General features: G+C 37.3%; 3 protein-coding genes and 1 pseudogene across 3 annotated transcripts in view; 2 read left to right on the top strand and 2 right to left on the bottom strand.

The window, feature by feature from the left end:
- Positions 1-14,259, bottom strand: part of LOC116419419 (GTPase IMAP family member 4-like) — a 16,647-nt gene extending 2,388 nt beyond the window's left edge. Inside the window, exons 1-2 of the mRNA XM_031939370.1 lie at positions 14,030-14,259; positions 6,028-6,146 (exon numbers count right to left, since the gene is read on the bottom strand). Coding sequence (XP_031795230.1) covers positions 6,028-6,142 — 115 coding nt within the window. The 5' untranslated portion in view covers positions 6,143-6,146; positions 14,030-14,259. The remainder of the gene's footprint in view (positions 1-6,027; positions 6,147-14,029) is intronic.
- A 10,616-nt stretch (positions 14,260-24,875) lies between these two features.
- On the bottom strand, positions 24,876-33,220 carry LOC100918489 (GTPase IMAP family member 4-like). Its single transcript, XM_031939371.1, has 3 exons — positions 32,959-33,220; positions 27,696-27,790; positions 24,876-25,950 (listed from the first exon to the last, which is right to left on the bottom strand). The coding sequence occupies exons 2-3, from the start codon at positions 27,784-27,786 to the stop codon at positions 25,007-25,009; spliced, it is 1,035 nt and encodes a 344-aa protein (XP_031795231.1). The 5' UTR covers positions 27,787-27,790; positions 32,959-33,220; the 3' UTR covers positions 24,876-25,006.
- A 9,861-nt stretch (positions 33,221-43,081) lies between these two features.
- Positions 43,082-59,349, top strand: LOC116419418 (GTPase IMAP family member 4-like). Its single transcript, XM_031939368.1, has 3 exons — positions 43,082-43,251; positions 50,631-50,746; positions 58,273-59,349. Exons 1-3 carry the CDS (start codon positions 43,235-43,237, stop codon positions 59,259-59,261), a joined length of 1,122 nt encoding a protein of 373 aa, XP_031795228.1. The 5' UTR covers positions 43,082-43,234; the 3' UTR covers positions 59,262-59,349.
- Positions 59,350-67,064: 7,715 nt separating this feature from the next.
- LOC105750730 lies at positions 67,065-68,631 on the top strand (annotated as a pseudogene).
- Positions 68,632-72,089: the final 3,458 nt, after the last annotated feature.

Genomic DNA, 72,089 nt, shown 5'->3' with positions numbered 1-72,089 from the left:
TAAAGACCTTAGCTTAAAAAGATCAGGATCTCCCATTAAATCCATCTCCACTCATCTGATCTATATGTGGCCACTGGATCCAGATGGCTCTGTAGGTGAAAGTGAGGCAGGTGACCTTGCACAGTCCCCTTTCATTTCAATCCAATTCACTTGCATGTCATGGCATCACCTCTCTGGTGTCAAAGCTCTCTTTAAGAAAAAGGACAAGTCATGTATACTTATTGTGTATCTAAGTTATATTTTAATATATTTAACATCTACTGGTCATCCTGCCATTTAGGGGAGGGGGTGGGGGGGTAAGAGGTGAAAAATTGGAACAAGAGGTTTGGCAATTGTTAATGCTGTAAAGTTACCCATGTATATATCCTGTAAATAAAAGGCTATTAAATAAAAAAAAAAAGAAAAAATAAAAAAAAAAAGAAAAAGGACAAGTAACAACAGATTCTAAGACCCAGATCTAGAAACTGAGGTATCAAATAACACCTTGGTCCTCAACTGTCATCATCATTCTGCCCAAATTAAACATGTATAGTAGAGAGCAGAAAAAGAACTTTTCATAAGTAGAAAAGGAAAACTAAGAAGTCATTTTTGGAACTCCTTTTCAGATGCAGATTTAAAACATTACATCATCTTTCTGCTATGTATAATCTCCCTGGGCTTTAGAAAGTTATAAAGGATCTAAATCTCTTGGTTGGATTTCCTTTTTCTCTTTCCTAGTGTGGAGACTTGGGTTACCATATAATCATCTATTGGAAGGAACATTTACTACCAAATAAAGGAAAGTCACCTTGAATAAGTCTTATTCCTTAAAAAATAAAAAAGCTTCCTCAACCTCAAAAATTCCACATTCTCGTTGTCAACTGTAGGAACCCTAGTTGAGGTCTCCTTCTGTCTTCCTAATTAGGATTTTACAGATAAGTATCTACCTAAACCCTAATAACTTTCTAGCACCTAGGATTATACATTTTTTAAAAATCCTTTTTAACTAACCTCAAATACATTGGGGATCATTGTAGTCCTATAATGCTCATCTTTCTCCACCAATGACAGTGTTCAAAGATTCTAGCATAGAGATTTGGAAGCACAAGTAGCAAGATAGCACCTTTTCTCCCATCAGTCACAATCCTATAACTTTTTCCTCTCTCATCATCTCACAAGAGAAGTACATCCCTCACATTCATTAGGAATGGGATTTTCTTGTACAAAAGGGGAAAGCTGGGAGCTCTTCTTAAGAGGAATGCTATATCACCACCCTAATCGGGAAGTTAATTTCTTAATTAGATGTAAGTTTTCACCAACAGAATGTCAGCTCCTTGCAAGAAAGATGGCTCCTTTCTGTGTATTTGAATCAACCAGCACCAAGCACAATGTTAGGCATTTATTACTTAATAAATACTTCTTGTTGATTGGATGAACTGACTGGAACAACTCCTTCCTATCTCTGGCCAGCTGTAAAAAGATTGAGATCTATTTTGGCCAAATAAGTCTCCTATTGGTTTTTCCTCTTTTCTCTTACTATCATGGATGATATACTATAACAATAATACTGAATTGAAAATGAGTTTTCCTCCTGGAGTAATCACTTAAATAAATTTGAGAAACTGACAAAGTGTCCTTAATCCTAAACTTCCTAAATTCATTCAGGAGAACTTTCCCTCATGCTTTTTCTGTGAGTGACCTGAATTAGGGGCATGGAAAGGATGCCAGTGCCGGGCAGGAAGGTCAGCTAGGGATTTGGGGGAGTGAGAGTGGAGGCAAGAACATATATCTAAGTTCTGGGATAAGAACTCATTATTTGACAAAAATTGCTGGGGAAATTGGAAAATAGTATGTCAGAAATATGGCATTGAGCAACATCTAACACCCTATAGAAAGACAAGATGGAAATGGGTTCATGATTTAGACACAAAAGGTGATACTCTAAGTAAATTAGGAAAAGGGGTCATCTACCTCAAAGATCTGGGAGAAGGAAGGAATTTATGGCCAAAGAAAACCTTGTGAAAATTATGAAATGCAAATGGATAATTTAATTACATTAAATTAAAAAGGTTTTGTACAAACAAACCCAATGTAACCAAGATTAGAAGGGAAGCAGAAAGCTGGGAACAAAATTTTTATATCTAGTATTTCTGATAAAGGCCTCATTTCTTTTGCTTTTTTATGAAAGCTTTTTATTTTCAGAACATATGCACAGATAATTTTCAGTATTCACCTTTGCAAAACCTTGTGTTTCAAATTTTTCTCCCTCTCTCTACCTCTCCCTCCTAAACATAAAATAATCCAATATAGGTTAAACATGTGCAATTCTTCTAAACATTTCCACATTTTTCATGCTGCACAAGAAAAATTAGATCAAAAAGGGATAAATGAGAAAGGATAAAACAAGCAAGCAAACAACAACAACAAAAGATGATAATACTATATTTTGATCCACACTCAGTCTCCATAGTGCTCTCTTTGGATACAGATGGCTCTCTTCATCACAAGTGTATTGGAATTGCCCTAAATCACCTTATTGTTGAAAAGACCTTAGTCCTTCATATTTGATCATCATATAATCTTGTTGTTGCTGTGTACAATGTTCTCTTGATTTTACTTCTTCCTTTAGCATTAGTTCATGTAAATCTCTTCAGGTCTTTCTGAAATCAGCTTGTTTATCATTTCTTATAAAACAATGTTATTCTATAAGATTTATATACCATAATTTATTCAACCATTCTCTAACGCATGGACATCCGTTTACTTTCCAGTTTCTTGCCACTACAAAAAGTCCTGCTACAAACATTTTTGCACATGTGGGTCCTTTTCCTTTTTTTATGATTTCTTTGGGATAGAGACCCAGTAGAGACCCTGCTCAATCAAAGGGTATGCACAGTTTGATAACCTAAAGGCTTCATTTCTAAACTACATAAAGAAGTAACTCAAATTTATAAGAATACAACCCATCCTATCAAACTGTGCATACCCTTTGATCCAGAAGCACCATTACTAAGGTCTGTATCCCAAAGAAATCATAAAATATGGAAAAGGACCCACATGTACAAAAAAATGTAGCAGTTCTTTTTGGGGTAACAAAGATTTGGAAAATGAATAGATGCCTATCAATTGAGAAATGGTTGAACAAGTTGTGGTATATGAAGATAATGGAGTCTTATTGTTCTATAGAAAATGATGAACAAGCTGATTTTAGAAAGGCCTGGAAAGATTTACATGAATTGATGCTGAGAGAAACAAGTAGAACCAGGAATGCATTGTATACAATAACAGCAAGAATGTATGATGATTGACTATGAAACACTTGGTTCTTCTCAGTAGTTCAGTGATATAAAGCAATCCCAATAGACTTTGGATAGAAAATGCCATCTGCATCCAACAAAAGAACTATGGCGACTGAATGTAAATCAACACATGCTATGTTCACTTCTTTTTTTCTGTTTTTTTTTTTTAAATCTCTCCCAGGGTTTTCCCCTTTTGCTCTGATTTTTCTCTCTCAACATGATTAATAAAGCAATATATGATAAAAATAAATAAAAAGAATATGGGCATACAATTTTCAGATAAAAAAGTTAAAGCCATTTCAAGTCATATAAAAATTCTCTGAATCACATTTTATTAGATAAATACAAATTAAGACAACTCTGAGGTATTACTTTAAAGCTCTCAGATTGGCTAAGATGACAGTAAAAGATAATCATAAATGTTGGAGGGGATGTGGGAAAACTGGAACACTAACACATTGTTGATGGAGTTGTGATCTGATCCAACCATTCTGGAGAGCAACTTGGAACTATACCTAAAGGGCCATAACACAGTGCATATACTTTCATCCAGCAGTGTCTTTACTGGTTCTATATTCAAAAGAGATCATAAAAAAGAGAAAGGGATCCACATGGGCAAAACTATTTGTAGCAGCCCTTTTTGTAGTGGTAAGGAACTGGAAAGTGAAGGAATGTCTATCAATTGGGAAATGGCTGAAGAAGTTATGGTGTATGAATGTAATGGAATATTATTGTTCTATAAGAAATGAGCAGGGTGATTTTCGAAAGGCCTGGAGAGATTTACATGAGCTGAGGCTAAGTGAAGTGAGTAGAATCAGGAGAACATTGTACACAGGAACAGGAAGATTATGTAATGCTCAATTCTGATGGACTAAGATTTAGGGCAATTCCAACACACTTGTGATTAAGAGAGGACTATGTGTGGACTGAAAGTGGATCACAATACAGTGTTTTCACCTTTTGTGTTTGCTTACTTGTTTTATCCTTTCTCATTTTCCCCCTTTTGATCTAATTTTTCTTTTGCAGCATGATAAATGTGGAAATATGTTTAGAAGAATTGCATATGTTTAACCTACATTAGATTACTTTCTATTTAGGGGAGGGGAAGGAGGAGAGGGAGGGAGAAAAAATTGGAACACAATGTTTTCAAGGATGAATATTGAAAAATATCTTTGCATGTATTTTGGGAAAAAAAAGTGGTAGGGAAGTGGGGCGGGGGTGAGTGAGGCTAGGGAAATAAGGTTCTAGCAAACAGGAAAAGGAAACCCTAATACCTGGACAAATTTAATTTATGACAATTGATCTAGCACCAAACTTAGATGAGAAATAAGTCAAAAATTATAATACCTGTTGTGAGGAAGAATCCTACTAGCTTCAATCACAAGATAAACCAGAAAAAAACTGCAAAACTACTTACAATCTAGGAGTTTTAATGGGCTGCCTAACATGGGCCTGAATAAGTCACCAAGGTGACATGATAACTGAAAGTACTCATTGAATATAAGGTTATTTCAACAGAATCACAGGATCCTAGGCATCTTATCTAAGATATCATTTCTGTGCCATACAGTATCTCTAATGATATGAAATAAGTAATCTAGTGATAATGAGGTAAGATATTAAGTAAGACCTGGTCCTTAAAAACTGTGTTTAGGCTTGAAGGAGATATTATGGGCAGGAAACTAGCCTGGAAGTTCTAAAGACTTTTCCTATGGGATGATACATAAAGTCCCTTAAACCACTGAGTGAATGTTCAACAAGGTATCTTTACTGTGAGATCCATGAACTTGAATAAGTGTTTTGGTATGTGTGTGTATGGGTGTATGTGTGTGTGTATGATTGCATTTGAATGTAATTGGTTTCTTTTGTGATCCTGTGTTTATTTTATTCTTTAAAAAATGTTATTTTGCTTAACCATAACACTAAGAGGTTGAAGACAGAAAAAGAGCAAGAATTCCTGCTCCTAAGTCTTCCTGACTCTAGACCCAGTGCTCTATCCACTGAAGCATCCACCAATTGCCTCTCTTCTAGATGCTGGTAAAGATGAAAAGTCAATGTATATTGAAAAAATCTGCAAACCTCACCCTTTTCAAGAGAAAGTGCTAGGTCTACAGCCTTTCACCTTTCTCCCAGTCCCTCATTCTGAACTGTCCTATCTTCTTTTCTCCTTCAAGGCTGCTTTTCAACTTGATGTTAACCAGTCTGATTAACATGTGTAAACTCCTTGGATGGAAAGGGGTGTGTGTGTGTGTGTGTGTGTGTGTGTGTATGAGAGAGAGAGAGAGAGAGAGAGAGAGACAGAGACAGAGATGCACAGAGAGACAGAGAGAAAGACCATCTGCTCTCTCCTTCTTACAAAATTGTGTCTGATTTAATTAAAACTCTGACACTTTCTCTGAGTAAAGATGTTTTTAAAAACTTCAGTCATATTAGTTTCAGATAATTCAAAGTTTGCTTCTCTTTTTGACCTCCACCCTCCAATAGTGAATAATCCTCCCCTCTATCTCTCCTCTTTAGACATCCCTTATTTATCCTGGGATTTGCTATCATATAACATTTCCCATAAAAACAAATTATTCTAGGTGGGTCCTAACTGGGAGAAAAAAGAAAGTGAGACACATTAATCACTGAAACAGTCTCTGAGTCTAACTTTCTGACACTAACCAGTTTTCACCTATAAATAATTATTCTCTAACACTGCCCTCTCCTGACATCTGGAATAAGGCTTTGCTTTCAAGACAGTAATTACCAGGGATGAGGGTATCCGAAGTACAGTCATACAGGGAACCCAGATGTAAGGGTCCACCAAGATCTGGCATCTCCGCTGTGTTCTTCCTCCTGTTTCGAAGTTCTTTTCTGGCCATGTTCCTAAGAAAGAAAAACGAGGACTGGGGCAGTTATTAGGGTACTCCCTTTCTAGCAAGCTCCAAGCATCAATGTCCCATCCCTCATGATCAAGCTCTCCCAATCCCTGTTAGCCAGGAATGCTGTATTCTGGTAGGACTCCATTCTGGTAGGAAGCCCTCAAGCAACCAGACTTCATGGAGTGAGGGATACAGCTCAGAGGGAATCTTAGGAACAAGCCAAGTCAAAGGGTAAAGGCAGACTCAGAGAGTAAGCAGAAGGACTAGTTTGCTTGGGGGGGAGAAGGGAGATAAGGATTTATGTACCATTGTAAAGCACTTTACAAATATAATCTCATTTGGTTCTCACAAATGCCCTGGGAGATAGATAGGAGATATGTTCCCATTGGACAGATAAGGAAACTGAGGCCACAGAGAATGAATTGCCTGAGGTCACACAGCTAGGGAGTATCTGAAGGATCATGTGAACTCAGATCTTCCTGACTCTAGGTTCAGGCCTCTAGCCACTGTAACACTCTACTTCTAGGGTGAGGGAAGGAGCATGGGCTGAGTTGGATTCACTATAAGGAGACAAGGAGGCCTTCTTTGGTGGTATCGGCCTTGAACTCTGGCTTGGACTTAGAGTCTGAGGTATCCAGGCCCCAGTGTATGGGAGCTGGCAGAGACCAGGCCTGGCCAGGACTGGTACTAATGGTTTTTGAAAAGCTGGTCCTCAGCAGATGCCACAGATTCCAAATCCTGGGTTGTTCCAGACTATCCAAATCTCTGCATCTAGACTCTGGAGCCAGGGAATTCTGAGATGAGTTATTCTGTAATGAAAAAGGTCACTTTTAATGGGGTGACCAGTTCCTCCATTTGTCCTATTTCGTATTCTGCCTTAAGGTTATGACCGTCCCCTGTTAATGGTTGACATAAAGGTGTTATAGACATTCCTTAATGTCATTAGAATATCAGTAACCTCCATCTATGAGGCCATCCCTACCTAGGTCTCTGCATTATGTAAATGTCTCTCTGCATTATATCAATGTTCTTGTTATTCCATAAAAGGTTTGCTGTCCCAATACTCTGGACTAGACTCATACGCTCATCTAGCCCTGGGATCCATTGGTCCCAGTACTTCTCTCCATTTAATAAACTATTGAATTGGTCTCTAATCTCTGTCTTGCTCAGTTTCTTTGGACATTACAATTCTTGGTTGAGAACCAGCATTCTCTGCAGGCTCCAGCTGTTCTAGGGGTACTGCTGAGGGTCCCTATGCACAAGCCAGGGTGGTAGATGGAGGGGAATGGAGGCATCAGTAGCTGAGAGGCTGTGAGGCATCTGAATTGGAGCGGCTGCCTTTGATAGATCACTGTGACATGGTTTCAAGCAATTGTCCATCTTCTTCTGACCTTGGCCTTCTTTCCCTTTCTCAGAGTAAAAGATTTGCCTTACCAGTAAGTGATTCTTATTCAGGATATGGCTTTGGGATGTCAAGGATGAGCCCATTGTGGGCAGCCCTGTCAGAGCCCTCACTGAGTGGTCTTCTGTCTTATGGGTCTTGCTGTGCCATTGCTTCTGAGCAGGCCATTTATTTGATAACAAAGCAGGCTGGAGATAGGGGCCAGTCTCACTATATTCCTGGGCTTTCCCTCTCCTGTGTTATTCCTGGAAAACTGGCACTATTGAATGCTGGAATGACCTTCTAAGCATCACTTCCATCCTCATCCTCATGACCATCAGCAGTATGTATCCCAGCTTTAAGAAAGTGTATCTTTAATAGCTCAGCACTGCCCTAAATAAGGAGCAAACTATCCACTCTAGAAGCTTCTTGGATCTTGTCTCCTTGAACATTCCCTTCCCTAAATAGAGGGACAAATTTCGGATATATATCTAGTTGACTTTCCCTGGTCTTCCCTTATTCCATACCCTGTGGGCTCTAGGGCCTTGAAATTTCTGCTTCCTTAGAAGGGACTATACAATCCAGGAAAATGTTTCAGATCCCTATTAAGTGTTAGGATTCCTTTCCCTATAGATAATTCAGCCAGATAGTTTTTAAGAAGGTTTGAGGGACCAAGATGCAGCCTTGTTAGAAAATGATTACCTTTTTAATGCTGTAGGAAAAAGGAAACTTTTTATTCTATTATGGGCACAGTAAGCTCACCTTAAATAAAGTAGTGACAATATTGGCTTCCTTGATACACGTAAGAGGAGGCTTTCAGTTATGCTTAGGAGAAGTGGGCAGCATGTAAGTGAAGCCTTTTATTTAGAAGGATTTTAGAGAAGGGGCAAAGATGTCATAGTATCGTCCTGTTGGAGTTTCTAAGGCAGCAGAAAGTTTGAATGGCAGATGAGGAATTACTGAGTGACTGATATTACAAGGTGAGATTGGAACAAGCCTAAATCATGGAACTCCTACATGGATGCCCTTCTTACCTTTCTACGTGGTTGTTGTTCAATAATGTGAACACTTCATGAACCCATTTGGGATTTTCTTGGCCAAGATATTGAAGTCATTTGCTATTTTCTTCTCCAGTTCATTTGACAGATGAGGAAACTAAGGTCAAGACGGTTAAATGACTTGCCCAGTATTACACAACTAGTAAGTGTCTGAGATCAGATTTGAATTCAAGACCTTGAGCCTTCCTGATGCCAGACCTAGCTCTAACCACTGCACCTTCTAGCTCCGTGTGCCCCTCTTCATAGGATCCTCCTACCGTTTTCCCTTGGGATCAGCACCTCTGCTGAACCAATTACTCCCCTGGTCCTATAGAGTCTCTTCTTCACTATCCCTTTTCTGACAGATATCTGCACCGGATAGCTGGGTCTTGTGCCTACTGTCAGAGATCCTATTCCTTGACGCTGTTTTTGCTCTGGATCAATGGATTCATTCTATGTCTTCTTAGAGAGGCTGTGTCTCTGTTCCTTTAACTGTTCCTGGAATTCTCCTGAACTGACTCTCCAGGGGCTGGACAGAGTGTCTGTTGGTTTACAATGGAAAACTTAGCTGAATTTGACCATGGTGAGGAGAAGGAGGCTGTGGGGTTGTGAGTTGTAGAAATGAATCTTCCTACACTTTAGGGGTCATATTCCACAAAGTGATTTCTGACTGGCCTGAGTCATACTGCATAGACCATTGGCATTCTTGACTATTTAACACTGGAAGGACCAGCAGCATGCTTCCTGATTGACACCAAATGTTTATAGTAGTTTTTATCATTTTACTAATACTGCTTACACTTGTATATTAAAAAAACCTCTCAAATATTTAAAAGCAGATATTTTACTTTCAGTATGAAATAAAAATATTCATTCCCATTTCATAAACCCCCAAAATTCAACCTTTGAAATAAGAACTCAGTACTTGACAAAAGTTGCTGGGATAATTGGAAAATAATATAGCAGAAATTTGTCATAGAACTCATCTTACACCTCCCATCTTATACCTCATACCAAAATAAAGTCAAAATAAGGTATAGATACCTAATTTCGGCATAAAGGATGATACCATAAACAAATTAGTAGAGCAAGGGATAATTTACCTATCAGATCTTTGGAGGAGGGAGGAATTTGTGACCAAAGAAGAACTAGAGAAGATTATGAAAGGCAAAAGGCCAACTTTGATTATCTTAAATTTAAAAAGTTTTTGCACAAACAAAACCAATAGTAACAAGATTAAAAGGGAAGTACAAAGCTAGGAAAAAATCTTTACAGGTAGTGTTTCTGATAAAGGTCTCATTTCGAAAATATATAAAGAATTGTGTCAAATTTTCAATACAAGTCATTCCTCAATTGATATATGGTTAAAGAATATGAACAGACAATTTTCTGATGATGAAATTAAAGTCATTTATAAATGACCTTATTTTGGTATGGTGTGAAGTCTGAGCTAACTTCCTGGAGGCCTCAGGATCAGCTAGAGTCAGCATAAGTAAAAGTCCTTGGTCTTTAGGGGGAAAAATGAAAGAAGCAGGCAAACTTCCACAAGGCTTGCCAAAGATCTCTCCTCCATTCTGGAATCAAGAATCTCCACCTCTCTCCTCTTTGTCCTGCAGCCAAGTGACTCTCCTCTCTGTTCCTCTGCCCTTCAATTCTTACCTATCATTATCTTAACACCAAACTTTCAGTAGGCACCAACAGTGAGAAGAGCCATTTATCCAAACATATGCTAATAGAGTCATTGTCTCATATGAAATAGGTAATTAGCCTTAAGTGCCCAATTATCTGATTCAAGTATACCTTTTTGGACTTTCTACAATATGGAGTGTGAGATGTAAGTCTATGACAAATTTCTGACATATTATTTTCCAATTATCCCAGCAACTTTTGTCAAGTGGTGAGTTCCTATTTCAAAAGTTGAAGTTTTTTTTTTCAAATACTAGATTACTATAGGACTCATATATAGTGTTATATGTATCTAATTTATTCCACTGATCCACTACTCTATTTCTTAGCCAGTAAAAATGGTTTTGATGACTGCTGCTTTATAATATAGCTTTGGTTTGGTACTGCTAAGCCACCATCCTTTGTATTTTTTCCCCATTAATTCCCTTCACAAGGCTTATTATAGACAAAATGATATCAGACTGACAGAGAAATAATTCTTTTACTTGTTGCAATTTGGCACATTCCACTTAGGCCATAAAATTTAAAGAAAAGACAGAACTCCATCCTATATTTGCTACAATGTTATAATAGCTGATCAATAGTCATGAAAAAATGCTCTAACTCACTCTTGATTAGAGCAATAAAAAATAAAACAAATCTGCGATACCACCTTAAAGCTCTCAAGTTGGCTAAGGTAACAGGAAAAGACAATCAAAGACCTTGGAGAGGATGGAAAACTGGGAAACTGGGATACTAAGGCATTGTTGGAGGAGTTGTGAAATGATTCAATCATTCTGGAGAGTAATCTGAAAGAATGCCCAAAGGGCTACAAAACTGTCCCTACCCTTTGCCCCAGCTGTGCTATTGCTGGGTTCATATCCCAAGGAAATCATAAAGGAGGAAAAAGGACCCACGTGTGTAAAAACGTTCGTAGCAGCTTTTTGTGTGTGTGTAGTAACAAAGAAGTGGAAAATAGATAGATGCCCCTCATTTAGGGAATGGCTGAATAGGTTGCTCTATAAGAAGGGAATGGAATATTATTTTTCTATTAAAAATGATGGCCAAGCTGATTTTAGAAAGGCCTGGAAAGATTTACATGAATTGATGCGGAGTGAAACAAACAGAAGCAGAACTACATTGCACATAATAACAGCAGAAATGTGTAATAATCACCTATGAAAGACTTGGTTCTTCTCAATAGTTCAGTGATCCAAAGCAATCCTAATAGACTTTGGACAGAAACTGCTATCTGCATCCAGAAAAGGAATTATAGAATTGAATATAAATCAACTCATGCTATGTTCATTTCTTTTTTTCTGGTTTTTTTTTTCTTATTCTCTCCCATGGTTATTCTTTTTTGTTCTGACTTTTTTCTGCCAATCTGATTCATAAAGCAATGTGTATAAAAATAAAGAAAGAAAATATATAAATAAATAAAAAAGAGAAGCCTTGTTAGAGAGCTTATGCTTGAGCATAATAATAAAACTAGAGTTTTTGCCTTTGTAATGTCTGTATTGTGGTAAATATAGATGTCACAGTAGTGACCCACAGTGGGAACTCAGAGAGGAGATATCTTTCCTGTAACAGTTCACAATCCTCTAAAAATCTTGAGGATTTTAAAGGAGGTTTGCAATGCCAAGTTGAATCCTCAACTTACTTTTCAGTACATTTGCCAGCAGCCTGCAGGAAATGGTAGTCCAGAAATAAGCATAATATTTAAGTCATGTCAACTTATGCAAAAAATCAGAGCATCTAGGTGATCAGTGAATAAAGTAAGACATTTTATTCAGGGTTGAGAAATGACTATCAGATAGACCTTTTCTCCAAAATGTCTCCCATACTCTTCCTGAAATTCTCTCCTTAGTAGGTCAATCTTTTGGGTTCAGCATTGCCTCCTCCCTAAGATCTATCCTCTTTAAATGGACAAATGGTTTATGGGCAGGATGATAAGACATTGTTACATTAACACATGTGTAGGAGTTAACCTGTGACTGTTTTAGATTACTTTACTCTGTGACAGGAGAAATGGGGCAGCACTGGGACCCTGGGCTCCTCAGGAAGAAGGAATGTTTTCCTTGCCAAACCTCATGGAGGAAAGGACAGAAAGGAGAGATGGGGGACTCCAAAGAGAAATTGCTCAGGTGTCAGTTTCCCTGGAAGGGTGACCCTGCTGGGGATGACACTGGATAGTCAAAGAATTCCCAGAAAAATCTAAAAGTTGTCTTCTAGGGAAAGAAAGGAGAACAAGAAAGGAGGCCCCCAAGTTCAGTGGAAGGAGCAAAGAACCAGCTCTTGTCCCCTTGACTTTCTTGGGGGCTGCCTGGCCATTCTTTACTCCTTTGCCCCCCCCCTCCCAGATACATCCTTCCCATCCCACAGCTCCTTCTGCAGGGCCCTTACTTCTCCAGGACATACCCTCCCTCTCATTGCAGGTATTCTTTGTAAGTATCACAACAGCTATGCTATTTCACTGAAAAGTTCAACAAAATTGCAAAGTGAGTCTTTCTTTGTTGCCCCATTACCTCCTTTTTCTTCCTCCTTTCCCTTTTCCAGGATGCTGTTGTGAACACCAGTGCCTCAAAATTCTACTATTTTCCATGGTGGAAATCTATTCAAATTTGTCCAAACTTCAGAATTATCCTTTCCTGTCCCTCAACAAAACTACCATTGCCCCAGGCCTTACTTCAATTGCCCTGGCATGAGTATCTTTTATAAACTTTTAAGTTCAGTCAATGTTATTAACATTTTTCACTACTTTTAAAAGTCTATACAAGCACAAAACAATAAATTAAATCTGGATTTGTAGGGCTTTCCCGAAAATCTAGTCATCAGTCCCAGGGAGCTTGTGAGATTTAGCTCCAGCAAATTCTCTGTCGGGTACCAAAAATGCTTTATCTTTCTAAGCCATTGTCTGATAAACCTAATTCACAGTCAAAAGTGAATAGTTGAGAATAATTTATTTGAAGACAATTTCACCCCAGAAGAGGATTCACTTAGTGTTCTTTGGAGAAAGCTTTTTCTTGATGAGATTTTAAAAAGTATAGTCCAATATTTCTGGTTTTTCTTGGAGGATTGAGAGAGAAAAATTACTGGGACACCCACAAGGAAGGTGAGAAGAAAAACTTTCTTCTTAATCTTTGAGGAAGCATGAGTAAAGCTGTCTTTAGAATGAAAATATGACAGAAGACACTTGGAGTAAGTATTACTCATTTCAAAAAAAAAATGAAAGTATAATGGAGACTTAAATATTTAGAACAGATATCTGAGGCAGGAAAAGACAAGAGGTGACATTTTAAGGAAACTGAGGCTTGTTTCTTCATTACAACATTCAGGATATCATATTCTCTGATTCAAGGTGAGACTAGCTTTTTATTTTTGAGTCATGACTTTGTCTTTGGATCCCTGTATCTTTGCTCCAGCCTCAACTCAGAAATGACCTTGTTTTGACTCTATATGCAGGAAATTTCTTCTTCTTCTTTTTTTTTTTTTTTTTGCTTCATATTTGTTGATCAACTGCAGCTTTCCTCTCTCACCCACATCTCAAAAACAGCCCTCACTCACAAATTTGGCAAGGTGGCAAAGGACAATCATTCACCTGAGAAGCAATTGTCTTCCAGGAGCCAAACCAGGGGCTCTTAGAGTGAGTGGGAAGCAGCCACCACACATGTACTTCACCCCAAATCAATAGTACCCAAAGATAAGATCTTAAGCAAGCAGATAAACAAAGATGACTGTGAAGAGGGGCAGGTCTGTCCTCGACAGAGCAAGTCCACCTCCCATAGAGTGCCACCAATCACTCACCTGAATAACTCCAGCACTGGGATTTTACCAAAAGGCACAGCTTTCTCCCTCTTCCTCACCAAACTGAGCTTTCAGGTCCGTGTTACTGTGGGTGTGCCTAAAGCCTGGGTATATGTGAGCAGGAGGAAAAAAAAAATTGAGAAAGAAGTCAAACGAAGGAAAACGAAACTTATCTGAACTAGAGACCGCCCATTTCCTGAAAATGGAGAGCTTGAGAGAAAGATGTCCAGGTTCACTGTCCTGGGTGTTTTCTTGCCAACTGAATACTTCTAACCTGAGAAACTAGGAAAACAAAATTTGTACTGGGCATAAAAATACTCCTATGAACTTACATGTTATCAGTTGTTAATTATTAGATCTGTGCAGTAACTAGACCTTTGCTCACCATTGACCTACTTCCTCCCCTGGCCATCATTTTCTTTTTCTTTTTTTTTTTTCTAGTGTTTATATATATATATATATATATATATATATATATATATATATATTATAACTTTTATTGACAAAGCCTATGCCGGGGTAATTTTTTTACATTATCCTTGCACTCACTTCTGTTCTGACTTTTTCCCTCCCTCCTTTCATCCCCTCCCCCAGATGGCAAGCAGTCTTATACAAGTTAAATATGTCACAGTGTTTCCTAGATATAATATATGTGTGCAGAATCGAACAGTTCTCTTGTTGCACAGGGAGAATTGGATTTAGAAGGTATAAATAACCTGGGAAGAAAAACAAAAATGCAAGCAGTTTACATTCATTTCCCAGTGTTCTTTCTTTAGGTGTAGCTGCTTCTGTCCATCCTTAGGGAGTTGTTTAGGGATCCTTGATCAATTGAAACTGAATTAGATCTTCTCTTTGTCAAAGAAATCCACTTCTGTGAGAATACATCCTCATACAGTATTATTGTTGAGGTATATAATGATCTCCTGGTTCTGCTCATTTCATTTAGCATCAGTTCATGTTAGTCTCACCAAGCCTCTCTGTATTCATCCTACTGGTCATTTCTTACAGAACAATAATATTCCATAACATTCATATTCCACAATTTACTCGACCATTCTCCAATTGATGGGCATCCATTCATTTTCCAGTTTCTAGCCACTACAAACAGGGCTGCCACAAACATTTTGGCACATACAGGTCCCTTTCCCTTCTTTAGTATCTCTTTGAGATATAAGCCCAATAGAAACACTGCTGGATCAAAGGGGTGTCACAGTTTGATAACTTTTTGAGCATAGTTCCAAATTGCTCCAGAATGGCTGAATTATTCACAATTCCACAATGTATCAAATTCCCTTTTTTCCCATCCCAACATTCTGTATCTTTCCCTTCATCCTAGCCAATCTGACAGGTAGAAAGTGTATCTCAGATTGTCTTAATTTGCATTTCTCGATTAATAATGACTTGGAGCATATTTTCTATGGCTAAAATAGTTTAATTTCTTCATCTGGTTGTCTTTCCATATCTTTTCACCATTTTCAATTGGAGAATGACTTGATTTCTTATAAATTAATCAATTCTCTATATATTTAAATAAGACTATCAGAACCTTTGACTATAAAAATGTTTTCCCAGTTTATTGTTTCCCTTCTAATCTTTCTAGTTATGTTTGTACAAAAACTTTTTCAATTTATATAATAAAATTTTTCTATTTGTAGTCAATAGTGTCTCTAGTTCTTCTTTGGTCCAAAATTCCTTCCTCTTCCACAGGTCTGGAGGTAAACTATCTTGTTTCAATTTATTTATGATCTCATTCTTTATGCCTAATCCCTGAACCCATTTATTATCTTGGTTCGGTGTTAAGTTGGGTCAATCCTAGTTTCTGCCAACTAATTTCCAATTTTCCCAGCAATTTTTTGTCAAATAATCATTCTTATCCCCAAAACTGGGTCTTTAGGTTTTCAAAGTAGATTATTAAAGTTTTTGGCTGTTTTGTCCTTTAGACCTAACCTATTCCATTGATCCTATCTTTTCTTGCCAATACCAGATGGTTTTGGTAACCGTTGCTTTATAATATAATTTTAGATCTGGTAGGCCACAGTGAGGCCACTTTGGTTTGATTTTTGTTTTCATTAATTTCCTTGAAATTCTTGACCTTTTGTTTTTCCATATGAACTTTGTTGTTATTTTTTCTAGGTCATTAAAATAGTTTTTTGGGAGTCTGATTGGCATAGCACTAAATAAATAGATTAGTTTAGGTAGTATTGTCATCTTTATTATATTTTCTTGACCAATCCAAGAGCATTTGATATTTTTCCAGTTGGTTAGATCAGACTTAATTTGTGTGGAAAGTGTTTTGTAGTTTTGTTCATAAAGTTTCTGATTTTCCCTTGGCAGATAGATTTCTAAATATTTTATACAATCAGTAGTTACTTTAAATGGAATTTCTTTTTGTAACTCTAACTGTTGGATTTTGTTAGTGATATATAAGAATGCTATGACTTATGTGGGTTTGTTTTGTATCCTGCAATTTTGCTAAAAGTGTGGATTGTTTCTAATAATTTTTTTGTAGACTCTCTGGGGTTCTCTAAGTATACCATCATATCATCAGCAAAGAGTGATAATTTGGTTTCCTTATTGCATATTCTTATTCCTTTAATCTCTTCCTCAACTCTTATTGCCAAAGCTAGCGTTTCTAATACAATATTAAATAGTAACGGTGATAGTGGGCAACCTTGTTTCATTCCTGATCTTATTGGGAACCTGGCCAGCATTTTCAAGCTCCTTTGTCTCCCATTAAAACCATCTGACAAGTTAGCTTTTCCCCTTTCCTTTCCCTACAAGCTACACCGTCCCTTTAAGTTCCCTTTTCATGTGGAGCAGTGTTGTGATGAAAAGGAAAGAAAAGTTATTATTTTAAATAATAAATTTAAATATTAAGAGACGTAAGATATTGCACTATTAACAAGTGAAACTTTGGATGTCCTCCCAGAATAGGAAAACAACTTTGTTGTATGAAAAAAGAAAGAATTTGTAGCATATATATGTGTCAAGAAACAGCTTTCATAAGGAATTTGACTGTTTCAGGTAGAGAGAAAAGTGTGACAAAAATATAAAATACTAAAAACTCTCACCTGGTCCTTTCATCCCAACTAGCTCTTTTCTACTTGGAGAATGAAAAAAAAAATTTTTAATTGGCTCTTGATTGCAAAGCAGGCCAGAGATAAGGCCCACTCTCACCATATTCCCTGACCTCTCCTGTCTTAATCTTGGACAGCTAAATACTGGAATATTCTTCTAAAGTACCCATCATCATCTCGATTACTGTCAGCAGTATGTATCCCTACTTTGAGAAACTGTATCTTTGATAGATCAGTGCTGCCCCAAGTAGGGAATGAGCTCTTCATTCTAGGAGCTTCTTGGGTCTGGTCTCCTTAAATACTTTCCCCCCTAGACAGATGGACAATTTTTGGATTGATATGATACGATGCTTAGCTGACCTACTTTAGCTCTCCCTTATTCCACACCCTAAAGGCTGTTTATAAGTCTGCTTCCTAATAAGGATCTTTACAATCCTGGAAACTGATTTATGTCCCTCTTAAATGTTAGGGTTCCCTTTCCTGTGGGTAATTCAGCTAGTTGCTTCTAAGAAAAGTTTGAAGGACCAAAGCCTACTACATATGTTAGGAAATCTTTTGATTTTTTAGTGCTGTGTGAGAGAGGAAACTTTTTATTAAGCTTAGGGCAAAGTAGATTCATTTGAAATAAAGTCTCTTGAAGCAGCAAATTGGGAAAACATTTTCACAGTTAAAGGTTCTGATAAAGGCCTCATTTCCAAAATATATAGAGAATAGACTCTAATTTATAAGAAATCAAGCCATTCTCCAATTGATAAATGGTCAAAGGATATGAATAGATAATTTTCAGATGATGAAATTGAAACTATTTCTAGTCATATGAAAATATGCTCCAAGTCATTATTAAGGAGAGAAATGCAAATTAAGACAACTCTGATATACCACTACACACCTGTCAGATTGGCTAAGATGACAGGAAAAAAAAATGATGAATGTTGGAGGGGATGTGGGAAAACTGGGACACCGATGCATTGTTGGTGGAATTGTGAACAGATCCAACCATTCTGGAGAGCAATCTGGAATTATGCCCCAAAGTTATCAAACTGTACACACCCTTTGATCCAACAGTGCTACTACTGGGCTTATAGCTCAGAGATACTAAAGAAGGGAAAGGGACCTGTATGTGCCAAAATGTTTGTGGCAGCCCTCTTTGTAGTAGCCAGAAACTAGAAATGAATGGATGCCCATCAATTGGAGAATGGTTGGGTAAATTGTGGTATATGAATGTTATGGAATATTATTGTTCTGTAAGAAATGACCAACAGGATGAATACAGAGAGGCTTGGCGAGACTTACATGAACTGATGCTAAATGAAATGAGCAGGACCAGGAGATCATTATATACCTTAACAATGATACTGTATGAAGATGTATTCTGATGGAAGTGGATTTCTTTGACAAAGAGAAGATCTAACTCAGTTTCAACTGATCAACAATGGCCAGAAGCAGCTACACTCAAAGAAAGAACACTGGGAAATGAATGTAAACTGTTTGCATTTTGGATTTTCTTCCCAGGTTATTTTTACCCTCTGAATCCAATTCTTCCTGTGCAACAAGAGAATTGTTTGGTTCTACACATATATATTGTATCTAGGATATACTGTGACATATTTAACATGTATAGGACTGCTTGCCATCTAGGGAAGGGGGTGGAGGGAGGGAAGGGAAAAGTTAGAACAGAAGTGAGTGCAAGGGATAATGTTGTAAAAAATTACCCAGGCATAGGCTCTGTCAATATAAAGTTATAATTATTTAAAAAAAAAAAGAAATAAAATCTCTTTTAGCTAAACTGGTGGCAATACTATTCCTGGTTGCAGGTAATAGTGTACTTCCCTCAGTGCTCCAGAGAAGATGGGGCAGCTTCTCAATAAAGCCTTCTACAAACATATGGCATTGTTGACATGATGGGGCATCTAGAGAGCAATTTTGAATGGTCAGCCAAGAATTATTGAGTTAGTGGTATTGGAAACTGAGATTAAAACAAGCTTTCACAGGGTAACTCCTACTTAGATGCCCTTCTCCTTTCTGTGTTTTTCTGTAATGTTCTTCTTTAAATTATAATCTTCTCTGGGAGCAGGTTTCTTGAGGGGCTTCTGGAGGCAGCCTTCCTTTCAGTTCAGTGTAATAACCCTGAATGCAGCCAGGTATTAAAATCCAAATCCTTTACTGTTTCCTTCTTTGGGCCTGGTTAACTTTCTTAGAGGCCTGTCTCTTTCCTTGGTTCCGAGAGCTCTTGCCGCTAGTCTTTTTTCTCTGTCAGCTTCTGTCTCCAGTTCCCTCTGAATGTCTCAGAATCCAAAGGTTTGTACTTCAGCCTCCAGCCATCACAAAGGTGGAAAATGGAATGAATCTGTCTCCTCCTCCAAGAATGGGCTTCTGTTTCTGGCCCTGAGAGCTTCTTGCTTATATGCTGTACACTGAGTATACATCAATCATTATATCACTGGGAAACCATTATTTGTTGTAGGATTAAAGCAATTCTAAAGTAGATTTAAACATTGTGTCCTCAATTCCACTTAGTACTTTGTTTCAAGTTCTGGCTCATAACATCTCCTTGTAGGATCAGATCAGTCATACTGAACCATGCTAAATTAGATAATTATTATCTCTATCAATTCCACTGTCTTAGTACCTTGTAAGAATCTTAACATTTTTCAATGATATTGATTCTTCATGAATCCATTTTGGATTTTCTTGGCAAATATACTGAAGTGGTTTCCCATTTCCTTCTCTAGCTCAGTTTATCATTAAGGATCTTCAGGCAAATAGGGTTAAGACATTTGTCTAGCAACTCTGAGATACCACTACATACCTGTCAGATTGGCTAGGATGACAGGAGAAGATGATGAGTGTTGGAGGGGATCTGGGAAAACTGGGACTCTGATGCATTGTTGGTGGAATTGTGAATGGATCCAACCATTCTGGAGAGCACTTTCGAACTATGCTCAAACACTTATCAAACTGTGCATACCCTTTGATCCAGCAGTGTTTCTACCGGGCCTATATCCTAAAGAGATCTTAAAGAGGGAAAGGGACCCACGTGGCAAAAAATGTTTGTGGCAGCCCTTTTTGTAGTGGCTAGAAACTGGAAATGAGTGGATGCCCATCAATTGGAGAATGGCTGAATAAGTTATGATATATGAATGCTATGGAATACTATTGTTCTGTAAGGAACAACCAGCAGGATGATTTTAGAGAGGCCTGGAGAGACTTACATGAACTGATTTTAAGTGAAATGAACAGAACCAAGAGATCATTATACACGGCAACAATAAGACTATATGACGATCAATTCTGATGGAAGTGTCTCTCTTCAATATTGAGATGATTCAAATCAGTTCCACTTGTTCAGTGATAAAGAAAGCCATCTACATCCAGAGAAAGAACCATGGGAAGAGAGTGTGTACCACAACACAGCATTCTCACTCTCTCTGTTGTTATTTGTTTGCAGTGTGTTTTCTTTCTCAGTTTTTCTTTTTCTTTCTTCTTGATCTGATTTTTCTTGCACAACAAGATAACTATAAATATGTATACATATATTGGATCTAACATGTATTTCAACATATTTAACATATTTTGGACTACCTGCCAGCTAGGGGAGGGGATGGGGGAAGGAGGGGAAATTTTGGAACAAAAGGTTTTGCAAGGATCAATGTTGGAAAAATTACCCATCATATACTTTGTAAATAAAAAGCTTTAATAAAAATAAAAAAAAAGACATTTGTCTAGTATCACACAGATTAAATGTCTGTGGACAGATTAGAATGTAGGACAATGAGTTTTCCTGCATCCTCTGTCCACTGTACCACCCAGCTCCCTGTGTCCTTCTTTACAGAACTCTCCTAAAGTTTTCCCCTGGGATCAGCATCTCTGCGGGATTAATTACTCAGTGGGCCTCACAATATCTATTCCTCCTCAACATGTCTTGAGAGCCATCTTGAATTGATAGATTACTCTTGTTTTTGTTGTTAGAATCCCCCTTTTTGAAGCTGTTTTTGCTCTGAGTTTCTGACTTCAGTCTATATCTTCCTGGGGAAGCTGTGTCTCTGTTTCCTCAAATGCCATTGGAATTCTCTTGAACTGACTCTTCAGCTGCTGAATAGTCTCTATTGCTTAACGATGGAAAACTTGGCCAAACTTGGCCAAGGGTGGGAGGAGGATGGAGTTGGAAGTTATAAAGATTAATCTTTACTCCCATTACATCCCATACTGCACAAATCTGTCTCATACAGGTCTGCCTAGACCATTGGCTATCTTAGCTATTTAACTCTGGAAGAACCCATATGCCCCCTGAGTGACACAAGAATTGTATAATGCTTTTTATCATTTTATTGAAATTTCTCCAAGATAACTTAAAATATTAAAATATTTACAAGCAGATATAATATTTTCCTTGTGAAATAAAAATGTTCATTTCTTATCTCTGTTTTATTTGCCTCAGGGATCAAAATAAATACACTGCCTCAATTGAGGGCTCTTAGTTCTTTCTTCCCTCCCTAAAAGCACACACACATAAAAAAGATGTGTATACGGCTTAAAAATAGTCACAAGGGGCTTAATATGTTAACTTAATGTTTACACATTGATACCTAAACATCTGTGGTTATGTTTAGTAATTATTTCCACAGAGCTGAAGGCATAAAAATTAAAGAATTTCCCTCTCTTGCAAGTACAAAACCCATCTAGAGAGGCAGATTGCTGAGGTGGATAGGGAGTTGAGAAGTCCGTTGGGGCTGAGTTCAAGGTTTATCACTCTCTGACATTTGCCACCTCCTCCAGGACATGTTCTGGTCTCATGCATTTCTCTTATCTGTACCTGTTCAAGGAGTTTCCTGCCAAGAGCCGCTACTGAACCTCTGTCCAGCCTGGAGTGCCCTGTCTCTGGTTCACCCTGTTCACATTCTAAGGAAGGAGTTGATCAAGATATTCAAACCCTCAATTCTTTAACCCTCCCTTTCATTTCTGTCAAAAGAAGAGTTCTGGGTTTGTTACTGTTGTCCATCCTTCTTTCTCAAAGTGGACCCATGACAGCTTGAGATGATGTCTTGAGATTGTCTGGCATTTCCCACCTTCCCCTTGTATTTTTTTCACTGGATGCACATTTTTTGTTTTCATTGAAGTTAGGAAATTCCTGGTGAGGAAAGTCCTTCTACAGGGCAGTTCAGCACCCCCTCTGAATTCCTGGCTTTAGAAAATTTCTTGGGGCACTTTGAAGTTAAGTGACTCATCCAGAGTCATGCGCTCAGTATATGTCAGAGAAGAGTCTTGTGTCCTTTTACCAGTATGCCTTCTCTCCTTGTTTTTTTGGCCCTTATCTCCAAGACCAGCTATATCCACTATTCAATACTGTGCTTTATTTCCTTCTTTTGACTAAGGCTAAATAGAAAATAACATTCATTTCTCATAGACACTGTCTTAGGTGTTCTAATACCCAAACACACGGATCTGTGACAAGTAATTAAGTTTGTTCAATTTTTAAAACATTGCAGGAAATCTGGGATTAGGAATCTCTCATCTTTTATCCATTTTATGGCCAAAGAGAAATTTACCAGAAGACAACATGTAAAGGAATTATTTCTGTCAGTTTGATAAAATTTTGCCTATTAAGAAGCCTTATTGGAATCCTAATCAATAATCAGGCATTCTTTGAGGCATGAGCCAATGCTCGAGAATAGTGATAAAACCTTGGGTTTACTTCTCTAATGTCTGCCTTGTAGCTGCAGTTACTCACAACAGTAACTCAGAGAGGAATAATTTCCAAACTTATAGGAGGAAGGTGTTTCCTCAGAGTTGTTTTAATTTTCATTTCACTAATAAACAGTGAGTTAGAGGATTTTTTCTTATGGGTATAGATAGATTTGAGTTTTTCTAAAAACATCCTTTTTATTTCCTTTAACAACTGCAGAATGATTTGCATTCTTACAAATTAGATTATGTTTTCTATATGTTTGAGAAATGAGGCCTTTGTCAGAGAAACTTGTAAAATATTTTTATATTACTTCATTGTCTATCTTTTGGCAAAAATGGAATTTTGCTAATTACCTATTTTAGTTAAGTCTATTTTTACCCTTGCTTTATTTGAGATTTTGATTGCTAACCCTATCTTTTCATTTTCATTTTTCCCTCCCAGAAGCATAACAGATTTTGGTCTCACAACCTTCCCAACATTTCACTATCCTCCAACATGGGTAAAACATAAAAGCTCTTCCATTCATGCCTTCTCATTCTTTTTCTCCCTTTGCCTTCTTTCCAGTACAACCCTCTTTCACACCTTTTCATTTGTAAAAGATTATCCCAGCATAATCAAATGATCCCATTATAATCAACTCATACCTGTACCTTCTAGCTAGACTCTTTCTAATTATCCTAGTAATGATAAAGTTTTTAGGAGTTACATATATTATCTTCTCAAAGAGGAGTTGGAAGTTCAAGATAAATGCAACAATTGCTATATTTTTGCAATTTATTAATCAGACTTAGCAGGTGAACTCAGGAAACAGAATAAAGGTAAGTATATTTCTATGTTGAAAAGTGAAAGGAAAAAACAAACAAACAAACAAACAAAAACAAAGAAAATCCCCCCAAATACCACCCAACCTTTTAAAAAATAACTGACCTCCCCTAAAAGTAGCAGCTCAGATTATGAGAGCATTCTAGGGACAAATCATATATTGCACTCTGAATTAGTCCAGATCCCTGGACTGGTTTCTAATATGTCTTCTTATATATCTTCTTAAAGGTTGTGGTGTGAATTCAAAATTTCACATTCATAATGAAGAGTTAAATTTTATATATGACTGAAGAGAATGTTATTGTAAGTGAAAATAATTTGTGTTGATCTCCAAAGTTGTGAATAGAAAAAGGAGGCAATAGTTTTATTGATAAAATTGTAGGATTGTTTGTAAAGGAGATCTGGGAATGTCCTTGAAAACAGAATTTCTTCAGGATAAAAAATAGGACTTGCATCAGTATTATGTCACATGGGTAGCAATGTTTGGAAAAGAGAAGAAACCAGGGTAATTGCTTGATCAAGGATATAAAAATTGGAGCAATGTGGGGGAGCTTTACAGTCTTTTTCTTGGGCTATCTGCAGGTATGTATTCAAGTATACATTCTGGCTACTGCTTATGACAATCACAATGTGACAATTACGACAATTTCCCTTTAACTTGAGATTGTTTCTGCTTCTTGATTTTTACAAACCAATAATAGTAAATAAAAAGTCTTGAGGAGGGCTTCTAAGAAGGAATGACAATTCAAATAGAAGCTTCAGCCTTCCTTACCTAAAAAACTAACAATATATTTATGAAAACAATACACCCTTGAGTGACAAAATGTTAACATTAAAAAGGCAACCTGTGACCTACAATCTGGGAAAACCTATATAGGAAGTGCTGTAAAAGGGAGAGAGTAAATATCATCAGAATGTAAAAGGAGAGGAGTTAGGAAAGATTTAGGGAGAGATGATGAGTTTTGAGCCAGTTCTTAAAGAATGAGTATAATACGAGTAATGAGAACTAAAAGGAGAAGTCCTTTCCAGGGGGAAAAAAAGAAGCAGTGGAGTTCAGAAAGATATTTCTTAATTGTACACAATGAATTTTGTGTTCTTGCCTTTTGTTTGTTGGGCCAAGGTGCTTGTTACTATAAGAACTTAAGAAATGAACAAAAGAAATTAAAAGTTATATCTAATACTGCAAAATACTTTTTTTTTTTTTTAGAAAACAGTGTGATGGCCCAGAAATGACCTTAAACTTGTAATCAGGAGACTTGGATTCAACTGTTGTCTAAATCATTTATTAACCACAGGATCTCCATTACCTAACTTCACTTTGAACTGACAGCACATATAGTAGAAACTAGACATGAAATTATTCTGACCGTCAAAAGACTTTCCAATGAAAAATTAGAGCAAATTAAACACAAAGGACAAAATAATCTTGAAAATTTCCAAATATATACTGTTATCATTCTCAGTCTCATTTCGGGCAAAGTGATAATTTTTCTGGTACCTCCAGTTTAACCCTTCAAACTCTTGATTTATCTCATCCTCAAGATTTTGCATTTTCTTTTCAAATTCTTCCATTTTCTTTTCTATTTCCCATTTTTGCTTTTGCTTCTTCAACTCTCGTATTTGATTTTCATAATTCCATCTCATTTCTTCTCTTTCCCTCTCAAACTGCTCCTTGTAGCGTTGCTGAAGAGCTTCTGTCTCTTTCTGCAGGAGTGCTTCCACAGATTCATATATACTGTTGCTGTAGTGGCTGCCCCCATTATCTTGCACCATGTTTTCAACCATGGCCATCAGCTCTGAAATCTGGGCATCTCTCTGGGCTCCACTAGCATTATTGTCAAATGCACAGCATCGATGGGCACACTTCTCCAACAACTCCTTGAAATAAGAGTTATGAATGGTTCCTAAGTAATCCTCTAGGCTTTCTTCTCCTAGTTTGTCTTTTCCAGTGAATACAATGATCAAAAACTTCACTGCTTCAGGTCCTAGAATTTTGTAAAGGCGTTCAATAGCTTCCTTTTCCTCCTGGGTGAAACGGCCCACTTGCAACACCAGGAGTAGAGCATGTGGTCCTGGAGAGGACAGTGTCATGAAATGAGCAATTTCATTCAGGTTTTTTTCCTCCTTGGTATCAGTGTCAAAAATGCCTGGAGTATCAATAACACAAATGTCCCTTCTATTCCATGTGGTTCTGGCTTTCTTGCAGATCTTGGTGACTGACTCTCCTGAACACTTGGACTCAAACTCTCTTCTGCCCAGGAGAGTGTTTCCTGTTGCACTTTTCCCAGACCCTGTTTTCCCCACAAGGACAATTCGGAGTTCTGGCTCCCTTGGGTCTGTAGGAAACAAATGAGAAAGAAAAATAAAAGACTTGGTTTTGTAGATAATTCTAATAAAGACTTGCTCAGAAATCCTGGCATGACAAGGAGGTGATCCTGAGGTTCTTGAAGGTTATGCCCATGGTGCACAATCTGAAATGGGTCCTAACAATATGGAAAGCTTTGAGTATGGTCAGCTCTCTATTATTCTAGTAAAATGCATAGATCCTTATTAGCAGAAGGAAGGCCACCACCACCAGGTGTCTGTTTTATTGGGGGGGGGGGGAATGTTAAAAGATGGGAATTTGTTAGATTTATATAACTACAAATATCACCCTTCCTCTGAAACATAAAGTGAATGAATCATCATTGCATGTTGAAAAATACACACATATACACATTTATACATAGCCAATTTTTATGAAGCCATATTAATAATTGTGACCTTTTCCTGTATGTTATGATCTTTGTGTGATGTGAAAGTTTGTTCCTCTCTACCTAAAGACTCTGAATTACTATTTCATAGTATAAGAATCCCAAAGGAGAAGAGCTCTAATTCTGAATTGTGAGAGCAGATAGATATATATGTATGTACACACACACACACACACACACACACATAACTTTGTCTTGCATTTTTGGTTATTGCAACATGGCTAATAATAATAAAAATATAATTTGCATGACTTCAAATGTATAAATGGGTACCATATAGCTTGTCTTTTCAATGAGTGAAGTAAGGGATGGATGGAGAGTATTTGGAATTCAAAAAATGAATTAAAACAGACAAAAATGTCATTAGTAAATATTTAACAACAACAAAAAAGATAACTTTATTTTCCATCCCCTTTAGAATCTGATTGAACATCTCACAGATAAAATACCAGGGAAAAAAACCCCATGAGTACCTGTATAAATTTCTGATTCCTCCTTTATGAGAACAAGTTTAGGTCATTCTTTTATCATTTGACAGATAATTCATAGGTTTCTTTTAAGGACTGTCTATTAGCTTTTGCTATTGTTATGCCACAGTTCTTTTTTATTGTCTTGACAAGAATTCTTTCTCTGAAGTTTTCCTGACTCCAGACCCCATTCTCTAGCCTCCAAGGCACCAGCTGCCTCCTTCTAGATTCTGGTAAAAATCAAAGGCCAATGTATATTGGAAAAAATCTGCATACCTCACCCTTTTCAAGGTAATGTGCTTGGCCTTCCATCTTCCCCCAATCCCTCCTTCTGAATACTCATGTCTACCTTTCTCCTTCAAGAGTGTTCTTCAACTTTATTTTAACCAGACTGTTTAACATGCACAAATACACTGGATGGATGGGTATGTGTCTGTGTGTCTGAGTATGTGTGACTATCTGCCTACCTCTCCTCTCAAAACTGTGTCTGCAGCCCTCTCTAAGTAAAGGTGACATTAAAAACCTCAGTCATCTTTGTATTAGATAGTTCAAAGATCGCTTCTCTTTTTGACCTGCACACTTCTACAGTGAATAAAACCATCCTCTCCCTGCCCTCTTCACATCTCTGTTGTTCCTATGTGCTTTCACATAACATCTCCCATCAGAACGAAGTATTTTAGTTGGATTATAACTTTTTCACCTAATTTTAGGGGAAAAAGAAGGTGAGACACTCTTATCACCATAATATTTTCTGAGTCTTACTTTCTGACACTGACCATTTTTTACCTCAGAAGAACTATTCCCTAACACTGCCCTCTCCTGACATCTGTAATAGTACTTTGCTTTCAAGACAGTAATTACCAGGGATGATAGGATCAAGACGTAAGAGTCGATCAAGAGCTGGGATCTCCATTGTGTCCTCCATGATGGTTGGAAGTTCTTTCCTGGCCATTTCCCTGAGAAAAGAAAATTGGGGCAGTTATCAGGGAACTCATTTTCTAGCAGGCTCCAATTATTAATGCCACATTCTTCAGTGACCAAGCTCTTCCAGTCTCTGTTAGCCATCAATCCTGCAGAAAGATAGTGACTGTTCTGGGACAGAAAGACTCCATTCTGACAGGAGGCCCCAAAGGAACCAGACACCATGGGGTGAGGTACCCAGCTCAGAGAGAATTTTAGGAAGAAACTAGGGCAGAGGATAGAGTCAGAACTAGAGAGTAAGCAGGAGCACTAGTTTGCTGAGGCGGAGAATGAGGATTTATATCTGAGGGTGAATTTGAACTTGGGTCTTCCTGACTCCAGACTCAGCCCTTTAGCCACTGCAGTTCTTGGCTGCTTCTAGTGTGAAGAGAGGAACACAGAGTTAGGTTCACTGTAAGGCAACAAGGAGGCCTTCTTTGGTGGAATCAGCCTTGAACCCTGGCCTGGGCTTAGGACCTGAGGCATCAAGGCCCTAGTCTATGGGAGCTGGCAGAGTCAGGGCTGCCTGGCCAAGTGCTTCTTGACTTACTAATGGTTTTTGAAAAGCTGATCATCAGCAGAAGCCAAATGATCACAGATCAGAAATGCTAGATTGTTTCAAACCACCAGATCTCTGCATCCAGACTCTGGAGCCAAAAATTCTGAGATGAGTTGTTCTGGGATGAGAGCCAGGATTCCCTGCAGGTGCCAGCTGTTCTAGGGGTACTCTTGAGGGTCCATATGTACAAGCCATGATGGTAGATGGAGGGAAATGGAGGCATCAGTAGCTAAGCGGCTGATAGGCATCTGAAGTGGGGCAGCTGCCTTTGACAGATCAGTGTGACTTGATTCCAAGTGATCATCCATCTGCCTCTGACCTTGGCCTTCTTTCCCTTTTTCAGACCAAGAGATTTTCCCCAGCAGCCAGTGAGCCTTGTTCAAGATATGGCTTTGAGATGGCAATCATGAGCCCACTGTGGCAGCCCCCATCACAGCCCTGATAGTGTGATCTTCTGCTTTGTAGGTTCTGCTGTACCTTTGCTTCTGAGCCGGCCATTTATTTGATAACAAAGCAGGCTGGAGATAGGGCCCACTCTCACCATATTCCTGGATTATCCCTCTCCTGTCCTATCCCTGGGCACAGTTGGATGATGGAATGGCCTTATCAAACTGTGCATACCTTTTGATCCAGAAGTGTTATTACTGGGCTTATATCCTAAAGGGATCTTAAAGGAGGGAAAGGAACCCACATGTGGAGGCCTTTTTGGAGTGGCTAGAAACTGGAAACTGAGTGGATGCCCCTAAATTGGAGAGTAGCTGAATAAATTGTGGTATATGAATGTTATGGAATATTATTGTTCTGTAAGAAATGACCAGCAGGAAGATTTCCGAGAGGCCTGGAGAGACTTGCATAGACAGAACCAAGAGATCATTATACAGAGCAACAACAAGACTATAAGATGATCAATTCTGATGGACTTGGCTCTCTTTAACAATGAGATGATTCAAAACAGTTCCACTTGCTCAGTGATGAAGAAAGCTTTATACACCCAGAGAGAGAACCATGGTAACTGAGTGTGGACCACAACATAGCATTCTCACTCTGTTGTTATTTGCTTGCATTTTGTTTTGTTTCTCAGTTTTTTTTTCTTCCTTCTTGATCTGATTTTTCTTGTGCAGCAAGATAACTGTATAAATATGTATACATATATTGGATTTAACATATTTAACATGTATTGGATTACCTGGCAGCTAGGGGAGGGGATGGGGGGAAGGAGGGGAAAATTTGGAACAAAAGGTTTTGCAAGGGTCAATGTTGAAAAAAATTATCCATGCATATGTTTTGTAAATAAAAAGCTTTAATTAATAATAATAATAATCAAGTATGATGGAATGGCCTTTTAAAGTATCTCTTATATCATCATCATCCCCATAACTATCAGCAGTATGTGTCCAAGCCTTGAGAAGTTGTATCTTTGATAGATCAGCACTGCCCTAAGTGGGGAGTGAGTTCTCCATTCTAGGAGTTTGTTGGACCCAGCCTCCTTGAACATTCTCTCCCCTAGACAGATGGACAAGTTTCAGATATAGGCATAGTTGACCTTCTCTACCCCGCTCTTATTCAATACTCTGTAGGCCATCTCATAGATCTTGAGATTTCTGCTTGGTTTAGACACTGCTATGCCTCTGGCCAGTCCTGAATGTACTAACTCTAGTTTCTCCTTGTCCCCAATCTAGAAGAAGGGGATGGCTAAGATTTTAGCTCTTTGTTTCATCTCTGTCAGAGAAAAGAGTTCTGGGTTTGTTATTATTGTTCATTCTTCTTTCTCAAATAGGATCAATGACATCATGAGGTCATAACAAGATTATCTGATAATTCCCATCTTCCACTTACATTTTTTCACTGGATCCATAATTTTCATTGGTGTAGGAGAGAATTCCTAAGGAGAAAAATCCTTCTACCAGTACAAGTCAACACCTCCTCTGTGATTCATAACTTTGGCAAATTTTCTGAACCAACGAGAAGTTAAGTGACTTGGGTAGGGACACATGGTCAGTATATATCAGAAATAGGTCTTGTGTCCTAACAGAATTCCTTCTCTCCTTTTTTTTTTTTTTTGGGCCCTATCTCTGAGTTCACCTCTATTCACTCTTCTACACAGCCTTTCACTTCCTTCTTTTGTGTAACATTGTATATAAAATGACACTCATTGCTTATAGTGCACACAGATTTGTAACAAGTTATTAAGCTTGATCAACTTTTATAACATTGTAGGAAGTATGGGATTGCGGCTGTGCCTTTTCTTTAAATTTCATGACCTAAGAGGAAGGTACTGGACTGGAATACATAAAAATTATTTCTCTGTCAGTCTGATATCATTTTGTCAATAAGAGCCTTGTGAGAGAGCCTATGCTTGAGTGTAATAAGAAAACCTGGATTTTTACTCTGTAATATCTGCATTGTGGCAAATATGGATGTGACAACAGTTACTTGCAATGAGTACTCAGAGAGGAGATGTCTCTCCTACAATAGATCACAATCCTGTAAAGACTTTGGGAATTTTAAAGCAGGTTTGCATTCCCATGTTGAAACCTTGCCTGAATTTTGGGTACTTGCAGCACCAACTTTTAGGAAATGGTGGTCTGAGAATAAACCTTCTTCATACATCCTGTCAACTTATACAAAAACATCACACCAGCTAGGTGATCAGTAAATAAAGAGAGGCATTTTATTTAAGGTCAAGAAATATCAATCAGATAGACACACTCTCCCAAATGTCTCCCATTCCCTTGCTGAAATTCTCTCTTTGGTAGGTCAATCTTTTGAGTTCAGTATTCCCTCCTCCTTGAGGAGGGCAATGGTTTGTGGGCAGGATAATAAGACACTGCTGAGATGTCTTTTTTTTTTTTTTTTTGCTGAGGCAATTGAGGTTAAGTGACTTTTCTAGGTCAGTCCCTCTGACTTTAGGGCTGGTTCTCTATCCAGTGAGTCACCTAATTGCCCCAACACTAGTACTTTTGTAGAAGTTGCCTGGACATGTTTTAGATGACTTTACTCTCTGACAGGAAAATTGGATTAGCATGAGGACCCTGGGCTTTTTGGGGGAAAGAGATGCTTTCTCTGTCAAAGCTCATGGAGGAAAGGTCAGGAAGGTGGGGATACCAAAGAGAAGTTGCTCAGATGCAAATTTCCCCGGGAGTGTGATCCTGCTGGGGATGACCCTGGATAGTCCAAGAATTCAGAGAGAAAATCTAGAAGTCGTCATCATAGAAAGAGAAGGGAGAGCAAGAAAGGAAATCTCCAAGTTTGGTGGAAGAAACAAAGAGTCCCCTTGTTCCCTGATGTTCCTGGGGGCTACCCTGGGTATTCTTCACTAATTTGCCCACTCATCAGGAAGGTCAGAAGAAGGATGGACTGACATTCTTCTTGTTCTTTGGTGAAAGATGAGTAAAGCTACCTTAATAATGAGAATGTAATAGAGGACATCTGGAGTAAGCATTACTCACTCCAAGGAATAAATGTATAATGGTGGCTTAGATATTTAGAAAAGGCATCTGGGGCAGGAAAAGACAATGGGTGGCATTTTTGGGAAACTGAGGCTTCCCTTTTAATTACAATCCTCAGGTCAACATATTTTCTGATTGAAGGTGAGACCGCCTTCCCATTCTTGATTCATGATTTTGTCTAAGGGTCCCTGTTCTTTTGCTCCAAACTCAACTCAAAAACAACACTTCTAATTCTATAGGCAGAATTATTCTTTGTTTCTTCCTTCAGCTTTGCTAATCAAGTGCAGCTTTCCTCACTCTCCCACCTCCCCTCAAAAACAGCCCTAACTTACAAATTTGGCAATATGGGAAAGGATAGTCATTTAGGGATGTTAGAATCCTTACAGAGCGCTAAGTCAGTTGCCTAAATTAGCATGGTACTTAGCAAATTCTCTAGGCTCACTAATGTATTTAAGTACTCATTGGAGTTGACACTTTTGGGAGATTCACAAGTCAATATTCAGTATGAGATTCACAAGTCAGAAACCCACAATCCCACTCTCTCAGAGGAGGAGTCAACCTTTGGGAGATCATATATAAAGAAGCTCTTAGAGCTTCAGGGAGTTAGTTCAGTTGAAAAGATTGAGAGGGGAGCATCAAGTCAGTTCAGAAGAAGCCCCCTCTCGGAGGCAGAACCAGATTCATTCACTTCATCTCACACCACCGTGGTGGCTGCTTCATGCACTTCCCCCACTGAGACCAAGGCTGGTCTGAAAGGCTCTCCAGAAAGCTGCCCAGCCCCAGGCAAGGAGACAAGTCTCGAAAGGAGAAAATAAACGTTTGGATTTTATCAGCTGGCTGCATTTGGAGTGATTATTACTCAGAACTGAAACTAAGGCTGCCTCCAGAAAACCTCCCCAAGAAACCTGCTCCCAGAGAGAACCATCATATATTATAAAAAAGAAGAGAACACCACATAGGGAGAAGCGATTGTCCTTCAGTAACCAAACCTGGGGCTCTTGGAGGGAGTGGGGAGCAACCATCACACATACATCCTGATGCAATAGGAGTCAAAGAGCAAGCAGAGAAAGAAAGAAGAATTCCTGAGAAGGGCAGGTCTGTCTCCAGGACAGAGCAGAGAACCCACCCTCCCACAGAAGTGCCACCAACCACTCACTTGGCCGATCCAGGCACTGTGGCTTTACCAAAATATACAGCCTTCTCCCTCCTCCTCAAAGAACTCAGCTTTGGGGTCTGTGTTGCTGTGGGTATGCCTGGAGCCTGGATGTATGTGAGCAGCAGAAAACAGGAAGAGAAATGAGGGGAAATGAAGTTTTCTGAACGAGAGAACGCCCATTTCCTGACTTTGTCCTGCCAGTTGAGTCCTTTGAACCTGAAGAACTCAGAAAAAGAAATTTGCACAAAAGTATTCTTCTGGACTCACATGTAATCAGTTGTTAATTACTAGATCTATGCAGTAACTAGATTTTTGCTCACTTACTGTCTGGCTATCTCCCTTGGTACCTACCTCCCTTTGGACCATTTTCCTACTTGCTCTCCTGGTCATCATTTTCAAGCTTCTCCTTTGTCTCCCATTAAAACCATCTGACAAGTTAGATTTTCTCCTTTCCTTGCCCTATAAGCTACATTGTCCCTTTAAGTCCCTTTTTCAAATGGAGCAGTTTTGTGATGAAAAAGAAAGAAAAGATATAGCTATAAAGAGATATAGATATAGATATATTTTTTAATGAATGTAACTATTAAGGGATGTAAGATATTGTTAACAAATGAAACTTTGGATGTCCTCCAAAAATAGAAATATAACTTTGTTGTATTAAAAAAAGGAAGAACTTGTAGCATATATGTGGGCAAAGAAATAGCTTTCGTATGGGATTTGGGCTGTTTATAATTTATAATTTAATCTGGAATGTTGCTAAGGCATAGGAAAATGTAAAAGAAATATGTATGAAGAGAGTTCAGCACGAAGTACGACTGCAGTTGTCTGATTTTCCTCAAAGAGAGTTTTGGCACAAAGCATATTTTTCCTGGATTTGACAAAGATGAGATGGTCAAAGAAGTGAGTAATAAGATTGTAAGGTTGACAGAAAATTTGGAGCTAGAAGAGAATGAGAATGATATGGAGAACTGAGTCTCTTGGAGAACTGTCCAATGGGGATCTGATGGAATCACCAGCTGCAAAGATTTCAGACATATTTACGATGAAACATTTAGCAGAAGCACTTTATCATTTGAGTGAATTTTTTTCTTGTATTGAAAACATGGATCCAGATACTTCGTTTTTTTTTTTTTTGTTTTGTTTTGTTTTTTTAAGTTCAAAAACTAGTTCAGGATAATATGGCTTGCTTCGTCTCATATACAAGGAGAAAAAGAGAACAACTGTCCAAATATCTCTCCATAGCTTTATAACAAGTATTGTGTTTTTAATGTTTCCTGCTGGTCATGGAGTAATTGGCTTTTATTTGATCGTTTTTTGGTAGGCCCACCTTTTATGTTTCAGATGAAAAAAGCAAAGCCTTTTGTAATCTGTTATTTTCTGTTAACTGGATTTGGGAATAACTAGAATCCTACTCTTCACTAGTTTATGTAAGAGGATAATAATTGAACCCACCTAGGGAGGAGTTGTTCTGGAGTATCACACGACTGTAAAAATTTTTTAAAAAATGGCATAAGGCAAATGCTTTCTGAAGTGTTTTGTTGCATGTCATTTCTTCATACTTGATAAATTCAGGGATTTTAAAATAGGACCAACATATACTGCCCATGTTTAGATAAATGATTTTCTGTGTAAGATTATTTGGAAGAGCATTCAACTAATTTAAGCTCACTTGATTGGTAATTGAGGGATATTATTTGAAATAGGATGGTAAAACTAAGTAATAGAAGTAGAAGTATTGGGTCAAAAATAAGAAAGAAAACAGAAAATATGTAGAATGAGAGGAATAGAAAGAAACAAGTTGTAATTTGCACCGACAGGTGAACAGACAATTTGAGATTTTGGGAACTTTGGGAAAAAAGAAAAACAGTTTGCTGCCATTAAAAAAAAAAAAAAAAAAACCTTTAGGTGTCAGGAGACAGGGCAGTACCTGTCAAAATTATTTCATGATGAAGGCCTGCATTTTGAAATAAAACTGGCAGTTCTCCCTTTTCTGGCTTACAAAAAGGGAAAAGGTTTATCTGAATTGGGGAGCAACCAAAAGTTAATGAGATTGATTAGAACATCTAGTTAGAATTTTGGGAATGTCACAAACTAAGGTTAAGTACTAAATTGGGAAACAATTCCCCCAAAAATAATAATTGAGATTGAATTGAACATCTAGTTAGTAATTAAGGAATCCCACAAACTAAAATTAAGTACTGGTTAATTTTTAAATCACTTTTAAATTGGAAAGTTGATTGTAAATTATATTAAACTGCTGTTCATTTTTTTCCTCTTTAAATTTATTTTATTAAAAAACAGAATAAGTAAAAAGAAAAATAGAAAAGGAATACAAAACAAAATGAAACAAAAGAGAACATTGTCATGTGCCTAGCAAACCATCAGGCAGGATTCAAAATATTTAACAACAAATTACCAGTTCAAGAAAGGATATGTGGATATGTGTGTGTGTGTGTGTGTGTGTGTGTGTGTATTAGTAGAATTATGATATATATACATGTGTGTGTGTATATATATATATATATATATATTTGTAGAAGAAATTATAGTCATGAGTGTCCATCTTTTCTTTACTTCTTTGTAAATTGCTCTTTTGTTCTCTGCTGCTCACCTTTTTGACTTTATTCTTTTTCCTTCTTTCATTCCCCCCACAACCTCCAAGCAGGCTATAATTTAAAATATACATAAATATATATATGTAGATATGTAGATATATACATACACATCCCCACCACACACATTTCTACACATACATGCACACATATCTTTTCTATCCCTGTTGACTCTTTACTTTAATGCTGCTCCTTAACTCCCCTTGCTATTACTTAACCTCCCCCCACCCCTGGATCCCTTCCTTGTCTTCTTCCCCTTACCTTTTGCTTCCCTGTCCACCCATCCCATCTCCCTTATTTCTTTATAGATTTTGGAGGGTGTTATACTATTCCCAATGTGAATAGGTTTCCAGAACTATCAGCCCTCTTCTTTCCTCTAATGCCTCTGTGTCTATTCTTCTTCTGCACCTCATTTGTATAACATAATTACTATTTTTGCCTTAACCTAGACCCAATCTTTCTTTTGAGCTATTGTATTGCTGATGTCAATCTTAAACATAGGGTATTCATTTCCCAAGTAGAAAAAACAAGCAATTTACCCGCGCTGAGTTTCTTGATATTGGTTTTTATATGTTAAATTTTCTATTAAGTTCAGGTTTGGTTGATAGAAAGTCATGAAAATCTGCAAATTCACTGAATGTCCATTTATTCTCATTCAATATTATAGATAATTTTGCTGGTTATGATATTTTTGTTCACATATCTAGTTCTTTTGATTTTCAGTACATATAAGTACAGGACCTGTGATCTTTTATTGCAGCTGTTGTTTATATCCTGTACAAAAATACTAATTGTAGCTCCAGTGTATTTGAATTGTTTTTTTCTTGTTTCTTAAATTTTTTTTTCTTTGATCTGGTGGTTGTGAAATTTGTCAATAATATTCCTACATGTTTTCCACAAAGCATCTTGTTTAGGTAGTGATCAGTGGATTTTTTTTTTCTATTTCTTCTTTTCCCTCATATTCTATCACTCCAGGACAATTTAATTGGATTATTTTTTGTATTATGTCAAGGGTTTTTTTTAGTCACAACTTTCAGGCAGTTCAATTATTCTTATATTTTCTCTTTTTGATCTATTCTCCAGATCTGTTGTTTTCCTTAAGAGATATTTCACATTCTGTTCTACTTTTGCATTCTTTAGAATCTTTTTTTTTTGTTTGTTTGTTTGTTTTTGTTTTTATTTCTTGATCTCTCATACCTTCACAGGCTCCCCCTTGCTCAATTTTAATTTTCAAAGAGTTATTTTCATTTTTGAGACTTCTTGTTTTTCTTGGATGGTATTCATTTTATTTTAAAAAGTAGATGAGAGACATGTTTATGATAGTTTATGTTCTACCTGAATTTTAAAGATTGTCTTGTTTTCTCCCTAAAACAAAGAAAGAAAATTATTAAGAGGAACAGGAAGGAAAAACCTTATACTTCTTAAATGAGAACTGATAGCTTGGGAAAAGAAAATCTTATCAAATGCATCTATGAGGCTCAGGAAATACTACTTGGTAGGTAAGGAGTTCTTTCTGAGACTGTGGAACTGAGGTTTGACTTGTCATTCAGTAATCTGAATTAGAGTACAAAGTAAACAATTAAAAGAAGGTGAAAAATTTTGTTTGAACCAATTGGTTATGTGCCCTGAGTCTGTCCAAGTCTCTCTAAAATCATACTCCTGATCTTTTCTTATAGAACAATAATATTCTATAACATTTATATACCATAATTTATTCAGCCATTCTCTAACTGATGTGCATCCATTCAGTTTCCAGTTTCTTGCCACTACAAAAAGGGCTGCCACAAACATTCGTGCACATACATGTCCCTTTCTCTTCTTTATAATCTCTTTGGGATATAGGCCTGTAGAAATACTGCTGGATCAAAGGGTACACACAATTTGATAACTTTTTGAGCATAGTGAACCTCAGGATTTGAGGTCTGTTCTTCTCTTTCTTCATAAAAGCTCTCTATGGTGAGAGTTCTTTTTGGGTTTTTTGCTCTTTTTTTTTTTAATCTTGAGCTCTGCTCTTAATGCAAAGGAGCAATAGCTGCTTTAGTTTGCCCTAGGGCCATTCTGATGATTTACTTCCAGGGCTGGACAATCACAGTTAGGTCTCATGTTCTTCCAGGACTCAATGGTTTACACTTTGCCTTTTGTAGCAAATCTGCTAGATCACCCATTTGCAACCAGGACAAAGTAGCCTAAGAGGCTCTCAGAAGATTCCCAGGTGTGGAAGATGCAATGGTCTGACTCCATACCCCAGTTACTTGCCCCAAGGGTCCCTATATTGTGGTCTGGACTCTGCAGATTGTTTCTCTGCCTGTTTGAAATAGACCTATTTTGAAGTTTTTCCAAGGTATCTTCTTCTAGAAATGTGTTGTATTCCAAATATTTGTGGTTCTGTCACTCCAAACCGGTTTAGAGGCTTAATCTACTGCTGGTCTGAGAGAAGTTCAGAGGAGGTCATTGAAAATTGTGTCTGCTCTCCACCATCTTGGCTCTGCCCTCCACAGAGCACACATATGAAGCAGAAAGATATACATAGAGTAAAGGTGAAAAGCTGGAGCAGAATATATTATGCCTTAGCTAAAATGAAATTTTAAAAAAGCAGGTGTAGCAAGCACAATTTCAGAGAAAGTAAAAGTAAAATTGGTTCTAATTAAAAGTGATAAGGAAGAACACTACATCTTACAAAAAGATACTATACAAGTTAGAGATCTTAACTTTCACCTCTTTGAGTTAGATATATCTAACCACAAAATATTAAAGAAAGAAAATGAGAAGGTGAATAGAATTTTAGACAAGTTAGATATTTTAGACATCTGGAGTAAATTTAATGGGAATAAAAATATATTTACCCTTTCTTAGTGCTTAAGGCACCTACACAAAATTGAGTAAGTATCAAAACATAAAAAACCCACAATCAAAAGCACAAAGACAATTATAGATTATGAGACAATAAAAATCACACTGAATAGTGAACATGGGAAGTAGATTAAAAGTTACTATTTAAATAATCTAATTCTTAAAAATAAGTGAGTCGAGGAACAAATAATAGAAACAATCATTTCATCAAAGACAATGATAATAAGACAATGTAGCAAAACTTTTGGAAGGCAGAGAATGCAGTACTTGTACAAAAATATATATCTCAAAATATATTTCTAATTGCTTATATCAATAAAATAGAGAAAGAGTAGATCAATGAATTGGGCATGCAACTAAACAAGCTGAAAAAAAGAGCAAATTAAAAATCATCAATTAAACATTAAATTGAAAATTCTGAAATCAAAAGAGAAAATTAATAAAATTGAAAGTAAGAAAGCCATTTAACTACTAAATAAAACTAAATCCTGGTTCTAAGGGAGGAAAAACCCAATGAAATAGATAAATCATTTGTTCATGTGATTTTAAAACAGGAAAGCTACCAGTATCAAAAATGAAAAGGGTGAATTAAACACCAATTAAAACAAAATTAAAACAATAATTAGAAACTGTTTCTGCCCAATCTTATGCCAATAAATCTGATAAATTATCTTAATTGTAACTTCCTATTAAAACATTAAATTCCCTAAGTGGCAGTTACAAAAAGATAAAGGACAATGTTAGCAGGGCAGATAATTGGTTTTCAAGAAATTTTCCACTTTCTTTGTAGTTCTTTATTTTGTACTCTACTTCAGGTTACTGAATGACAAGCCAATCTCAGTTTCATTGTCTTAGAAAGAATCCATTATGTATCAATTAATATTTCCTGAGTCTCATAGATGCAACTAATAAAATTTTCTTTTCCCAAGTTATCTGTTCTCACTCAGGAGGGTTAGAGTATTTCCTTAAATAAGTTTCTTTATTTGATTTTGGGAGAAAACAATCTTTAAAATTCAGGTAGAGCATTATCTATCACAAAAATGGGCAGAAGTCCCATATAATTTACAACCAACTTTCCAAGTTAAAAGTGATTTGAAAATTGACTAAGGACTTAACTTTAGTTTGTGAGATTCCTTAAATTTTGCCTACATGTTCTATTCAATCTCATTTACTTTTTAGTTGTTCCCTGATTCACATAAACCTTTTCTCCTTTTGTGATCCAGGAAAGGGTTAAGTACCAGTTTTCTTTCAAAATGCAGGCCTTCACCTTGAAATAGTTTTCTTTTGGAGAGAGGGTGTTTCCAAAATTTTAATTAATTTATTTATTTTGATATGTATCACTTTATGAATCATTTGGCAGAGAAAAGCCAGAACAAAAAGGAAAAACCACGAGAGAAAAAAAACAAAAAACAAAAAAGAAATAAACATAGCATGTGTTGACTTACATTCAGTCTCCATGGTTCTTTTTCTGGATGCAAATGGCATTTTCTGTCCAAAGTCTATTAAAATTGCTTTGGATCACTGAATCACTGAGATGAACCAAGTCTTTCATAGTTGATCATCACATATTCTTCCTATCATTGTGTATAGTGAATTCCTGGTTCTGCTTGGTACAGGTCCCAAAACATTCCCTACCAGTCTATCCAGCAAGCTACAATTTTGAGTTGGAGAGCCCCAAAATGTTGGGGTACATCAGCATCAAAAATGTTGGAGTACCAAGGAGTGGGTTTTGCTGTCATCTCTGAAAGATTTCAGGCTGAAACTATTTTCAAACTAAGCAAGGGTGTTGACATGTCCAACAGATTTCCTCTTTAAGGGAGACGGGGTAAGAGAAGGGCATGGATTGCCCACAGAGTGGTACCTCAGAACTTAGCAAGATGCCTCTGAAGAAGTGTTCTTTCTTGCAATCTTAAAATGATTAATTGCCCACCTTCTTAATGATTAACCTATTTACCTCAAAACCTCCAGAATCTGCTAAGATGTTTTATTTAATAGTTTTACATTTTCAGCTTTATTTTTTGCAGCAGATGTTATTTCTAACTCGCAATATTATTTCTAAGTTACTTGCTGGCTGCATTTAAATCTTTTATGGTAACTGAACCTGGATCACAGGACAAACAGGACAGACATGCAAACACAGAGACAAATACAAAACAAAATGACAAGATAAATACAATCAACAAAGTACACAATTAAAATACATCTTTATCCTCCTAAGTGTGGTGAAGTTAAATACTTTTCTTTGAGTTTCTCTTTGCCAATTATAAATCCTGAGAATGTAAGGTCCCTGTCCTAATTCCCACAGCCAAATGTACATTATCCAGTATCACGAACTTGACAATGAATGCACCACATCAATATTGCTTCCTTGCTCAATGGGTGAGGGGTACTGAAACAATTTGGAACTTAAACCTAATAAATGAATGATAAAATAAAATACCTTTCAATGAAAAAATAGAGCTATAGAAGAAAGATGTGAAAAAAAAAAGAATTAAGAACTTCGATCAAGAGGAACAAAATTAATTAAGTCTCTAAAAATCAGAATTGACTAAATAAAAACTAATAACTCAATGCAACAGCAAGAAACAGTAAAAATACAACATTTTTATAAAACTATGGAGAGATATTTGGACAGTAGTTTTCTTTTTCTCTTTTTATATGAAATGAAGGAAGGAATATTATGTTAAGTCAGTTTTTGAACTTTTAAAAAACTTGAAGTATCTGGATCCATGTTTTCAATACAAGAAAAATATTCACTCAAATGAAGTACTTCTGCTAAATGTTTCATTGCAAACATTTCTAAAATTTTTGCAGCTAATGGCTCCATAAGATCCACATTAGACAGCTCTCCATGAGACTCAATCCTCCACATCATTCTTATTCACTTTTACCTTCAAATCTTCTTCCAGCCTTACAATCTTATTACTCATTTCTTTGACCATCTCATCTTTGTTAAATCTGGGGGAGCAGGGGAAGAACTGCAGGCATACATTGTGCCAAACTTTCTTCATACATTTTTCTTTTACATTTTTCCATGCCTCAGCAACATTTCAGATTAAATTATAAATATAAATGGTAAATTTAAGAAAATCATAAGTATTTAGAACCTCTAGAAATTTCTCAGTCAAGACCTTGTTTAAAACTATAATTACCTGGGCATATGTAGTTCCTATATAATATGCCCTGAAATTCTCAACTATTAACTGAAACATATATTATAAAAATGAAATAAAGTTTGCAGAAAGCTAAACCATTGTTACATTTTTGGTAATACCATCCAGATGAGTTGGATGAACTGAGGCTTTATCCAAAAGAAATAGGATTCTAAAAGGATTACAAAATTTTTCTACTATTGGGAATGAACATAAACCCCAGTTGTTCAACCCTCAAGAAGGGTTATCCATGCCTTAAGATTAGAGAAATAATGCACAGATAGTATTACCTTGCTGATTCCTTTCTATGCTCTGGGATTTTCTGAATAGTTTACAAGAAGTTTGTATTTGCCATCCCAGAAACATTCCCCCCAAACAAAAGAGTAACTTTACCTTCAAAACTCTGCACCCCAGGAAAGTTTTTTCCTTCCATACAGATACAGATTTGGCATTCTTTGATACAATAGGCCAGTCCCACAAGTAGGATTTTCACCAATTATTTTTGGGAGAAATTTTGGGAATCTCTTTACTACTTCAATATCTGTACTAGTAGCCTCTCCTGACATCATGAAATCCTGCATGATTTTTAAATTTGAATGGGAATGTAGAATTTTCAGAATTTTAAAAATAAAGGTAATGTAAATTTATATAAAGTGACAATTGTCTGTATTTTTTCTAATAACAGTCTGAAATAGACATCAGATGAAAGGCTTTTTGTGTTCTACTGTATATATTGAAATGCTCTTTTGTACTATTTGAGTTTAAGATTAAAAAATTAAAGTTATATATTAAATAATTGAATGGATTAGGAAGAAAGGAAAAGGAGGCAGTACTAAGAGCCAATTTTTAAAAAAATTTTCATCCTCCCAGTAGAAAAGAGCTAGTTGGGATAAAAGGACCAGGGAGAGTTTTTAGTATTTTATATTTTTGTCACACTTTTCTCTCTACTTGAAACAGTCCAAATTCCTTATGAAAGCTGTTATTTGATACATATATATGCTACAAATTCTTTCTTTTTTTCATACAACAAAGTTATTTTCCTATTTTGGGAGGATGTCCAAAGTTTCACTTGTTAATAGTGCAATATCTTACATCTCTTAATATTTAAATTTATTATTTAAAATAATAACTTTTCTTTCCTTTTCATCACAAAACTGCTCCATATGAAAAGGGTTAAAGGGACTATGTAGCTTATAGGGTAAGGAAAGGGGAAAAGCTGACTTGTCAGATGGTTTTAATGGGAGACAAAGGAGGAGCTTGAAAATGATGGCTAGGGGAGGAAGTAGGTCAATCGTGAGCAAAGGTCTAGTTACTGCACAAATCTAATAATTAGCAACTGATAACATGTGAGTTCATAGACTTTTTTTGTGCCCAGTACAAATTTCATTTTCCTGGTTTCTCAGGTTACAAGGATTCAGTTGGCAAGGCAATACCCAGTCCAGTAAACCTGGACATCTTTCTCTCAAGCTCTCCATTTTCAGGAAATGGGCGGTCTCTAGTTCAGACAAGTTCCATTTTCCCTCATTTGACTTCTTTCTCATTTTTTTTTTTTTCCTGCTGCTTACATATACCTAGGCTCTAGGCACACCCACAGTAACACGGACTTCAAAGCTCAGCTTAGTGAGGAAGAGGGAGAAGGCTGTTCCTTTTGGTAAAATCCCAATGCTGGAATTGGACAGGTGAGTGATTAGTGGCACCTCTATGGGAGAGGTGGGCTTGCTCTATCGAGGACAGACCTGCCCCTCTTCACAGCCATCTTTTGCCACCTCTTGTCTTTTCCTACCCCAGATATCTGTTCTAAATATTTAAGTCTCCATTATACTTTCATTTTTTTTTTGAAATGAGTAATACTTACTCCAAGTGTCTTCTGTCATATTTTCATTCTAAAGACAGCTTTACTCATGCTTCCTCAAAGATTAAGAAGAAAGTTTTTCTTCTCACCTTCCTTGTGGGTGTCCCAGTAATTTTTCTCTCTCAATCCTCCAAGAAAAACCAGAAATATTGGACTATACTTTTTAAAATCTCATCAAGAAAAAGCTTTCTCCAAAGAACACTAAGTGAATCCTCTTCTGGGGTGAAATTGTCTTCAAATAAATTATTCTCAACTATTCACTTTTGACTGTGAATTAGGTTTATCAGACAATGGCTTAGAAAGATAAAGCATTTTTTGGTACCCGACAGAGAATTTGCTGGAGCTAAATCTCACAAGCTCCCTGGGACTGATGACTAGATTTTCGGGAAAGCCCTACAAATCCAGATTTAATTTATTGTTTTGTGCTTGTATAGACTTTTAAAAGTAGTGAAAAAATGTTAATAACATTGACTGAACTTAAAAGTTTATAAAAGATACTCATGCCAGGGCAATTGAAGTAAGGCCTGGGGCAATGGTAGTTTTGTTGAGGGACAGGAAAGGATAATTCTGAAGTTTGGACAAATTTGAATAGATTTCCACCATGGAAAATAGTAGAATTTTGAGGCACTGGGTGTTCACAACAGCATCCTGGAAAAGGGAAAGGAGGAAGAAAAAGGAGGTAATGGGGCAACAAAGAAAGACTCACTTTGCAATTTTGTTGAACTTTTCAGTGAAATAGCATAGCTGTTGTGATACTTACAAAGAATACCTGCAATGAGAGGGGAGGGGTATGTCCTGGAGAAGTAAGGGCCCTGCAGAAGGAGCTGTGGGATGGGAAGGATGTATCTGGGAGGGGAGGGGGCAAAGGAGTAAAGAATGGCCAGGCAGCCCCCAAGAAAGTCAAGGGGACAAGAGCTGGTTCTTTGCTCCTTCCACTGAACTTGGGGGCCTCCTTTCTTGTTCTCCTTTCTTTCCCTAGAAGACAACTTTTAGATTTTTCTGGGAATTCTTTGACTATCCAGTGTCATCCCCAGCAGGGTCACCCTTCCAGGGAAACTGACACCTGAGCAATTTCTCTTTGGAGTCCCCCATCTCTCCTTTCTGTCCTTTCCTCCATGAGGTTTGGCAAGGAAAACATTCCTTCTTCCTGAGGAGCCCAGGGTCCCAGTGCTGCCCCATTTCTCCTGTCACAGAGTAAAGTAATCTAAAACAGTCACAGGTTAACTCCTACACATGTGTTAATGTAACAATGTCTTATCATCCTGCCCATAAACCATTTGTCCATTTAAAGAAGATAGATCTTAGGGAGGAGGCAATGCTGAACCCAAAAGATTGACCTACTAAGGAGAGAATTTCAGGAAGAGTATGGGAGACATTTTGGAGAAAAGGTCTATCTGATAGTCATTTCTCAACCCTGAATAAAATGTCTTACTTTATTCACTGATCACCTAGATGCTCTGATTTTTTGCATAAGTTGACATGACTTAAATATTATGCTTATTTCTGGACTACCATTTCCTGCAGGCTGGTGGCAAATGTACTGAAAAGTAAGTTGAGGATTCAACTTGGCATTGCAAACCTCCTTTAAAATCCTCAAGATTTTTAGAGGATTGTGAACTGTTACAGGAAAGATATCTCCTCTCTGAGTTCCCACTGTGGGTCACTACTGTGACATCTATATTTACCACAATACAGACATTACAAAGGCAAAAACTCTAGTTTTATTATTATGCTCAAGCATAAGCTCTCTAACAAGGCTTCTCTTTTTTATTTATTTATATATTTTCTTTCTTTATTTTTATACACATTGCTTTATGAATCAGATTGGCAGAAAAAAGTCAGAACAAAAAAGAATAACCATGGGAGAGAATAAGAAAAAAACAAAACAGAAAAAAAGAAATAAACATAGCATGAGTTGATTTATATTCAATTCTATAATTCCTTTTCTGGATGCAGATAGCAGTTTCTGTCCAAAGTCTATTAGGATTGCTTTGGATCACTGAACTATTGAGAAGAACCAAGTCTTTCATAGGTGATTATTACACATTTCTGCTGTTATTATGTGCAATGTAGTTCTGCTTCTGTTTGTTTCACTCCGCATCAATTCATGTAAATCTTTCCAGGCCTTTCTAAAATCAGCTTGGCCATCATTTTTAATAGAAAAATAATATTCCATTCCCTTCTTATAGAGCAACCTATTCAGCCATTCCCTAAATGAGGGGCATCTATCTATTTTCCACTTCTTTGTTACTACACACACACAAAACGTTTTTACACACGTGGGTCCTTTTTCCTCCTTTATGATTTCCTTGGGATATGAACCCAGCAATAGCACAGCTGGGGCAAAGGGTAGGGACAGTTTTGTAGCCCTTTGGGCATTCTTTCAGATTACTCTCCAGAATGATTGAATCATTTCACAACTCCTCCAACAATGCCTTAGTATCCCAGTTTCCCAGTTTTCCATCCTCTCCAAGGTCTTTGATTGTCTTTTCCTGTTACCTTAGCCAACTTGAGAGTTTTGAGGTGGAATCTCAGATTTGTTTTATTTTTTATTGCTCTAATCAATAGTGATTTGGAGCACTTTTTCATGACTATTGATCAGCTATTATAACATTGTAGCAAATATAGGATGGAGTTCTGTCTTTTCTTTAAATTTTATGGCCTAAGTGGAATGTGCCAAATTGCAATAAGTAAAAGAATTATTTCTCTGTCAGTCTGATATCATTTTGTCTATAATAAGCCTTGTGAAGGGAATTAATGGGGAAAAAATACAAAGGATGGTGGCTTAGCAGTACCAAACCAAAGCTATATTATAAAGCAGCAGTCATCAAAACCATTTTTACTGGCTAAGAAATAGAGTAGTGGATCAGTGGAATAAATTAGATACATATAACACTATATATGAGTCCTATAGTAATCTAGTATTTGAAAAAAAAACTTCAACTTTTGAAATAGGAACTCACCACTTGACAAAAGTTGCTGGGATAATTGGAAAATAATATGTCAGAAATTTGTCATAGACTTACATCTCACACTCCATATTGTAGAAAGTCCAAAAAGGTATACTTGAATCAGATAACTGGGCACTTAAGGCTAATTACCTATTTCATATGAGACAATGACTCTATTAGCATATGTTTAGATAAATGGCTCTTCTTACTGTTGGTGCCTACTGAAAGTTTGGTGTTAAGATAATGATAGGCAAGGATTAGAGGGCAGAGGGACAGAGAGCAGAGTTACTTGGCTGCAGGACAAAGAGGAGAGAGGTGGAGATTCTTGACTCCAGAATCGAGGAGAGATCTTTGGCAAGCCTTGTGGAAGTTTGCTTTCTTCTTTCACATTTCCCCCTAAAGACCAAGGACTTTTATTTATGCTGACTCTGGCTGATCCTGAGAGAGTTAGCCCAGACTTCACACCATACCAAAATAAGGTCATCTATAGATGACTTTAATTTCATCATCAGAAAATTGTTTATATCCTTTAACCATATATCGATTGAGGAATGACTTGTATTGTAAATTTGATATAATTCTTTATATATTTTCGAAACGAGACCTTTATCACAAATACTACCTGTAAAGATTTTTTCCTAGCTTTGTACTTCCCTTTTAGTCTTGTTACTATTGGTTTTGTTTGTGCAAAAACTTTTTAAATTTAAGATAATCAAAGTTGGCCTTTGGCCTTTCATAATCTTCTCTAGTTCTTCTTTGGTCATAAATTCCTGCCTCCTCCAAAGATCTAATAGGTAAATTATCCCTTGCTCTACTAATTTGTTTATGGTATCATCCTTTATGCCTAAATCAGGTATCCATACCTTATTTTGACTTCATTTTGGTATGAGGTATAACATGTGAGCTTTAAGATGAGTTCTATGACAAGTTTCTGCCATATTATTTTCCAAATATCCCAGAACTTTTGTCAAGTATTGAGTTCTTATTTCAAAGGTTGAATTTTGGGGGTTTATCAAATGGGAATGAACATTTTTATTTCATACTGAAAGTAAAATATCTGCTTTTAAATATTTGAGAGGTTTTTTCTTTTTTTAATATATACATTTAAGCAATATTAGTAAAATGATAAAAACTACTATAAACATTTGGTGTCAATCAGGAAGCATGCTGCTGGTCCTTCCAGTGTTAAATAGTCAAGAATGCCAATGGTCTATGCAGTATGACTCAGGCCAGTCAGAAATCACTTTATGGAATATGACCCCTAAAGTGTAGGAAGATTCATTTCTACAACTCACAACCCTACATCCTTCTTCTACCCACCCCTGGTCAAATTCAGCTAAGTTTTTCATTGTAAACCAACAGATACTCTGTCCAGCCCCTGGAGAGTCAGTTCAGGAGAATTCCAGGAACAGTTAAAGGAACAGAGACATAGCCTCTCTAGGAAGACATAGAATGAATCCATTGATCCAGAGCAAAAACACCTTCAAGGAATAGGATCTCTGACAGTAGGCACAAGACCTAGCTATCCACTGCAGATATCTGTCAGAAAAGGGATAGTGAAGAAGAAGAGACTCTGTAGGACCAGGGGAGTAATCATTTCAGCAGAGGTGCTGATCCCAAAGGTCAGTAGGAGGATTCTATGAAGAGGAGCACACGGAGCTAGACGGTGCAGTGGTTAGAGCTAGGTCTGGCGTCAGGAAGGTTTTCAAGGTCTTGAATTCAAATCTGATCTCAGACACTTACTAGTTGTGTGATGCTGGGCAAATCATTTAACCCTCTTGACCTTAGTTTCCTCATCTGTCAAATGAACTGGAGAAGAAAATAGCAAATGACTTCAATATCTTTGCCAAGAAAATCCCAAATGGGTTCATGAAGTGTTGACACTATTGAACAACAACCACGTAGAAAGGAGAAGTGCATTAATGTAGGAGTTGCGTGATTCAGGCTTGTTCCCATCTCACTTTGTAATATCAGTCACTCAGTAATTCCTGATCTGCCATTCAAACTTTCTGCTGCCTTAGAAACTCCAACAGGACGATACTATGACATCTTTGCCCCTTCTCTAAAATCCTTCTAAATAAAAGGCTTCACTTACATGCTGCCCACTTCTCCTAAACATAACTGAAAGCCTCCTCTTACCTGTATCAAAGAAGGCAGTATTGTCACTACTTTATTTAAGGTGAGCTTACTTTGCCCATAATAGAATAAAAAGTTTCCTTTCTCCTACAGCATTAAAAAGGTAATCATTTTCTAACAAGGCTGCATCTTGGTCCCTCAAACCTTCTTAAAAACTATCTGGCTGAATTATCCATAGGGAAAGGAATCTTAATACTTAATAGGGATCTGAACCATTTTCCTGGATTGTATAGTCCCTTCTAAGGAAGCAGGAATTTCAAGGCCCTAGAGCCTACAGGGTATGGAATAAGGGAAGAGTAGAGAAAGTCAACTAGATATATATCCAAAATTTGTCCCTCTGTTTAGGGAAGGGAATGTACAAGGAGACAAGATCCAAGAAACTCCTAGAGTGGAAAATTTACTCCTTATTTAGGGCAGTGCTGAGCTATTAAAGATACAGTTTCTCAAAGCTGGGATACATACTACTAATAGTCATGAGGATGATGATGGAAGTGATGCTTAGAAGGTCATTCCAGCAATCAATAGTGCCAGTTTTCCAGGAATAACACAGGAGAGGGAAAGCCCAGGAATACAGTGAGACTGGGCCCTATCTCCAGCTTGCTTTGTTATCAAATAAATGGCCTGCTCAGAAGCAATGGCACAGCAAGACCCATAAGGCGGAAGACCACTCAGTGGGGCTCTGACAGGGCTGCCCACAATGGGCTCATCCTTGACATCCCAAAGCCATATCCTGAATAAGAATCACTTACTGCTAAGGCAAATCTTTTGCTCTGAGAAAGGGAAAGAAGGCCAAGGTCAGAAGCAGATGGACAATTGTTTGAAATCATGTCACAGTGATCTATCAAAGGCAGCGCTCAATTCAGATGCCTCACAGCCTCTCAGCACTGATGCCTCCATCCTCCATCTACCACCTGGCTTTGCATAGGACCTCAGCAGTACCCTAGAACAGCTGGAGCCTGCAAGAATGCTGTTCTCAACAAAATTGTAATGTCCAAAGAAACTGAGCAAGACAGAGATTAGAGACCAATTCAATAGTTTATTAAATGGAAAAGTACTGGGACCAATGGATCCCAGGGCTAGATGATGAGTCTAGTCAAGTATGGACAGCAAACCTTATGGAATAACAGAACATTGATATAATGCAGAGACATTTACATAATGCAGAGACCAGGTGATGGCCTCATAGATGGAGGTTACTGATATTCTAATGACATTAAGATGTCTATAACACCTTTATGTCAACCATTAAGGGACTCATAACCTTAAGGCAGAATACCAAATAGGACAAATGGAGATGTCACCCCATTAAAAGTGACCTTTTCATGTACTAGAATAACTCATCTCAGAATTCCCTGGCTCCAGAGTCTAGATGCAGAGATTTGGATAGTCTGGAACAACCCAGGATTTGGAATCTGTGGCATCTGCTGAGGACCAGCTTTTCAAAACCATTAGTACCAGTCCTGGCCAGGCCTGGTCTCTGCCAGCTCCCATACACTGGGGCCTGGATACCTCAGACTCTAAGTCCAAGCCAGAGTTCAAGGCCGATACCACCAAAGAAGGCCTCCTTGTCTCCTTATAGTGAATCCAACTCAGCCCATGCTCCTTCCCTCACCCTAGAAGTAGAGTGTTACAGTGGCTAGAGGCCTGAACCTAGAGTCAGGAAGATCTGAGTTCACATGATCCTTCAGATACTCCCTAGCTGTGTGACCTCTGTGGCCTCAGTTTCCTTATCTGTCCAATGGGAACATATCTCCTATCTATCTCCCAGGGCATTTGTGAGAACCAAATGAGATTATATTTGTAAAGTGCTTTACAATGGTACATAAATCCTTATCTCCTTCTCCCCCCCAAGCAAACTAGTCCTTCTGCTTACTCTCTGAGTCTGCCTTTACCCTTTGACTTGGCTTGTTCCTAAGATGCTGTCTGAGCTGGATCCCTCACTCCATGAAGTCTGGTTGCTTGAGGGCTTCCTACCAGAATGGAGTCCTACCAGAATACAGCATTCCTGGCTAACAGGGATTGGGAGAGCTTGATCATGAGGGATGGGACATTGATGCTTGAAGCTTGCTAGAAAGGGAGTACCCTAATAACTGCCCCAGTCCTCATTTTTCTTTCTTAGGAACATGGCCAGAAAAGAACTTCGAAACAGGAAGAACACAGCAGAGATGCCAGATCTTGGTGGACCCTTACATCTGGGTTCCCTGTATGACTGTCCTTCGGATACCCTCATCCCTGGTAATTACTGTCTTGAAAGCAAAGCCTTATTCCAGATGTCAGGAGAGGGCAGTGTTAGAGAATAATTATTTATAGGTGAAAACTGGTTAGTGTCAGAAAGTTAGACTCAGAGACTGTTTCAGTGATTAATGTGTCTCACTTTCTTTTTTCTCCCAGTTAGGACCCACCTAGAATAATTTGTTTTTATGGGAAATGTTATATGATAGCAAATCCCAGGATAAATAAGGGATGTCTAAAGAGGAGAGATAGAGGAGAGGATTATTCACTATTGGAGGGTGGAGGTCAAAAAGAGAAGCAATCTTTGAATTATCTGAAACTAATATGACTGAAGTTTTTAAAAACATCTTTACTCAGAGAAAGTGTCAGAGTTTTAATTAAATCAGACACAATTTTGTAAGAAGGAGAGAGCAGATGGTCTTTCTCTCTGTCTCTCTGTGCATCTCTGTCTCTGTCTCTCTCTGTGTGTCTCTCTCTCTCTCATACACACACACACACACACACACACACACACACCTTTCCATCCAAGGAGTTTACACATGTTAATCAGACTGGTTAACATCAAATTGAAGAGCAGCCTTGAAGGAGAAAAGAAGATAGGACAGTTCAGAATGAGGGACTGGGAGAAAGGTTTTCACCTTTCACTAGGCTGTAGACCTAGGACTTTCTCTTGAAAAGGGTGAGGTGGGCAGATTTTTTCAATATACATTGACTTTTCATCTTTACCAGCATCTAGAAGAGAGGCAATTGGTGGATGCTTCAGTGGATAGAGCACTGGGTCTAGAGTCAGGAAGACTTAGGAGCAGGAATTCTTGCTCTTTTTCTGTCTTCAACCTCTTAGTGTTATGGTTAAGCAAAATAACATATTTTAAAGAATAAAATAAACACAGGATCACAAAAGAAACCAATTACATTCAAATGCAATCATACACACACACATACACCCATACACACACATACCAAAACACTTATTCAAGTTCATGGATCTCACAGTAAAGATACCTTGTTGAACATTCACTCAGTGGTTTAAGGGACTTTATGTATCATCCCATAGGAAAAGTCTTTAGAACTTCCAGGCTAGTTTCCTGCCCATAATATCTCCTTCAAGCCTAAACACAGTTTTTAAGGACCAGGTCTTACTTAATATCTTACCTCATTATCACTAGATTACTTATTTCATATCATTAGAGATACTGTATGGCACAGAAATGATATCTTAGATAAGATGCCTAGGATCCTGTGATTCTGTTGAAATAACCTTATATTCAATGAGTACTTTCAGTTATCATGTCACCTTGGTGACTTATTCAGGCCCATGTTAGGCAACCCATTAAAACTCCTAGATTGGAAGTAGTTTTGCAGTTTTTCTGGTTTATCTTGTGATTGAAGCTAATAGGATTCTTCCTCCCAACAGGTATTATAATTTTTGACTTATTTCTCATCTAAGTTTGGTGCTTGATCAATTGTCATAAATTAAATTTGTCCAGGTATTAGGATTTCCTTTTCCTGTTTGCTAGAACCTTATTTCCCTAGCCTCACTCACCCCCGCCCCACTTCCCTACCACTTTTTTTTTTCAAAATACATCAAAGATAATTTTCAATATTCATCCTTGAAAACATTATGTTCCAATTTTTTCTCCCTCCCTCTCCTCCTTCCTCTCCCCTAAATAGAAAGTAATCTAATGTAGGTTAAACATATGCAATTCTTCTAAACATATTTCCACATTTATCATGCTGCACAAGAAAAATTAGATCAAAAGGGGGAAAATGAGAAAGGATAAAACAAGTAAGCAAACAACAACAAAAGGTGAAAATATTGTGCTGTGATCCACATTCAGTACACACATAGTCCTCTCTTTGGATACAGTTGATTCTCTCAATCACAAGTGTGTTGGAATTGCCCTAAATCTTAGTCCATCAGAACTGAGCATTACATAATCTTCCTGTTCCTGTGTACAATGTTCTCCTGGTTCTACTCACTTCACTTAGCCTCAGTTCATGTAAATCTCTCCAGGCCTTTCGAAAATCACCCTGCTCATTTCTTATAGAACAATAATATTCCATTACATTCATACACCATAACTTCTTCAGCCATTTCCCAATTGATAGACATTCCTTCACTTTCCAGTTCCTTACCACTACAAAAAGGGCTGCTACAAATAGTTTTGCCCATGTGGATCCCTTTCTCTTTTTTATGATCTCTTTTGAATATAGAACCAGTAAAGACACTGCTGGATGAAAGTATATGCACTGTGTTATGGCCCTTTAGGTATAGTTCCAAATTGCTCTCCAGAATGGTTGGATCAGATCACAACTCCATCAACAATGTGTTAGTGTTCCAGTTTTCCCACATCCCCTCCAACATTTATGATTATCTTTTACTGTCATCTTAGCCAATCTGAGAGCTTTAAAGTAATACCTCAGAGTTGTCTTAATTTGTATTTATCTAATAAAATGTGATTCAGAGAATTTTTATATGACTTGAAATGGCTTTAACTTTTTTATCTGAAAATTGTATGCCCATATTCTTTTTATTTATTTTTATTATATATTGCTTTATTAATCATGTTGAGAGAGAAAAATCAGAGCAAAAGGAGAAAACTCTGGGAGAGAATTAAAAAAAAAAAACAGAAAAAAAGAAGTGAACATAGCATGTGTTGATTTACATTCAGTCGCCATAGTTCTTTTGTTGGATGCAGATGGCATTTTCTATCCAAAGTCTATTGGGATTGCTTTATGTCACTGAACTACTGAGAAGAACCAAGTGTTTCATAGTCAATCAGCATACATTCTTGCTGTTATTGTATACAATGTATTCCTGGTTCTACTTGTTTCTCTCAGCATCAATTCATGTAAATCTTTCCAGGCCTTTCTAAAATCAGCTTGTTCATCATTTTCTATAGAACAATAAGACTCCATTATCTTCATATACCACAACTTGTTCAACCATTTCTCAATTGATAGGCATCTATTCATTTTCCAAATCTTTGTTACCCCAAAAAGAACTGCTACATTTTTTTGCACATGTGGGTCCTTTTCCATACTTTATGATTTCTTTGGGATACAGACCTTACTAATGGTGCTTCTGGATCAAAGGGTATACACAGTTTGATAACCTAAAGGCTTCATTTCTAAACTACATAAAGAAGTAACTCAAATTTATAAGAATACAACCCATCCTATCAAACTGTGCATACCCTTTGATTGAGCAGGGTCTCTACTGGGTCTCTATCCCAAAGAAATCATAAAAAAAGGAAAAGGACCCACATGTGCAAAAATGTTTGTAGCAGGACTTTTTGTAGTGGCAAGAAACTGGAAAGTAAACGGATGTCCATGCGTTAGAGAATGGTTGAATAAATTATGGTATATAAATCTTATGGAATATTATTGTTTTATAAGAAATGATAAACAAGCTGATTTCAGAAAGACCTGAAGAGATTTACATGAACTAATGCTAAAGGAAGAAGTAAAATCAAGAGAACATTGTACACAACAACAACAAGATTATATGATGATCAAATATGAAGGACTAAGGTCTTTTCAACAATAAGGTGATTTAGGGCAATTCCAATACACTTGTGATGAAGAGAGCCATCTGTATCCAAAGAGAGCACTATGGAGACTGAGTGTGGATCAAAATATAGTATTATCATCTTTTGTTGTTGTTGTTTGCTTGCTTGTTTTATCCTTTCTCATTTATCCCTTTTTGATCTAATTTTTCTTGTGCAGCATGAAAAATGTGGAAATGTTTAGAAGAATTGCACATGTTTAACCTATATTGGATTATTTTATGTTTAGGAGGGGGAGAGGAAGAGAGAGGGAGAAAAATTTGAAACACAAGGTTTTGCAAAGGTGAATACTGAAAATTATCTGTGCATGTGTTTTGAAAATAAAAAGCTTTCATAAAAAAGCAAAAGAAATGAGGCCTTTATCAGAAATACTAGATATAAAAATTTTGTTCCCAGCTTTCTGCTTCCCTTCTAATCTTGGTTACATTGGGTTTGTTTGTACAAAACCTTTTTAATTTAATGTAATTAAATTATCCATTTGCATTTCATAATTTTCACAAGGTTTTCTTTGGCCATAAATTCCTTCCTTCTCCCAGATCTTTGAGGTAGATGACCCCTTTTCCTAATTTACTTAGAGTATCACCTTTTGTGTCTAAATCATGAACCCATTTCCATCTTATCTTTCTATAGAGTGTTAGATGTTGCTCAATGCCATATTTTTCTGCCATACTATTTTTCAATTTCCCCAGCAATTTTTGTCAAATAATGAGTTCTTATCCCAGAACTTAGATATATGTTCTTGTCTCCACTCTCACTCCCCCAAATCCCTAGCTGACCTTCCTGCCCGGCACTGGCATCCTTTCCATGCCCCTAATTCAGGTCACTCACAGAAAAAGCATGAGGGAAGGTTCTCCTGAATGAATTTAGGAAGTTTAGGATTAAGGACACTTTGTCAGTTTCTCAAATTTATTTAAGTGATTACTCCAGGAGGAAAACTCATTTTCAATTCAGTATTGATGTGATAGTATATCATCCATGATAGTAAGAGAAAAGAGGAAAAACCAATAGGAGACTTAATTGGCCAAAATAGATCTCAATCTTTTTACAGCTGGCCAGAGATAGGAAGGAGTTGTTCCAGTCAGTTCATCCAATCAACAAGAAGTATTATTAAATAATAAATGTCTAACATTGTGCTTGGTGCTGGTTGATTCAAATACACAGAAAGAAGCCATCTTTCTTGCAAGGAGCTGACATTCTGTTGGTGAAAACTTACATCTAATTAAGAAATTAACTTCCCGATTAGGGTGGTGATATAGCATTCCTCCTAAGAAGAGCTCCCAGCTTTCCCCTTTTGTACAAGAAAATCCCATTCCTAATGAATGTGAGGGATGTACTTCTCTTGTGAGATGATGAGAGAGGAAAAAGTTATAGGACTGTGACTGATGGGAGAAAAGGTGCTATCTTCTACTTGTGCTTCCAAATCTCTATGCTAGAATCTTTGAACACTGTCTTTGGTGGAGAAAGATGAGCATTATAGGACTACAATGATCCCCAATGTATTTGAGGTTAGTTAAAAAGGATTTTTAAATAATTTATAATCCTAGGTGCTAGAAAGTTATTGGGGTTTAGGTAGATACTTATCTGTAAAATCCTAATTAGGAAGACAGAAGGAAACCTCAACTAGGGTTCCTACAGTTGACAACGAGAATGTGGAAATTTTGAGGTTGAGGAAGCTTTTTTATTTTTTAAGGAATAAGACTTATTCAAGGTGATTTCCTTTATTTGGTGTAAATGTTCCTTCCAATAGATGATTATGTGGTAACCCAAATCTCCACACTAGGAAAGAGAAAAAGGAAATCCAACCAAGAGATTTAGATCCTTTATAACTTTCCAAAGCCCAGGGAGATTATACATAGCAGAAAGATGATGTAATGTTTTAAATCTGGATCTGAAAAGGAGTTCCAAAAATGACTTCTTAGTTTTCCTTTTCTGCTTATGAAAAGTTCTTTTTCTGCTTTCTACTATACATGTTTAATTTGGGCAGAATGATGATGACAGTTGAGGACCAAGGTGTTATTTGCTACCTCTGTTTCTAGATCTGGGTCTTGGAATCTGTTGTTACTTGTCCTTTTTCTTTCTTTCTTTTTTTTTTTTTTAATAACTTTTTATTGACAGAACCCATGCCAGGGTAATTTTTTACAACATTATCCCATGCACTCACTTCTGTTCCGATTTTTCCCCTCCCTCCCTCCACTCTCTCCCCCAGATGGCAAACAGTCCTATACATGTTAAATAGATTACAGTAGATCTTGGATACAATATATGTGTGCAGAAACAAACAATTTTCTTGTTGCTCAGAGAGAATTGGATTTAGAAAGTATAAATAACCTGGGAAGAATAAAAATGCAAGCAGTTTACATTCATTTCCTAGTGTTCTTTCTTTGGGTGTAGCTACTTCTGTCCATCCTTGATCAATTGAAACTAAGTTAGATCTTCTCTTTGTTGAAGAAATCCACTTCTGTGAGAATACATCCTCATACAGCATAATTCTTGAGGTATACAATGATTTCCTGGTTCTGCTCATTTCACTTAGCATCAGTTCATGTAAGTCTCGACAATCCTCTCTGTATTCGTCCTGCTGGTCATTTCTTATAGAACAATAATATTCCATAACATTCATATACCACAATTTACTCAACCATTCTCCAATTGATGGGCATCCATTCATTTTCCAGCTTCTGGCCACTACAAACAGGGCTGCCACAAACATTTTGGCACATACAGGTCCCTTTCCCTTTTTTAATATCTCTTAGGGGTATAAGCCCAGTAGAGACACTGCTGGATCAAAGGGTATGCACAGTTTGATAACTTTTTGGGCGTAGTTCCAAATTGCTCTCCAGAATGGCTGGACACAATTCCACCAACAATGTATCAGTGTCCCTGTTTTCCCACATCCCCTCCAACATTCTGCATTATCTTTCCCTGTCATTCTGGCCAATCTGACAAGTGCATAGGTATCTCAGAGTTGTCTTAATTTGCATTCGTCTGATCAATAGTGATTTGGAACACTCTTTCCTATGAGTAGTAATAGTTTTAATTTCATCATCTGAAAATTGTCTATTCATATCCTTTGACCATTTATCAATTGGAGAAGGGCTTGATTTCTTATAAATTAGAGTCAATTCTCTATCTATTTTGGAAATGAGTTCTTTATCAGAACCTTTGACTGTAAAAATGTTTTTCCAGTTTATTGTTTCCCTTCTAATCTTGCCTTCATTAGTTTTGTTTGTACAAAAACTTTTCAATTTGATATAATCAAAATTTTCAATTTTGTAGTCAATAGTGATCTCTAGTTCTTCTTTGGTCATAAATTCCTTCCTCTTCCACAGGTCTGAGAGGTGAACTATCCTATGCTCTTTCAATTTATTTATGATCTCATTCTTTATGCCTAGATCATGAACCCATTTTGACCTTATCTTGGTGTACGGTGTTAAGTGTGGGTCAATGCCTAGTTTCTGCCATACTAATTTCCAATTTTCCCAGCAATTTTGTCAAATAATGCATTCTTATCCCAAAAACTGGGGTCTTTGGGTTTGTCAAACACTAGATACTTAAAGTTATTGGCTGTTTTGTCCTTTGAACCTAATCTATTCCATTGATCAACTAGTCTATTTCTTAGCCTATACCAGATAGTTTTAGTGACTTGTCCTTTTTCTTAAAGAGAGCTTTGACACCAGGGAGGTGATGCCATGACATGCAAATGAATTGGATTGAAATGAAAGGGGACAGTCACCTGCCTCACTTTCACCTACAGAGCCATCTGGGTCCAGTGGCCAGAGATATGGCCATACTCAAAGATTGTCCAAATTGTTAGGACCCATCTTAGCTTGTGTACCATGGGCATAACCTTCAGAACCTCAAGATCACCTCCTTGTCATGCCAGGATTTCTGAGCAGGTCTTTATTAGAATTGTCTACAGAACCAAATCCTTCATTTTTCTTTCTCACTTGTTTCCTACAGATCCAAACATCAGTGGAAGAGACTTAAGGAAGCTACAATTAAAAATTGTTCTTGTGGGGAAAACAGGATCTGGAAAAAGTGCAACAGGAAACACCCTTCTGGGCAGGAGAGAGTTTGAGTCCAAGTGTTCAGGAGGGTCAGTCACCAAGGTCTGCAAGAAAGCCAGAACCACATGGAATGGAAGGGACATTTGTGTTATTGATACTCCAGGCATTTTTGACACTGACACCAAGGAAGAAAAAATGCTGAATGAAATTGCTCATTTCATGACACTATCCTCTCCAGGACCACATGCTCTACTCCTGGTGTTGCAAGTGGGCCGTTTCACCCAGGAGGAGAAGGCAGCCATTGACCGCCTTTTCAGAATTCTAGGACCTGAAGCAGTGAAGTTTTTGATCATTGTATTCACTGGAAAAGACAAACTAGGAGAAGAAAGCCTAGAGGATTACTTAGGAACCATTGATGACTCTTATTTCAGGGAGTTATTGGAGAAGTGTGCCCATCGATGCTGTGCATTTGACAATAATGCTAGTGGAGCCCAGAGAGTTGCCCAGATTTCAGAGCTGATGGCCGTGGTTGGAAACATGGTGCAAGATAATGGGGGCAGCCACTACAGCAACAGTATATATGAATCTGTGGAAGCACTCCTGCAGAAAGAGACAGAAGCTCTTCAGCAACGCTACAAGGAGCAGTTTGAGAGGGAAAGAGAAGAAATGAGATGGTATTATGAAAATCAAATACGAGAGTTGGAGAAGCAAAAGCAAAAATGGGAAATATTAAAGAAAACAGAAAAATTTGAAAAGAAAATGCAAAATCTTAAGGGTGAAATGAAGCAAGAGTTTGAACAGTTAACCTGGAGATACCAGAAAAATTGTCACTATGCCCGAAATGAGATGGAGAATAATGACAATCTACTTTTGAAAATGCTTATTTTTATTTTGCCCATTGTTGCAATTTTTGCTCTATTTTTGTTTAAAAGGGTCTTCTGAGGGACAGCTTTTTGATATAGTGGATAGAGCACTAGCCCCAAAGTCAGGAGAACCTGAGTTTAAATCTGGCCTCAGACACTTAAAACTTCCTGGCTGTGTGACCCTGGACAAGTCACTTAACTTCAATTGCCTCAGTAAAAAACAAATAAAAACAAAAGCAAAAAAGAAAGAAAGTCTTCTGACTACCAGAATCATTTCATTTTTAGTATTCACCATATGTGCTGTCATTACAAAGTGAGGCTAAGTAATGGAGATCACATGGTTAATAATAACAATTGAATTCAAGTCTCCTAATTACAGGCTAGTATCATTTCACTGTTTTCGAAAGAGCAAATCCTTTTGGAAGAATGTATTATGATATTTTGCAGTAGCAGATATAATTTCCTAATATCTCAGGTACATTTTTTATGTTCTTATAGGAACAAGCATCTTGAAACCAGGAGATTGCAAGAACACAAAACTCATTGTGTAGAATTAACAATTACCTCTCTGAGCTCCATTGTGTCCTTTCCCCTACCCCACCCATGTCCCACCTCCTGCCCCCCAAAAGGATTTTCTTTTTTATTGGCCATTACTTCTATCATACTCAATCTTTAAGAAACGGTTAAAGACTCATCATCTCTCCCCAAATCTTCCTTAACTCCTCTCTTTTTCCACTCTGATGATGTCTGTTCTCTCCTTTTTCCAGCACTTTGTATATGGGTTTTTCCACATTGTGGGTCACACATTGTCTTGTAGGTATTAACATTTTGTCTCACAAGGATATAATGTTTTGATAAACATATTGTAAGTTCTTTAGATATGGAAGGCTGAAACTTCTACTTTAATTGTCACTCCTTCTTAGAAGCCCTCTCCAAGACCCATTCTTTTTATTTACTAATATGGGTTTGTAAAAATCAAGAAGGAGGGGCAAGTAGATGGCACAGGATAAAGCACTGGTTCTAAAGTCAAGAGAACCTGAGTTCAAATCCAGCATCAGACACTTCACACTCCCTGTCTGGGCAAGTCACTTAACCCCACTTGTCTCAGCAAAAATTAAAAACAAAAAAACAAAAATCAAGAAGCACAAGTAATCTCAAGTTGAAGGAAAATTTACTGATTGTCACCTACATACCTACCGTAATACATTCCTGCAGGTAGCCAAAGAGAAATCTTGTAAAATTTCCCTATGTTGCTCCAATTTTTATTCCTTTGATCAAACAATTACTCTGATTTCTTCTCTTTACCAAACATTGCTTTCCATGTGACATAATATTGATGCAAGTTCTATTTTTTATCCTGAAGAAATTCTATTTTCAGATCTCTTTTACAAACAATTCTACAATTTTATCAACTCATCTATTGCCACCTTTTTCTATTTTACAATTTTGTGAGTCAAGACAAATTATTTTCACTTACAACAGCATTCTTTTACAGTCATACACAAAATTTAACTCTACTTTCAATGTGAAATTTTGAGTTCCTTAAAGTTACCAATAAATATCATAAATAACAACAAAAAATTTTGAACCAATAAAAAAAAAAATGAAGGATCAGAAAGAGAAATGTGCTTGAACAAGGCAAAGGGAGAGAAAGGATGGGGAGGTTTGGAATGAAGAGTTTTTTACAAGGGAAGATTGTGAAGTAATTGTGGGGGTGAGGCTGCCAATGATTAAACCACACTCTTGTCAGAATTGATTCAAAAAGGGTGAATGCGTATACATACTCGGTTGGATATAGAAATCTATCTTAAGTAACAGAGGGAAGGGAATAAGGAAAAGGATATGGGATGCTAAAAAGAAGGTGAATTAAAGGATGCAATGGCCAGTAGCAAAATGGCCTTTTGAAGAGGGCCAAGGTGAAAAGAGAGAAAAAGATAAAACAGAAGAAAACAGAATGGAGAGGAATATACCATAATCATAACTATGAATATGAATGGGATAAACTCAATCATAAAAGAAGCTGATAGAAGAATGAATTAGAAAGCAGAATTCAACAATACTTTGTTTACAAGAAACACCTGAAACAGAAAGATATATACGGAGTTACAATAAAGAGCTAAACCAGAATCTATTATGCTTCTGGTGAGGGGGGAAATAAGAAAAAATTAAAAGGTAGGGTTAGCAATCAAAATCTGAGACAGAGCAAAAGTAAAAATAAACAGTTAAAAGAGATAATTAGGGAGGCTACATTTTGTTAAAAGGTACCCTAGACCATGGAGTAATATCAAAATATTTTACAGCAAGTTTGTATGACAAAGGCCTCATTTCTCAAATATATAGAAAACAAAGTCAAATTTGTAAGAATGCAAATCATTTCCCAATTATTAAAAAGTTACAAGATATAAAAGGGGAGTTTTTAGAAGAACTCAAAGCTATCTATAAACACAAGAAAAAAATGCTCTAACTCACTATTTATTAGAGAAATGTAAATTAAAAACACTCTGAGGTAATACCCTCCATTTATCAGATTAGAAATTGCTGTTATAGTTTATCTGCTCATCCATCTAACCAGCTCCTTTTGCAAGACAGTAATTAATGATTATGTTAATATTAATGATCATGCCAATATATACAATAATATGAAGTGGAGAATGACTTCAGTCATTCACTTAAATGAGTTGATAGGACCTTCTATGATGAAGGATGCTTCTGATTTCATTCCATTACCTACAATAGATTTAGCTATCTAATAAGGCAAGGTGTAGACTTAATCTGGGATAATCCTGACATTGGTACCATTTTGGATGTAGATGTCCTCTGAATGGGTTACTTCACTGAGGGATCCAGAATTAAGGCATAAGGATCAATAAGTTTCTCTTCCTCTTTGAAGAGAATGATCCACTTGTAGACAATGGTATCAGGAAGTTCCCTAATTCCCTTTGAGGAATATCTTCAGAGAGAAAGAGGTCATAATGTTTGGATTTGAGAAAAGTTAGGGATGCCTAATGACTGCTGCCAAGGTATCTTCATTCTAGGTCAACCAACATTCACTCTGTAGGTTAATATGGTCTTTCACATCCTATTTATTTGACTAATGGGGAGACTTCAAGGTAAAATGTCCACATTTGTAGTGTTCAGAAATGTATACTGACAATACTTTGATGAGGTTCCATTGCATGGAGAAAATACTCTGACTAGACACAGGATCTTAGCATTACAACTTCAGAAACTGAAATGTGTAGTCAAAGTTTCAGAGCCTGATAAATATTAGTATTGTCATCTAAAAAATTAATTTCTAATGAGAGATTTTACTGCAAATGTGACCATCATGTAGAGAAATTTTGGACTGGAGGGAGCTTTTAGAAGGTGCAGCATTCTTTCCTAAGGAGGGGAGTCTATTGAGCAAACACAATGAAGAAGGGAAGGTTCCTTGGGGAGCATGAGACATCTTTCTCTTCTCAATATATAGGGATATCTCTATGGTGGCAAGAGAAATCCCTTTACTGAGAAATTCCTCTCTCCTGTGCAGAGATAGATAAACTTGGAAATAGACAAGTTCAATTGCAGCTTCAAACTCTTAGCTGTGTGATTCTGGGAGAAAATCTTAATCTTTATCTGCCTCATTCCTTCATCTGTAAAACTGAGATAATAACAATACCTACCTTTCAAAACTGCTATAAGGATCTAAGAAGATAATATTGAAAAACACTGCAAATCTGCAAACAGTACTACTTCCCATTTAGACTTTTCTGTCATTAAAATATGTGGTCATGAAGAGATCATTGGCAAGTTCGACTCCTTGATTCCCGGTGGTCAGGAGACAAATGAAGAGGTTCGGGGTTGTGTCCCCAAATGATGAAGTTGGGCACAGGGCAGTGAATTTTGGGAACCCCTTTAGTCGGTGCAGAGGTCTTTTGTGAAGGAATTTATGAACCTGAAAAGCTAGACTAGCAAAAAGAAATTTATTATTGGCAGTGGGAAGTCAGGCCTTGCTAAAAAGACTGAATTTCTTGGTGGCAAGTTCCCAACAGAGGGATATAAAGTTTGAAGCAGAGAAATCCCAGCAGAAGGTAAAGAGGGCATAGTCCTGTTATGGGAATAGGAAAGAAAGGGATAACGAGGGAGTATTCCTGAAAGAGAATATCATTTCAGCGGGCAGAGGGTTGCAGCTTCTGCCAAGAGGTCCATTGGCATGGCATATTAGGTTCTCTGCAAGGAACGAGCCCCAAGTTGGCTCTTTTTATAGTTGAAACCTTAGCTAAAAGCTGGGGCAGCTCTTGATGGGGGCTGGGAGCAGTTTGAGCTGGAATCAGAATAGACAATCTTGGAACTTAATGAGTATCTCTGGATTAATTTCCAACTCATTAGGGTTGGAATCTCCAGCTCCAACTAAGTAGAAGTGGTACTCAAGGGGTCCCACCTAGATAACAGAATGAATAAAACCACTTTATATTGATTCCCTGGGGTGGGCTTTCACAGAGGCAAGGTTCAAGGAAAATCTCTCCTTTAAGGAACTTCTCAAGGGCTTTACCTCATGGCTCTCCCCCAAAGTGAGAGAGAGAGAGAGAGAGAGAGTTTTGGGGTTCCCTTTGTCAGTTAGGCTTCCTTTTGACAGGAAAAAGCCATTTCTACATAGTAGTCACATTTTAAGTTGAGACTTTTGGAGTCATGGAAGTTGGAATCACCTTTAGAGCCCAACATCCCACCTGAAGAATGAAATTATGTCGAATTTCATAATATCTTTAACACCTGTAACCACTTTTGATAATGGGGAGCTCACTTTCTCCCAGCCAATTCCGTGGTGGCAGCAGATTGTATACTCAGGAAATTCTGCCTTCTTAATTGAGCTAAAATCTTTCTCCTTGTAACTGGCACCTGTTGGCTTCAACATTACTCTCTGGAGACAAGAAGACATTGAGTTTCTTTTCAATATGACATATCTCCAGATATAGGAGGACAGAGGCCATGCTCTTCCTAAGCCTTCTCTCCTCCAGTCATTGACCTCCTCAGCATGAGCTCTGGCTGGCCCTGCAGCAGAAGAAGATAAAAATGGAAAGTAGAAGATCTTGAGTAAAACTCTGACTATCTCTTGGCCTTGGTAAAAGGCCTTGGCCTTTAGGGAAAACATTTATCTACCCTGGGGCATAATTTTCTCATTTATCTAATGAGGGAGGTGGACTTGTATATCCTTACAGATTCCTCCTCACTCAAAAACCCCAACTTCTGAACACATGGGACCTAAAGTGGAACATAAAATTGCATGTGGGATCTGACTAGTTTGAGGTACAGTGGGACTGTCACTTCCCAGGATTTAAAAAAAAAAAAAAAAAGTACTCCTAGTGATGTAGACTAAAATTTTATTAGCATTTTTTTTAACAGTTGAGCTAATAGTAAGTTTTTCCCCCCCTTGGTGTGGACCAGTAATATCACCCCATGGGAAATTCCCATGACAGAAACTTTTTCTGGCAAAGAGCAGTAACTCCTTTGTAATTTAGGATTAAGAACAGGAATTCTGATGGTGTGTTACCCCAAATAAGTGTCTTTGCTTGATTTTGAGATGGTCTGAATGTGAATTCTTTCAGAGATAACATTGCAACACATACCTAGGACCTCACCAATCTGGAGATTTTTTTTGGAGAGCAATCTGGAATTATGCTCAAAGAGTTATTAAAATGCCTATAATTTTTGGTCCAGAAATACCACTACTCCCTCTATTTCCAAATATGATTATGGGTAATGGTAAAGGGTCCTTATTGATGGAAGTGCCTTCTTCAAGGTTATAGACAGTTTTTAATCTAGACTTGGTAATACTTTACCTCATATCATAGATTGTTACTTACTTCATATTACTAGAGATGCTATATGTCACAGAATTGATATGTGGAATAAGAAATCAAGGCTACTATGATTCTGTTTAAGTAGCCTAATTTTCCATGAGTATTTTCAGCTGCCAAATCACCTTGATACCTCATTCAGGTCCACTTTGGAGATTTCACTAAAATTCTAGGCTGTGAAGAGTTTTTCACTTTTTATTGGTTTATCTGTGTTTGCTTCTGATAGTATTCTTTTGGTATTCTATTAGTAAGTTTTGCTTGTTTCTCATGTAAGCCTGGTACTTGATCAATTTTCATGAAGTAAATTTATTCAGATGTTGGCTGTTTTCCCATGTCTTCTAGAACCCTATTTCTTCCCTCCTTCTCTCCCTTTCCATCCTGGAACCTCTAAGTGGCCCCAACGCCACATGACACTGACTTTTGATCTTCTCTGTATGTATAATATCTGCTGGAATTCTGTTTTCCTAATTCTGCTTCCTTACTCCCCCACTTCTCTATATCATCCTGGGCCCAGGGCAATTCCTGACTAGTTCAATATTTTAATAGAGGAAGGAGAATTGTTTTCTTGAAAAACAATACCATGAAACTAGAAGAATGGCATTTATTGCCAACTCAATCCCATTATTTTCATAGAAATATACCTGCCTCTGTTCTTTCATGTTCTTATCTCCATTTCTATTGCCAACAACCTCTGGCTGCCCAAAGATTAAAACTTCAGAAAGATTTTTGGGAATCTCTGTATGTATTCTGTCTGGTGGAGTCCTATTTCCCCTACCGCCCCCCCCCCCACACACACACACACACAGACACAGATAGAGATACTTCTCTATCATCACCATCCTGGGCCCTCTGATTGGCCCCAAGGCTCTTTATGGCTTTTTGACTCATCATTTTAACAAAGAAAGGAGAGTTATGTTCTGGAAAGAGGATATCAAGAAGCTAAGGAAATCATATCTACCACCATCTCAATCCCATTCTTTCAATAGAAATATACACTATGTTCTTGCCTCCACTCCCACCCCCAGCAATCCCTGGCTGACCCTCCTCCCCTACACTGCCACCATTACCATGACCATAAATTCAGGCCACCCACTGTAGAAGTATGAGAGAAGGTTCTCTGTCTGTGCCCAGGGAATTTAGGAGTGAGGAGTCTTTGTCAATTCCCCAAACCTATTTCAATAATCACATCAAGAGGAAAGGATCTTTCCAATTCAATGTTTATGTTATAAGGTTAACATCCATGCTAAGAGGAAAAAAGAGGAAAAATCCATAGGAGAATTAGGTATCCAAACGAGATTTATTAAAGGATAGTTTGGGTAGCTAGATGATGCAGAGACTAGAGCACTGGTCCTAAAATCAGAAGAACCTGAAAAGGAAGCAATAATTAGAATGTGGAATTCATGAGTTAAGAGTAAGTTTTTTTTGTTTTTTTTTTTAAGCAGTAAGACTTAATGAAGATACCCTTCCTACTTGTCTCATTTCAATCATTTGGTGGAAAATGTCCCTCCCAATAAGTGATTATGTGGCAACACAAATGTCTACACTAGGAGGGGGGAAAAGGAAATTCAATCAAGAGATTTATATGTTCATAAATCATCTTTTAAAAATTATTCCTATATAGCTTCACAAAGCCCGGAGGGTTATACATAGGAGAGGGATGATGTAATTCTACAAATCTGCATCTGGAGTATATAGGTTCCAAAAATGACTTCTTAGTTGCCTTTTTTGTATATGAAAAGTCCCTTTTCTGTTGAATGGAGGAGGAGATTTCAGGATGATGAAACAACTTCTATTATATCTCTTGACAAATCAGAAACCCGGGCAGAGATAAAAACGATTTGCCATAAATTACATAGCAAATACATATCCATAATTGAGACAGGGAATAGTGGTCTTACCAAATGCAAAGACTGACTGGCTTTCTGGGTGCTGCCAGGGGTACCCAAATTCTTCCCAGGTAGTTCCTGGACAGAACCTGCTGAATGCTGGGGTGCCAGGATTTCCCTTTGATGGAAGTGTCAGGTGCCAGGGCTCAGGGAATACTGACTATGGAGCCTGACCCCCATTCCATTCCCATTCCCTCAAACTGCCTTGGGGGTGGTATTTGGGCAAGATTGAGTGAGGCACCAGATCTCTCAGTCTTTTCTGCAACCAAGGAAAAGATCAGGCTATTCCAGGAGTTAAATAGGCTGCAAAGATAGCTTTTACAGAAAGAAATAGCCAAGGCACTAACCCCTGATCTGAGCAGGCAGAGTAGAGTTAGATGAGCTAACCAGTATTTTACCTAGGGAAAGCCAGTCCCCATTCAGCACCAGGAGACTTTCAGAATTTCTAGCTCAGAAGCTCCATGAGATGAAAGTGATAAAGTCCTACCTCACCTTTCTGAAGGAGGTGCAGGTCATAGCTGACCAGAATGAGTTGGACGGTGTGGTATTAGGCTCTCCCCATAGATGTGTCCTGGTATTTGCATTCACCTCCTTAGAAAAGGAACCCTACTTAGCAGACTGAAAACAGTGGCTTTGGAATCCAGCATCATTTAACCCTGTCTGTGAGCAAAAAATTTATTCTTCAGGGGTAGAAGACACAGAGACAAGAAAAAAGCAACATAATTGGTAGCATTCTTTTCAGGATTTGTCAAGGCAAATCATTTCAGTGAGAAGACTCAATTCATTGTGGTATCTCCTGGTATACCAGGAGAACAAGGGGATTTCCATTTACCTCTATGAAAAGTTTCAGCAGGTCAGCATCAACTTAGAACTCTCAATCAAACTTCCCACTGTCCAGATTGCTCAGGTCACACAAGACAGTGTTGAGCTCACATTGACACCAGCATGTGGGAGAGAGGAGAAGATCATGGGTTATCAGGTAGAGTGCCAGATAGCAGGAGAAGAGAACTGAACTGTCATGTCTGTGTCTGGAAAGCCAGAGGTCTTCAAAGTGAGTGGCCTTGCGCCTTTCACAGAGTATATGTTCAGGTTTTCTGAGATCAGTGAGTTGGGGCTCTTTGTGAGACCAGTAATATGAGCATTGCTGTGAGAACACATCCCCTATCCTGCCAGCCTGGGAAGCCAGACATTGTTGTGGTGGGGCCTCAATCTGTCATGCTGTACTGGATACCCCCACATCTTGTTGGGACACAAGTTAAGATCAAAGAATATAGAATAGAGTACAGAGAGGAGACTGAGGCCGTGGGTGAGGAGGACAAAAGAGAATAGCATGAATACAGAACAAGAAATAATGACATGTGCTATCACATTGATGTGCTGACACCAGAGATTCCAAGTTTCTGTTGTGTATGATAGTGACTGAACCTGTGAGAATAGTAAGATGAATAACCCAGTGATGACCATCTTTGCCATAGATTTCAGTAAGGAACTTTTAGTAAGTAGAATCCATAAGGACATTTCTTATTATCAGAATATTTGAAATGGTGCAAGAGTTAATCAGGAGATTCACTGAGTTTCACAATCTTCTTAAGGAAATACAAAGAGTCAAATTCTGAGAAACTTATTTGCAGTGTGAAGGGTCCATTTCATGTGGAAGGAGGTTACTTAAAGTGATTTGAGCAATTAAATTCCACTCTTCCTCCTTCCAGAAGAATGTCAGGTGGATTAGGTATTTATTAATTGAATCAGTTGACAAAAGTTCCCCACAATTTTCTGAGCTATGATTTTTATTCCAATATACAAAAACGGGTTTTAGACTTAAATATATTTTTAAATGCACCAGCCTAAGTTATTTTACTTGAGATTTTATTCCTTGATATGATAATACAAATAGTCTAGAGTTGGAAAAGTCAGAGCAAGTCAGTTCTTCTGACCTCTGGCTGTCAAAAGTCATGTCTATAATGTCGTCTTGGGAGCCTGAGACATCCTTCTCTTCCCCTCATAGAGTAATATCTCTTTGGAAGTAAGGGCAGACATTCCTCTCTCCTCTGGACAGGTCTTGGGACATCTTAATGAATATACTCCTTTATACTTTATACTCCTTTTGTGCAGAGCAGTAACTATTTAGTAATTTATAGAGAAAGGATTCTTGCTTTTTTCTGCTCTGGATGCTTTAGCAGTATGGCGAAACCTGTCTGCAGGTCTATAAAGGATCACAAAAAACCCCAATCATAACCAAAAGCAATTATCAAAACATACAAAACACCTGTATAGGTTCATGGATCCCAAGGTAAAAATACCTATAACTTAGGGATTGTTGTAAGTGTACTGAAAGGTTTAAGGGACTTTACCTATCATCCCATAGGACTTGAACCCAGGTTCTGATTCAAAGCCCTATCCATTATCCCGTATTGCTTCCGTCAAGCTTACAGACAGTTTTTTAAATTTAAGACAGTTTTTAATGACATACTTAATATGTCATATCAGTACAAATGTAGTATAGCACAGAGTCGACACTGTGAACACTGATACTGTGCATTTGACATTGATGCTAGAGGATCCCAGAGAGATGCCCAGGTATCAGAGTTGATAACCATAGTTGGAAAAATGGTGCAAGTTAATGGGGGCACCCACTACTCCAATTGTATATATGAATCTGTGGAAGAGTTCCTGGAGAAAGAGACAAAAGCTCTTCAGCATCATTACAAGGAACAGTTTGAGAGGACATATAAAGAAACCATAAAGAATTATGACAAACAAATGCAAGAGTTAGAGAAGCAAAAGGAAATGTGGGACACAAAAATGGGAAAGAAGGCAAAGGAAGAATTTGAGAAGAAAAAGTGTAACCTTGCAGATAAAAAGAAGAGTTGGAAACATTAAAGCTAATGTACAAGGAAAATTATCAAGGTGCCCAAAATGACGTTGAGAATGATCCAAATATATCTTCTAAAGTTGAGGAGATTAATTTCTTACCTTATTTTTCAGCTTGGACAAGGACTACCTCAAGAAACTTTCTTAACTTCATGTCTTGTTTCTGTCATGTGAACTGATGATACAACATAGGGTTAAGTGATAAAGGTCACATGGTTAATTAGTGATGTAGACATCAGCTGAAACCAAATCTCTTGACTCAAATCTAATATCATTTTTGGTCCAGTAAACTGCTTTTTAAAGAGTATTCCTATTCAGAAGTATCTGATATTTTACATTACCAGATAGTCTTAATTCAATCCTGGACTTTCTCCTTCCCCCTTTCCCCCAGAAAAGATTTTCCTTTTTCTTGGCCATCACTTCCATCATTCTCCTTCTTTAAGAACCAGTAAAAAACATCTCCTCTCCCCACATTCCTCTCCTTTTCCAATTTGATGTCTGTTGTCTTCCTTCCACAGAATTTACTATACAGGTTTTACCAGATTGGGGTTGCATGTTGCCTTATCAATATTACCATTTTGATTCACAAGCATATATTGCTTTTCATAAATGTATTATAAGCCCTTTCACTACTGGAGGTTGATGCTTGTTTTTTAATTGCCACTCCTTTTAGACTACCTTCCCATTATCCCATATTTTTTATTTACTATTATTGGTTGTGAAACTCAGGAGGCAGAAACAATTTTAACTCAATGAGAAGTTTACTGATAGTCACACAGAGTAGCCAGAATGTGTGGATGAATACATACCTTCAGATAGTCCAGAAAAGAGACTGCAAAGTTCCCCTAAATAGCCCTGATCTTTCTCCTCCTGATTAAAGTTACTTTGGTTTCCTTTTTATGCCAAAGATTGATCCCCATTTTAACAGAATATTAATTCAAGTCCTTTTTTTGGTCCTGAAGAAATTGTTTTCAAAAAAAAAAATTCCCAAATCTCCTTTACAAATAATTCTAAAGTTTTATCGACAACCTTATTGCCTCCTTTTTCTGTTTTCCACCTTGTGGATCAACATAAATTATTTTTATTTATAAAACATTCTCTTACAGTCATACACAAAATTTAACCCTTCACAATGAATGTGAAACTTTTCTTTGAATTCTACCACAACCTTTAAAAAGATATATAAGAAACTATGTTAGAAACCAGTCCAGGAATGTGGAGAAACTCAGAAGGCAATATTTGAGACACCCCAAAAGGGGACTCATAATCTAAACTGCTCCTTTTGATGTAATACAGTCATTTTAAAAATTAATTTTTTTACCTTTCATTTTTCAGCATAGGAAAGTATTTTTTCTAGTCTGTTTCCTGAGTTCAGAAGCTAAGTCTGATTAATAAGTTGCTAAAATGTGGTAATTGTTGTGTTTATCTTGAATGGATCCTCACTCCTTGAATTACACCAATGTTTCTCCTCTGTATCCGAATATTCAAGACATAGATTATTGGCGGTTTAATAGATGTTAAATGAACATAAAGATAAACAAGGCACACTCATTTCCTTTTATTGAAATTAACATATCTGTCTTTTTCTTTCCTTTCCTATTCCTAATGTCTTTTCCATGCTGAGACATTATACTCCTCCCACCAAAATGCCGCCAACATGCATAGGGCACCCATGAAAAGGACTCTTACATTATTCCTTGAGGACAGAAGGGAGAAGAAAGCCAAGAAATTTACAAGCTCACTGATTAGCAATCTTAAACACGTTTTGTGGTAGTTGTTTATTCACAAAAACTTCTCCTCTAATTGACAGCTGGATTTAACCCCCACAGTCCCATTTTAAGTCTTCTTCACCTTTTGATGGTAAAAGCTCTATACTCTTCAGAAGTTGCAAAAGGGCCATACATTATATCCACCCTGTGTTCTGCAATGTTTTCTATGACATGTCAGTAAGATATTTACAAAGGTTCCTATCTAGACTCTGCTCTGCTTTGTCTTGAGCACTTTCTGAATGAGATAGACTGTGAGAAATTTGAGACAATAAATATTTTTGAAGATACACAAATATATTTTTGTATTCATTTATGTGTATTCATGTCATCCTTCCTCCCCTACCAAACATAAATTCCTTTAAATCAAGGATTATTCTTTTTTTGTAATTTCCTCTGCCAGGCCTTAACAATGAATAAACACCTACTATGTGTTCGTCATTGTGCTGAGTACTGAGAATAGGGGAAAAAAAACCAAATATAAATAAATGTATACAAACAAACTATATACATATTAAGTAATAGAGAGAAGGCACTAGAATTAAATGGG

The sequence above is a fragment of the Sarcophilus harrisii genome, chromosome 5 (assembly GCF_902635505.1).
Source record: "Sarcophilus harrisii chromosome 5, mSarHar1.11, whole genome shotgun sequence".
NCBI lineage: Eukaryota > Metazoa > Chordata > Mammalia > Dasyuromorphia > Dasyuridae > Sarcophilus > Sarcophilus harrisii.
The sequence above is the reverse complement of the archived record's forward strand: the minus strand, read 5'-3'. Positions and strand labels throughout refer to the sequence as shown.

Bases quoted from the DNA above. Each gene is read 5' to 3' on its own strand.
- LOC100918489 (XM_031939371.1), bottom strand. From the start codon at position 27,786: ATGGCCAGGAAAGAACTTCCAACCATCATGGAGGACACAATGGAGATC. The intron at 25,951-27,695 runs GTAATTACTGTC...TGTTTCCTACAG, and splicing joins TCTTGATCCTATCATCCCTG to ACCCAAGGGAGCCAGAACTC.
- LOC116419418 (XM_031939368.1), top strand. The intron at 50,747-58,272 runs GTAATTACTGTC...TGTTTCCTACAG, and splicing joins TTCGGATACCCTCATCCCTG to ATCCAAACATCAGTGGAAGA.